Here is a 54,036-nt window from a genome sequence, read left to right as displayed (position 1 = left end):
CCTGACCCTCTAACTTAAAACATCTGCCTTGTCACCCCTTGGGAACTGCAGCACCAGTGCATCATGTATGGTGATCTGCAGGTCCAAGAGATGTCCTGAGCTTCTCCTTGTCCTGGATAAGTTCAAGGCCCTGGACCTAATTCAATCACAGGGAATAAACTAAGCTATCTGTGCAGGGAAAACAGAAAGATGCTTACTTCTGGAGGCCATCTGTCTTGTGAAGTACGCTGACTACATAACCCTCCTTTGGTCTCATTAGAAAAAATAAAAAGTAAAAAATAAATCAAAGAGATGACAAGTCCTGGTCCAAAGCACAGTGGAGCAAGTGGATATAATAGCAGGCATGTTAATAGAAATATGTTACTACCATACCTCTTTTTATGTTAAAAGAGAAAAATAGCAAGCCTTCAGGACAAATATAACTCAGGATTAGGAATATTTCCTTCACTTTTTACTGCAAAGATACAGTTCCACATCCCAGTGGTTGCACACCCAGGAGTGTTGGTGGGGATTGGCATCAAAAGATTTTGTTCTGGAAAATAGGATGAAAAGAGGATCTGTTCTCGATAGCATCTGCTGGTTCTCATTGAACAAGAATAAGTTAAAATTTTGCCTTTTAAAATGTGATTCACTTCACATTTGTATTTCATAGGCTTCATTTGCTTCACTGTAAAGAAAATTTTATTTGAAACTTTGTATTTAAAATGACATTCCTGAGAAAGAAGTGACACTCTTAAATGTCCATTGCTATTGCAAACTATTGCTGCCAAAACGGGGGAAGAAAAATGGAACAGAGAAGAAAGACCATTGTATTACCATTGATACTACAATTCCAAATTCTATATAATATATGCAGAGAAAATCCTCAAAGATTTAATAGCAAAACTCCAAACAGTACCTATAGATTAGCAAGGCTTTAGTAAAGATACAGAATATGTTATGGGGTAGTTACTGCTTTGCTACAACACATTATCATAAGCACTTAACACAACAACACATAATTTAAATCAATAGGAAAGCTCTCATTGATATCTTTGAAAGCAGCTTATGCCCTAATTTACCAAAAGCACTCATCTGCATTGGGTGTTACTGTTATTTATTAAAATTAATAAAATCCTACCGTATTATGCTAAAAAGTACATCTTGTAAATCCTTAAGGGCCTGCTATAATAGCAGCAATCAAGAAGAGATGATCAAGAAGCCTTATCAGAAAGGGTTTGCAACATTCTGGGGGGAAGAGCTCTCTCTAAACAGCAAAGCTGAAGCCAAGAACAAGTGTGGTGGGACCGAAGGAGACATTCAGTAGGCTGGCAAAAAGGAGGTACCATGGTGGAGTGACAGAGCAGGACAGACAGAACGACATCCAAAGGTCAAGGTCAAGGATTGGAGAGAAAAGATTAGAAGCCAATACTCTGGAAGAAAAGGGCAGAGTTGCAGCAATGGGGCATATTGAGCAGCAACAAGAATTGCTTGGATGTCTTAATTTGCAAAGGCAATACTCAATCATGCTCCTAGCCCAGCCCTTGGCTGCATTCATTAGTCTCCTCGTTTGCCAGGGAAGCTGGCTGCAGAGAGCTGTTGGGCTGGTGTGCCTGGGAGAGGCTCAAAGTGCTCCATTGGATACCTGGCTGCAGATCAGGACAAAACTTGTACATGGCCCATTTCTGCACAGATAAAGAATTTAGAATGGTTAGAAACTTGTCCTGTTAAAACATTCAATATCATGAAAGAAATGTTTGTTTCATATTACTTGGTTTTCAAATAGTAAAAGTTCTTCTTGATTTGGTAACTTGCTTAAATTTGTTTTTTTCTATCATAGGTACAAAAAAAGTAAGAACAAAAAAAATGTTGAGCTATGATCAGAAATAGAGATTTGTTCAGTGAACCAGAAAATATTGCTTATGTTTTGAAGACAATAAGTCTATACTGTAGCTGAAGAAATTAGAGAGCATATACTACTGCTATTGCATATGAAAAACAAGCAAAATGCAGGAAAATAGCAATAGCAATCTTTACTTCGTGTCACTTTATGCTGGCTTTTGAGGAAACACAACCTTTGTAAAATTGTGCTCTGTTAGCGCCCTCAGGCATTATTGACTTATTTCAACCACATTTGAGAGAGGTAGTGATAACAAGTTTGCAACAACTTTGTGAAATTAAACAAAGAAGGATGTAACAGAAAGCCAGATACATCATCAGGTAGCAAGGGATCCACTAAGGTCACAACAGGAAAAGTGGCTTCCAGCCTCAGCTGAACGTGACCTAATTCAGTGTCACTGAGCATGAAAACCAGATTCCTGTCACCTTCACAGACATCATGATCAATCAGGTGTGTCCCCACGGATGGTTTGTCCAAAGCCTGTTTTGTAGCGCTGATCAATCACCTGGTCCTTCTGCTTTTCAGAGATGCTCCCGCAGATCACATTTGGTTTTGGCCCTCAAACTGGGCAGTCTTTGCTGCCAGGCACACTAAGTGCCAATAATCAGCCTGTTTTGTGAGCAGCATATAATTAAACTTATCTCGTTTGGATTGAGATATTCAGGCTGCTGAACAAAAGATTTTCTCCTACTTCTCTGTGTTGGTTTTCTATGCTGCTGTCGTCAAAGAATGCATTAGCGGCCTTGCAGCCCATATGGTCCAAGGTTATGAAACATGAAAAATCTGTAAGAGGCAATAACTTTTATTATATTACTTAATACAGAAAAACCTTGACACAGAAAAAGCACATCAGCATTGTGCTCATGGTCTGTTTGTCAAGACATTATCAGTATCATTGTTCAACAAAAGACTTGCCTCTGGAACTAAAATAAAAAATGTTATTTAATATTTCTGTTACAGTACAGATCAGTCAAGATTAGGAGGCTCTATTTTGCTACTTATGAGCCCTAACAGTTGGAGTTACTTTACATCAGCGCTTCCCTGCTCTTTGAAGACCACTTCTGGTGCTCTTGAAGGATTGGAATTGGCATCGCTCTGCTTTTTTTTTAATGTATTGAGACTATTCTAGATTTTTAATTACAGCAAAGATTGATAAAGGACTTCCAAGAAGAGTTAATACACAGACTACATAAAAAGACACGTTACTACTCTCTAAAACTCTGCGTATAACATCAAACCGCTGGCTGCTCCTGGCAGATGCTTTCCAGCACCAGTTTCCATGCGTCAGCCCGCTCCCGGCCCCTGCGCCCAGGGGTGAGGCCCATTGTGCTGGGATTAGCTGCACACATGACTGTCCCACGGGGACAATAACCACCCCGCGGCTCCTATTCACAGCCACTGGGCACAGGCAGGAGCCACAGAGGTCAGGCTCAGCGCTCTCTGTCCCATTTATTCTCCAGTCCAGCCAAGCAGCAGCAGGCAGGAGCACCAGCAAACACGCTGGCTGTTACTTGTCGTCTGGCTTTTTTTTTTTTTAAGTGCAAAAACTGCTACTGCTAGACGTCTTTTGGTGCAGTCACCGGTATTTTGAAACTTGGACCAACTTTAAAATGTATTATCTTGAGGCTCATTTGGGTTATTAAGTGAGTTGGAGTGGGACGATCTGAGAACAAAGCAGGCAGCTGCACCCCACGACTGAACGTCAGCCCAACTTTTCAGCAGAAATACTAATCCTGAAGCAAGCAGGAATGGATTTCCTCAGGCTTACAGGGCCTGTGTGACCTACCGGTACAAAGGGCTCCCTCCATCATCCTTAATGTGCTTCTGCTGGATGTAGTATATGTAAGAAAAATGGAGTTTTTAACATTTTCTCCAGAGATCCACAGCTTTTCAGAACTGCTTGACTGCAGTGATGCTGATGAAGAGGAAATACTAGAGTTTGGAGATGATTTACAGCTTAATCCTTTTGATGGCTTGCCTTACTCTTCCCGTTATTATAAGCTTATGAAAGAAAGACAAGAACTTCCAGTATGGAAAGTGAAATATACTTTTATGGAAAGTTTGCTTCATAATCAAATTGTGATTGTGTCAGGAGATGCTAAGACTGGCAAGAGCTCACAGGTGAGTATTAGAAAATACTTCGTTGAGCTTTTCTTATTTTTAGAACACTTATTATTGTACACTTCTCAGAGATACTATTCATATGTTACTACTTGCACAAGTTTTTAAAATAGAAAAAAAAAATGTTCACTTTACTGTTCACCTATACTAGATGCATCAATATCCAGATTTATGTTATCCTGGTGTCTGGTTTTGGTTAGTAGTGGGCTGTTGCTACACTGAGTGCTGTATGGCATTGTAATATAAAATAAAACAGCATCCAGTTTGGAAGAGTTCAGCTGCAGTGCAGGCACACAGCTGTGCTGGTGTCCAGCAATTCTGTGTGTAAAAACAGATGTGCAGCCATCTATCATAATCTGAGGTGTTAAGGCCAGAGAGAGTAAAGTAAAAAAGGTGACAGAAAAATCAGGCAAATACAGATGTAAAATGTATATAAAAATACACATTTGAATAAGTTTCTGCAAATACTTAGAGGCAATTGACACTTACTTTATGTTTCTCCATAAAAGCCATTTTTACATAGTTGATGGTGTTTTTGAGGCTTCGGGGTAAGCTGTGCACTGAGTAATAGTAATTTTCAGCCTGTAATTGTCTACCACAGTGTCATAAAACAACTAGCAACAATCTCAAGCTACAACTTTTTACATTCTAAATACTAAATTTTAAAATTTCAAACCCTTTCTAAATACTGGCTGAGAAACATGTGCATTAACTACTGTATCTTAAAATTCAGAACCAAATATAGAGAGAGGGAGAAAAATGTTGTATAAAATATTCTTGTATCTATCAGTACATGTACTGCAAATTTTTGTTTTTTTCCTATATGATAACATCACATCTCAACTTGAAAACCTACCAACTATATACTTTAAAACCCGTTACAAAAGATGTCAGACACAATCCTTCCATACTGATGTTACAGGTGCATTTCCACTGTCTTCAGAGAGTCCAAGGCAAAGTCTAAAATAGTCTAGGACTTATTTCAAGTTGCTTTAGTATTTTATCAGTAAATCATTCCTTTGGCATTTTGCTGGCTGCTATTTTGCTCAGCTGGAAAATTTTATCATCTCCTCCCTTGTATTGACTAAACTTGTCGTTTTATCCTTTTTGTCCATCATCACATCGAACAGCAAGTGGAAATGGTAAACTCTGCAGTACCTCTGTTGGATTCAGCTCATATCCTTACTTGGAAAGCATGGTTTTGATCTGATTAATGTTATATCAGGAAAGAAATACAGTGGATTTGCAGGCAGGTCATAAAAGAAGGTGGAGAAGTTCTCAGGGAATGAAGGACTGAAATCAGTGGGGCTGTTTCTCAGGGAGAAGCCATAGTCTTTCTCTCACTCCAGCTAAGAGCAAATGGTTTTTCAAGAACACATGATTTACAGAATTAATGGGAAATGCATCACTGAAACCAAGATCTCAGTTGATTCCAAGCATATACATATCTAATAGGGCTATTAAATTCTACTGTTATAATAATGTATATAACAACCTAAGTCTGTTACTCCAATAAGCAGAGAATTGTCAAGCAGATATTATCAGCCACAGTATGAGTGTTTATGACTGGGAATTAGGAGGAAACTTTCCTGCATGTAAAGCTATAGGATAGCTTACTGTTACAGGGCTTCTCATACTTGTCAGAGACTGATGCTGGACACTGCTAGAGATCACATATGGAACTAGAAACATTATCCTTCAACTAAGAATTCCCATCTTTCCATAAAAAATGCAAACAGCGCCTGGGGCCTGGAATATTTCTTGGAGTGGGAAGTCTTCACCCCCTGTAATTGACTGTGATTTATATAAAAGAAATTTTGTATAATAATAAACTACTTATTAACAACCTTTAGCTCTTTCAATTGTCCTAAAACAGGTTTAACAAGATGTAATACATTACTGGCTGTTTAACCATTTTTATAAACACAAATAACTATACAGAAATAAATTATATCTGGCTGATGTTGTCACACCTAGTTTACATATATTAAGTAAAGCAAGGGATTTGAGAACTAATATTTTCACTGAAATAATATTTACAATGGAATTGTACATTCTTATAGCAATAACACACTGATTTAGTATTTTCCAGTATTGATTTTCTACAGTAAATATATAAGCTAGAGAGCTACTGCATAACTTTCTGGAACAGTTCAGCTTCAGGTACCTTGTTTGCAGAGCAATTAATCTGCAGTTGTATTTATTTATTTATTCAGGCATTTATCAGTTTGAAATCCTCTTTCTCCTGGGACACATTCCTCACACCAAGCACCTGAATACAGCATTCAGTGGCTGGGTTGCTGCTAAGCCAGCTAGAAGCCCCTGCCAGCAGATGCTCACAGTGACACTGTCCATGCTACCTGCTCCCAGATGCAATATATTTTCTCCTCAGCAATATATTCAAACTATTCCAAGTCCAGTTGAGAAACTCCCAGATGGACCTTTCAGCCCATGTCACTCCAACTCTTGACCATTTAAGAGATTCAGGCTCTTGACATTTAACTGGTGGATATTTTCTGTGCTCATCTGCCCTTAGTTGGGCAGAGAGTAAGCACCGGGTGCTCAGGTCGATTCAGTTCTTCCACAGTCTTCTCAGAGTACTTCAGGCCTCACCTGGAGTACTGTGTCCAGTTCTGGGCTCCTCGGTACAAAAAAGACAGGGATCTCCTGAAAAGAGTCCAGTGGAGGGCCACAAACTTAATACAGGGCCTGGAGCAGCTTCCTTATGAGGAAAGGCTGAGAGACCTGGCTTTGTTCAGCCTTGAGAAGGAGGACTGAGAGGGGATCTCATCAATGTGTATAAATATCTGAAGTGTGGGAGACAGAGGGATTTGGCCAACCTCTTTTCAGTGGTTTGTGGGGACAGGACAAGGGGCAATGGCCACAAAATGGAGCCCAGGCAGTTCCGCACCAACATGCGAAAGAAATTCTTCACAGTGAGGGTGATGGAGCACTGGGACAGGCTGCCCAGGGAGGCTGTGGAGTCTCCTTCTCTGGAGATATTCAAGGCTCATCTGGACACCTACCTGGGCAACCTGCTCTAGAGAACTGCTTTAGCAGGGGGTTGGACACAATGATCTCTGGAGGTCCTTTCCAACCCCTACAATTCCGTGATTTTGCATGACAGCCTCTGTTAAATGTGTTAAGCACTGAAGATGCCCGTTTTCTTGTTCGCTCACAGATCCCCCAGTGGTGTGCTGAGTACTGCCTGTCCACCAGCTACCGGCATGGCGTGGTGGTGTGTACCCAGGTGCACAAGCAGACAGCCGTCTGGCTGGCCCTGCGCGCAGCCGATGAGATGGATGTCAGCCTCGGCCATGAAGTGGGGTACTTCATCCCATTTGAAAGCTGCTGTTCAACAGAAACCATCCTGAGGTTTGTGCGTTTGGTGTTTTATACCTTCAGGCTAGTGCGTGCCTTACAGTTCTTTGCGAGGATGCTGCAAAGGCTCGCAGAGGGCAGCAGCCCAGTCCTTAGCTCTTCACAGCCCCGTTGCACTAACACAACAGGATGGACAACCAACAACTGCATGTGAACAGTGATTTTGTGGCAAAAGGATTTTGTATCCAGATTGGGGAAAATCAAAACAAAAAACACTGCTTTGTAAAGTTGCTTCTAGTATTTTAAAATGTAACTGCTGGAGATTTTGCGATTAGCCAGCAAACTGTAAAATGCCTGAAAGAGGTATTTTGTATTTAATTGCAGTAGGGATTTAAATGATGTAATGTTAGCATCTGCACAAAAATTCATTAACCATCTCAGTAAACTCCGTATCCTTCTACTGTTTCTTTCTCTGTGTTCCAGTACAGGAGTGTTTGTAGCCATAAAAGAAAGCAAAGCCAGAATTTAAAAGCAATCAAAATTCTCTCTAATTGAAAAGGAAAATTCAGTAATGAGAAAAGCACTGTGGAAGATTTTTAAGGGATAAGAAATGTACATAAAATGTCAGATACAGATAAATAACAGCAGCAACACAAGGATCCAGATTATGAGCCACTATGAAAGCTCGATTTGTTTTCTCAGGTTATTTAATATGGCATATTAATAAATGACTATAAACTTTGAGCCTTTTACCCAGCCACATGAGCTCCCCCTGATTTCCAATGCAGGCGAGGGTACTCACCACTTCTAAAAATCAAGTTCAACTGCTTTTCCTTTTGTGTGTCCTTTCTCTTTCATGAAGAGATGCTTACCCCTCACCCTGCAGTATGCTGTGTATCATCTGCACCTGATGTGAAAGGGAGATGAGTCCTATCCTTACACATATTGAAACCTGGTTCAAGAAAATTCAAAGTCCTACTGAGCAACACAGCACAAAATAATATGCTTTGTAAAAATTTTGAGTAGCAGGAATAATAGGAAAAAAGTGGGAAAGGCCTTACAATATGAATTAATCTCTCGTCTTGGTTCTAGCAGTGCCTCAAGTGTGTCTGTACGCCTTCATTTCCTTATCTGAAAACATTAGTTCATAGCTCAAGGATTAGTTATTGCATGCAATATGCTTAGATAGTTTGGAAGGTGAAAAGCAATATAAGTTATGATTTTAGGGCAGAATTATTTCTTCTTTTGCCTAGAGCATCTTTTCAACTGTAGTTTCATTTAGCATCATTGACTTTCATTGAGTTTTTAGCCACTTAGAAGGGATTTAAAGAGGAAGCTGAGACTGTGATACCATCTACAAAATAGGCAGTATTCATTCTTATCAAATCTTTCTTAGTAGAACAGAAAGAACAAAGCTGTCCCCAAGACCTTGAATTAATTTCTTAGAGTAAAACCTGAATATTCCAAGAAACTTTGTGCAGTTTTCTGTTTGCATGATGCAGATACTGTACAGATGATATGCTACAAAGGGAAATGATGTCTGCTCCTCTTCTGAACTCCTATGGAGTCATCATCCTGGATGACGTGCATGAGAGAACTGTTCCAACTGATGTGTTACTTGGCATTCTCAAAGATGTCTTGATATCAAGACCAGAACTGAGGCTGGTAATACTCACTGCACCTCACATGTCCATCAAACTGCAGAATTACTGCGGCAGCGTCCCCTTCATAAGAGTGGAAAGCAAACACCACGCAGAGGTTGTATATTCCTGCAGCATTCAGGAAAACCATTTTCTGTCTGCACTGAGACTGCTCTTTGAGATACACCACTCAAAAGAGAAGGGTGACATTGTGATCTTCCTGGCATGTGAACAAGTAAGTTATTAGCTCATTCTAGGATTTCTGATTTTAACCAAGAAAAAATTTACATCTGTGTTTTTATATGACCTATAAATATCTTGGTGCCAAAATTTAAGATGTTGGACATTGCCAACAGCTTCATTTCAGTTTTGTTGTTGTTGTTGTTGTCTTAACTCAAATGGCCCTATGGTTCCATGCCTATAGTGTAAACTAAGAATCTATCAATTTTTTGTAGGTTTGAAGAAAAGCCATCCTGTGTGATGTAAAAAATAGCAAAGGTGGCATACAGGGACAGGAGTCACAGATGTAGGGAGTTAAGCCCTACATCTAGGTTACAATGCATTATCACACTTTATTTTATCTCTTTTTGGCAGGAATGGACACGTCCAATTCGCATAAACATCCTCCTTCACATGAATGTTTTTACCATAAACCTGCCTACAAGGTCTTTCCATTTGCATTCTCTTTTACAGTTGCAAACTTCCCAACCATTTGTGTACACAGCAGCAGGAGGCAAATGTCACTCCAGAGGTGCTGCAGATAATTCAGGAATCCATATGGATTTAGCTGTTCTAAACAGTGACATCTCTGAATCCCTGAAGTGATACTCTAAATTCATTGCTGTCAGGATTGCATAATTAGGTCCTTCTCAGAAAAAAAAAAAAAAAAAAAAAAAATCGTAAAACTTTATACCCATCAAACCAATGTGCCTATCAATGTGCCTGTATTCAAATAAACATTTTTAAACTTAATTATTAATTATGAATTTATTTTAAAATATTATTATTTTTAATTTCCTGATAGTGGTCTTCATCCTTCTACTTTGTACGATCAAATCTGCTTTAGAACAACAAATTAACTTTCATAGCTCCAGATTTGTGAAATAATGACTTTTCACAGGCAAAGATAAATCACTTTGAACTACCCAAGGGTTTTTGGTTTTCTATTTTTCTTTTGATTGTATTGTTATTCATTGTAAAAAAAAAGGGGGATGGATATGTAACATTTTTAATGGTGCTAATAATCTGTTATAAGCTTCTTAGACACAAATTTTGCAAACATTAATGAATTCCCTGTATCAGTTCCTATGATTACAATACATAATGTTAGAGAGAAAACACAGTCTTTCTGTCTGGAAGTTCTGGGAACAAAGTTTTATTTCTGTTAAAAACACTTCTGATAGGCAAGCCCCACACAATACTAAAATAATAATTCACTTATTGCTGAGAAGAGATGACTTAGTTTTCTCTCTCATGATGAACAAAATTCTTGTTATGAATCGCTACCCCACAATTCACATCCCATGTGTTCTTGCTTAACTGTGATTTAAAGTTTCAGCTTGCTAATGGCTCGCTGTTTGCTAGCACTCAACTATCTTTTCTACTGAACAAAAACATGAATGAACCAAGAGCATTAACATTTTTGATGTTGTCTTGGTGCCAGTCTTGCTATTAGATGTCATTGCCATACTTTTATAAGATTTTTTTTTTATGGGATATTGTAACTGTCACTGCTTCGAATGTAGTAGCACTCTCAAAGAGGAGCTCAATGTGTTTTTTCAATTTTGAAAAATATAATAAATTAATAATTTTTTTAATAAAAAAAAAAAAAAAAGCAAGCAACACTTCAAAACTGAGTGAGTCTATGCCTTTTAAAAGTCATGCACAAAGTAAACTCTATTTTTAGAAAAGACAAAACCAAAACCAAAAAAAAAAAATTTAAATTTGTTTTTGACCTCTGAATTTGTGACTGTTTTTAAAGGTGGTGCTCCGTTAATGTACCTTAGGCGCATTTTATCGACTTTATTAGTCTTCACAAAATTTATTATTAACTAAGAAAACACAATAAAAACTTATATAAGTTTTATATAATAAACCTCACCAACAGCTCACCTGAGTATCTGTTACAGCATTCCCAGGCCTGCACACATGACAAATTTGCAGTAAAATAACCTTTTTTCAGAACTAAATCACAGATGTGGATGCATCCTACATGTTCTATATACATAAAGGTTAGAGGCCATTTCATAATTTCTCATTCTTGATGTTCCTGTACTATATTTATGCACATCTGTCTTCCCCTGGAGGTGGGTTTGGATAAGATTAAAGCTGGAGAGAACTGTTTAGGAAATTGCACAGGAGAAAAAGACATTTCAAAAAACAGCCCAGATTTTCCATGGTCTACATTTAGTGGAGACATTTGTTAAATTCTCATATATACTTCTATTCCATTTTGTTTTTGTCTCATAATGATCATTCAGTCAGTTTTAAATGTTGTTATAGTTTGATACATGGTTAAAGTTCATTTTAGATTAAAAATGTTTTAAATATTGATATTTGTTTTTCATATTGATGATAAGAAAATAATCTTTCTCCTGATTACAGGAAATTGAAAAAGCCTACCAAATTATCAGACAGGAACAGGCTAATTTAAATCCTGACCTTGGAGAACTCATCCCAGTTCCCTTATATCCCACAAAAAGAGACTTAATTCACAAACCAAATCAAGACAAGCAGAAATGCTACAAAAAATACAGAAGAAAAGTGTTGCTCACCACAAGCTTTGGAGAATCTTTGATTTGGATTAAAAATATAACCTTTGTCATTGATGTTGGTGTTGAAAGAAGAAAGGTTAGTAAAGATAACCAAAATCAGGATGCCAAAAATGAAAAATGCATAGATATTTTTTTTTTTTCAGAGTGCAGAAAAAGGAAAGGTATAATTGGTACAAATGGTTTCTAGATATATGTATATTTCAATTCTTTCATAAATCAGATTGTATAACATTTTTAACATTCCAATTACCAACATGTAAATAACTTTCAAAGACATTGATATGTCTTCAGTTTCTTAAAGACAGAGCAATATACAATTTGTTCTTGGCTACCTGCTGGCATTTTACCTGGTTTAGTAGATTAACCTCATTCCTTGTTTCCTTAATTCCTGTGTAAGCAGTGTAGTGCCACAAATCAGGTAACACAGAAGGGGTCTCAGACAGGAAACCACTTCTTTTTGGAGCTGCTTCTGCATATGTACTTCCATCCAAGTAGCTCAAAACATTGCAATTTATTTAATTAAGACCTTTTACAGTTCATTCTATGTCCTCGGTTCTTGTTTTGCATGCCATCCTTGGAAGAACTACTGCAGCTGCAAAACTAGATCTTATTTCGTTTATTAAATTTATTTAAAAAATGATGTGAAGTCCTAATGAATGAGTGACTGTAGGAACAAGTCACTGCATGAGCTGGAAAGCTGCACTACTACAGGTTTTATAGCTGCCCTACATGTTCTGCTAGACAAAATAGTCAAAAGGAACAATATCAGAGGTTCTGTACATAATCTGCTATTGAATCACCCAAATTGAAATTAAGTGTTCCTAAACTTTTCAAACAGAGATGACTAATGCTTATTAGCCTTATGGGTTAGTTCAGGCAAAAGGCTGAGAACTAACACTACCTCTCATTTTCATTACAATAAAAAGTGTCTAAAACTGGCATTTTTAAGGGTTCTCATTTGGGGGTTATAAAATAACTCAGCCTCAAGTCAAGGAAAAAAATGTTCATACTTTTGTGTGGGAGGAACAAAAGTCTAAATACAGTTTTCAATTAGACTATGCATAACCCAGTTATTTCTGAACTACAGTTGTTGTTTCAGGTGGATGACTGAAATGAATTTCACTTCCATTTTCAGTTGGATGGAGATGAATCTCAATTCCACTTTAATTTGAAGCCTAAAGTAGAAGTCAGTGCTTCCAGATTTCTGTGAATCTAAAATATGAAGTGATGGGAACAAATCAGTTTCAACGCAGTCCTGATGGCTGTCAAATCACCTTTATCAATTACACAGTTTCTACCCTTTAATTCAATTACTTTGTCATAACAGCTGAAGCTCAGTCCTCTAGTATTCATTCCTCAGCAAATCAAACTTACATTCAATCCATATGGCTGGAAGTCAGTTCAATGTAGGCAAAAGTTTGTGCAGAAGGAAATCCCACATAAGTCTTGCAGTTGGGATATATAATGAATTTACTCAGTGGAAAATAAATTTGTCTCTTGCACTGAAGCACATTTTATCTTTTGATTGAAATCTTGCTTAAAGTAGACAAGGTTGAATCAGATGACTTGACTAGAAAAATGCCTTACCCAGCTCTTGCTGTATTGTACAGAAACTTATGGACATCACCTGGTGGTTGGAAAAGTGAGTAAATCAGCTCCTTATTCTAACAAAATAAATGTAAAATTAAGGAAAAATAAATACAAGGGGACCTTGTAAATCCTCATTACAGTCCTTGTGTCCTGTGCTGAACTGACAGATTTCAGAATTAAGACAAAAATCTGGAGTTATGGAACAGAATTTTATCAGGCAGTGTTGGGATTCTGTCATTGAAAGAAATAAACTTTTTTCATGCTTTTATTAGTGATACCATAGTTGCATTTTTTTGTGCTTTAGTATGTTACATTTCTTCAGAAAAAGACATCCATCTTAGGGAATACTTACAGAGCTATTGCAAAACTTAAGCATCTGTCAATTTATCAAAGTGTTGACTGTTTTCATTCCCTAGCTGGTGAAATATACGGTATAAAAAGAAATGAAACTGTTAGTACACACTGGATTCGATAACCTAGACAAAAATGCAGTACAGAGCAATATTTTTGTAGTCTTCACTTACTTATCTGATGTTTAATATCTCTTTTATTTAAAGGTGTACAATCCTAGAATCAGAGCAGACTCTGTTATAACGCAGCCAATCAGCAAAAGCCAAGAAGAGATGCATAAACAAATTCTGGGCATGTCTTCATCAGGTAGAATTATTAGCTCAAAATGCAAACCCATCAGCTTAAATTATTAATAGGATCAATGTGACAATGCAAACAAAGTAATTTTCCTGAAAACTCTTCCAGGAAAACTCTTCTGCTTGTATCCTGAAGAATTTACACACAAAGAAATGAAACCAGATTTACCAGCCAAAATACAGGAATCAAACCTGACTAGCATGGTTCTCTTCCTGAAGAGGATGGATATAGCAGGCTTAGGACACTGCGACTTCTTAAGTAGGCCAGGTAATGATCATGCACCAATTTTCCATATAGTTTATATTACTTTTGTGGTTATTTAAAGATTAATTTTGCCCTGTTATTCACAGTACTCTTTTTACTGAAGTACTTGTAATCTCATTGCCACTGTTTTTAGCACTTACCTACTAGAACAACAGTTCATAGTGCAATAGTTGCACTTAGAAAAATGGTACCCGATATGAACCATTTGCTCTGAAAAAGACCATCAAGCATCTGAATGGAATTGGAATTAAAAAATAAAAAATAAAATAAAAAAATCAATATTTCAGATATCTTCTCATCTAGGTTTCATATTATTTTCCTGGAGCTCACAAAGAAAATTTGTGTCCCATTGTACAAGGCATCGTACAGATACCTAACAAAATATATTCCTTTAATCAAAAGTTTACAACCCAAATAAACTACTATTGTTACCTTGGAGATACATTTAGAGGAATTCAGCTCTCTTCTTATCCTCCAGCGTCTCCAACCTCAAATTTACCATAAGCTGTTGCTTAAGGACAATATTATTTATAAAATAAACCCAAATAAACTTTCAATATTAGGCAGGAAATACTCTGAATTTTGAGTTAAGAGAAAGTGGTTGTTTTATATTACTACTATTATTTTTTATTTTGCTGACTTCATATTTGGGGGCTTTTTCTACAAAAGAATATTCTCTTCTGTTCTGACCTACCTCAAAATGCTGTTGATTTGAAGCTAATTACAGTGAGGGAAATACCACGGATATAATTGTTTTGGAGATCATGTTGCTAGTTTCATTTATGATCATTTTCCAGTGCAAATAAGAAGACCTTTCATTATTGTCCTCCTTTTCCCTCTACACATGCATGGAATTAGAACAAACACTTGTCCTTCACATCCTGTGCACCGTAACAATCAGTGACAAAGTTTAATTCCCACTGTTGGGTGTTGTGCTACATTCCAAGTGGAATTTTAAGTGAAATTTATTCTGCTTTTCCCTTGTCTATCTGCTTTGCAAAAGCATACCTAACTGAAATGTTGAAAACAAACAACCAAACAAAAAACACCATTGCCCTCCTGAGCAGTAACTAGTTGAAGATTGATGAGAATCAGCAAGTATTTTGGCCTTGTGAGTGTCACCTCCTGTGCTGAATCCAGGAAACCTTCATGGAGAATGGTTATGGAACAGAGTTGGTTTCCACTAAAGTTTAGAAAGAATTTTACTAAAAATAAAATAGAAATAAAAATCTAAAATATATTAGTGCCTTTACTGCATATGAAGAAAGCTGTTCTTGAACTGTAGAATGAATTAGTAATGTTACACTAGAAAAAGCATTCAGCATTTTTGGATTTAAAAGCACAATGGAGATAGAGTTGGTATTCAGTAAGAACAAAATGCTAGAGGCATTTAAGGATTTCACAGATGTACGAATTCTAAGTTTTGTCTGTATTTTGAGATAATGCAGCTGAAGAAAGGGTCTTGCTGATGTGTACAAAATCGTAAAGGCATTTGATGAATGCATCAGCTTTATTTGGATGGGCATTAAATATGAAAAAGTTTTTGCTAACTAGATGAAAAGTGTGAGTTCAAGGTATTGAGAAATTTGAGGAATTACTGAAACAGCGTGAGGAATGTTAGATACATTGCTTGACCAAAGAAAAAATCCCACAAACACTGTAGGGAGTTAACTGAAATGGGATGAGAAAGTCTGCAGAAACTTCTGGTTTTCCTGTCTCATGGCCCCACAAAATTAAACATTTGAAAAACTGCTTTAATTGTGTAATAAAACTCTTCCCAGTTTATCCTAGGAAAGACCACACAATGACTTTATTTGCCTTGGGGCTTTCTGCTTCTTAGTGGGCAAACAACCGCTTTCCTACTAAAACTTGAGCTGTATTCCTACTGCAGCTCTCCAGAGATGGCTATAGAAGCCACCCTGCCAGAACACAGACAGCTTCAAATACCTGGTGCTAAATACGTTTGTCTGAAAGAAACAGGACTACTGATGTAAGGGTATTTGTAAGGGGATTTAGTTATTTCACTGCACCTGCCAACAAACTCAAAACATGTCAAGCTTTCAAGCACTGAAGACCTCCTTTTGGGCCCTGCACCCTCCCGAGAGCTTTGGGTCAACAATCCCCACCTGTGGAAGCCCGAGTTCCCTCACCTGAGCTCAGAACCCCTGACCTGCACACTCAGTGCCATGGTGGCTAAAGCAGCAGGACAGCACCCAGGTGAACCAGAGACTGATTAAAGCCACATCCTGGAATTAAACTGGTACCCAGTTAAACTGGTGCCCACTTCATTTACAGACCTGTAGCTTTTTCATCAGTAGTCATAAGGTCAAGTTAAACCTTTGTGGATTGCAAATTGCAGGGGAGTGTTGCAAAAGAGGTGAAGAGAAAGCTACCAGAGATGGAAAGCATCCTCTCCTGTGCAAGAGATCCCAGCTTCCCAAGAAAGCTTCGTTATCTTTGCAGCAGTTCAGTTTAGTTGCATAAGCCTTCTGTAACATGCAGTGATGAGGAAGGCTGAAGAAGACAAGGAGGGATCTCCAAGATGGTATACAAGCCTAGAGTGGAGATTATAAGCAACAAAGCTCTCAAAATGAAAGCCGTTTTGCCCATCCTCAGCCAAAGTTGGTACAAGACCAACTGGAAAACAAAACAAAAAGACACTGCAATATTTCAGTATGCTCTCATTTGACCTAGTCAAATCAGTTGCTGTTCAGAGGATATAGGTATTAAAACCAGAAATAGCCTATTTTTTCCTCTGCATAGTTTGTCCTGAACTTGACTACTTAATGGCTCTTTACCTCCTTGATTTCCCTTTGAGCAGAGGGAGCAAACATATTGCAGTTCCCCTGCACCGTTCACTCCCAGAAACAATGTGCTACAGGAGTACCCAGGCACCATTTCTGTTTAGCTAACATTCTTAAGTTTTCTTTACAATGGAAGGAGGAGGGTTGTGTTTATTTATTTATTTATTTATTTATTCAAAGGTGAATTTCTCCTAAACAAAATGACTTCACTGAAGTGTCAGAGAAATGTATGAGCATGATCTGGTGAACAGAAAATAAATTAAATGTACACAGAAATTCATTTATAGATGCATAATATGGAAAGAATTTCTTCTGATTGTGTAAAGTACTCTTTCACAGCCCATTCCCTGCACACAGATTAGTGAACATATAGTAGATAAGCAAAGAAACAGAAATTACATCAGTAAAATATTTTATTTCTGTTCAACAACATAATGCACAAGGTTTTTTTTTTTTCTGCTGCTCTTCCAGAAAAAAATAAAAGCCTGGATTAACTCTGACTCATTACTGCATTATGAGAGCAACAAACATGTCAGGCTTACAGCTGCTGCATTTAATTCATGCTATAATCAAGATGAGCAAATGCAGCAGACTTGTTACCCTTTTTAGAATTCATGAGCCATATGAAAATGTATTTGGCACTGCAGTTCTGAAGTGCATTATTTGAATTCCTGTGCCACTATAATAGTGATGTCCTTACATGTTTATCAGTTAATCAGCTAGATCTTTATTGTGTTATATAACAGGAGAAAAGAACTCTTTCCACGTAGATTGCCGCAACATTATGCATCTCTGCAAATCACTGGAAAATCCTTATTTAAACTATGCAAATCAGCATAAAGACTAAGCCATGTAACATTTCCATAAGAAATCAAGGTGAAAGCGGTTTGCAGATTCTGCATTTGTACAGAATTATCATAAGCAATTTTCAGATTAAAATGTTTGTTGATGGCCATGGATCCCATGACATTTAAGAGCTATGCTATTGTAGCTCCACTGAGCAGGTATTTCTAGAATATCCATAGTAACAGGAGTTGTATAAATGTGTATCATTTCAAATCATTTCAGAGACAAAATTTGTTTGTGTGTTCTTTCATTAGAAACAGAGTGTGTCAAAGACAGAAGCCACATAAGGTCTGCTCAACGGAGCATTTCATGGCAGATTTGTTACTCTAAGCTCAGTTGTCGATATTTTTACGTTTTAATTTCTGAATTTGATTGATTAAATAGCATTGCATAGCACATAACGGAAAGCTTTCTGATAGTGTAGATATGGCCACACACTTTGCATTCTGTACTGCAGTCTGGGCACCCTACAATGGAGCACATAGCATGCTGCATGTAGCCAACTGCTTCCAACAGGGAGCTGCTATCACTGCCCCACAGAGGGTACCCCAAAATGGGGAGGGGTGTCCCAGTACTGTTAAAGCTAGACTAAGCTCATGTCATTCATTAAAAAGTAACAAAATAAAGCATATAAATTATTAAATATTATTTATATTAAATATTTTTTCACACCAATACAACGTTCTTTAAATTATACTCTGTGGATAACTGCATATTGCACAGTCATCTACGTGCCTTGAGGATGACACAAAGCAGAGACAAACCTGACTGGCAGTCACTGCTACCCCTGCAGTGTGGTTATAACTCAGGGTGTTTATGTCAGGAAAACACAGGTCAGCCCCCGTATCCTGCTGTCCCCGCTGGCAGAACAGCACAGTAGGGTCCATTACCAGCCAGCTTGGAGGCGTGAAGCAGCAGCAGAAGCAGGAATAGAAAGGCTACAAAGTATGAGTTTGGCAAAGGAATTTTAATGATCAATTATAGCTATAATTTCAAAATAATAGCTATAGAATTGGTAGCATCAGAGCGTAACAGACTCATAAAAAATGCAGCCTCAGAAGTTACAGGGGAAAAGAAAAGAGATGCAAGATGAAATCTGCACACAGAAGCTTTTCCTAAGAAACAAATACCAAGAAAAAAAATAAATCTTTGCATAATTTAAAGAAAACCTGGCACTAGATTTCTCCATATCTTCAGTTTGTTATCCAAACAGTAATGTTAAAAACAAACAAACAAACATACAAAAATACAATAACAGAAAACTCCATTCCCCAGAGCTGGTCTCCCTGCAGTAATTATTTTGGCAGCTCTTCATGCTGTTAAGTCTAACAGAAACTGGAAAAACTTGTGGTTTGCCAGGCAGTGAATCAGCTCCTTAAAGACAATGTCCCTTCACCTGACATCTGTTTCAGCTCCAACTTTCTAAGAGTTACCCTGACATCCACTTCAGCTCTAACTTTCCTGCAGTTATTTCTGTGGAAAGAGAAGATCTATCAAGAAATTGGTATTTTAGACACTCAAAATTTTCACTGAGTAGGAGACGAGAACACAGGACCTGTCAAGTTAGATCCTCCAGATAAGCATGATATGCCAGTTAAATGGACTATTAATAATCATGAAATGTACCTTTCATTCCTATCTCTAATACTCATTCTTTGTAGAACTTTGGGCAAATCACTAAATCATTTGCGTCCTTATGCAACAAGAGTAACACTTTCATATTTATTTTATCACCTGGTAAGGGCTTCAATTTCTGGCGTGTAGGATGTGATACAGAAAAGATTAAAGGTGCAGCTACCTTTAGAAACAGCTTACTCTGTTCATGTCAAAGCTGCAAAAAGCTGTGAAACTAAGAATATCATTTTAAGTTAGCTTGAAACCCTCAATAAACAATTTCAATGCTAACAATGACATTTAGCTACACATTTGCTTTACAAAGCCCACGTGTGATCATCACCAGTAGGATGTTTAATTAATAAAACTGGTCCAGCTTCCCTGAGACAAGTCTAGAGCAATCCAGCCTTAAGTAGTCAAAGAACACAGGCAAGGGAAAGAAAATATCGGATAAGGAAACAACTTTCAAACTTCCAGGGATGTGACAGCTTCTTGTTGAAAGTACAGGATATGTCTTGAGAGCTTCTCTTTGACTTTGCTCCTGTGAAAGCAGTAGCTGAGTCACCAAGCCTCACGGTTTGCCTCCATGGCAGCAGCGGCCCTAAAAATAATGATGCTAGCATCATTATAAGATGATGCAGGTGGTTCTTTAAAGAAAAGCTTTCCATATTTAAGCATTTATACTAATTTTACTTATCATGCATTACATTAAATGACTTTACTACATATAATTACATTCTATTAAAATAAGAATAAAATCTAAAAGAACCCTTAAATGAGCATTTGCTGCCTTTATGATGGCTTTATATTGATTGAGTTTGTGCCTCAAAATGCAGACTAATATATGAAAACCCTATTCCAATTTTCATTTTCTTACTGTTCCTTCACCTGCTTAATCAACTTTTACCATCTTTTCTAACACTACACAACTTTAGGAGTCAACTTTTTTTTTTTTTTTAACTTTTTTTTTTTTTTTTTTATAACACTGATAGCAAAATTGGGAAGTAATTTGTGCTTATAAATCTCAAGGCAACTAACTCTAGTGCATAAAAATGCAAATTACTGATGCTATCAGGGAATTGAAATTGACTGCCACATAACCATATATTTTGTAACTTATGGCACAAACTACTTTGTTGATTTCTGGAAATTAGTTTTCCTTGATTTCCTAGTAATTACTATATGTCTGAATGACAACTCTAATTTCCCTGTATTTTCAGTCACTGATAACTCTTTCCTATCAGTGACTCTCATTCTTCATCAGATGTTACTTTTCATTTCCTTGAATGCCTTAAGTATTTTCTTTTCAAATGCTTCAGCTTTTGCAAGGGTTCACCTCTTACCCTGTTGAACTTTGTATGTCTGATAATAAATGTTCTCTCTAGGCAGAAACCCACCATGTTGTACAAGCATATCACAGATGTGCACTCTAATATTAAATTAAACAGGTTAAAACTGTAGAGTTTTGACAGAAATTTATAGACTCCTGAGAGAATTTCTCTGAAAATGAAGAGTAACAGTTTTAAGAATAAATCCTAACACTAACAGATTTACACTCTGGAGAAGTTCTGCAAAAGCAGAAAAAAAATGTAAATGGAATTATTATTTTCCCTTCGTACATTATTAACTGAAAAACAAAAAACAAAACAAAAAAAAAAAAAAAAAAACAAAAAAAAAAAAAACAGGTGTTTGCTTGCTTCTCATTTCATGTTTCTTTAATTCATTATACCCAGTTAATTACAGAACAGACTGATGACATAGACAAACAGTTCATTACCAAAGAAGAAAAAACCCAAACCCAAGACTTTGCTGCGGGAAGGCCGGGCACCCGGGGGGTGGTGTCATGGCTAAAGGTCACCTACCAGTTCTCTACTGGCTTTCTTTGCTTTTAATCTTCATGATTCAGAAGCAAGCAAGAAATGATTTCTAGTCATCTATTAACAAATATACAAGAGAAAACACATGCCCTGCCTACACTTTTTTTTTAATATTTTTTTTTAATTTAGAGATTTGGGGGCAATTATATGCAAACTGGCAGCAGCCCACAGAAATTTGAAAAAATTTGACAGTGCAGTCATCAGTTTTCCAGTGCATTCTTGGCTGAGGAAGGGGCAAGTCCTGCTGTAATGCAATTTTTTTGCCACAAACTTCAGAGGGACTGGGGTTTGTTATCTACAACACAGAGGGAAAATATCAAAGAGCTCTTAAACTGGAGTAAGGGGAAAGCAGTCAATAATAACAAGGCCAAGATATACAGATTCTGCCTTCCACAGCCTCAGATGCAGACAAATTAGTGGAAAAAAAGTAAAGGAGAAATTCAGCAGGGTACTTGATGAAAAAGGAGAACCTTTGTCAAACCCCTTTGCTATTTATTCCCATGCAGCTGAGAGGTTCAGAAGAGCTACTGCAAATACCATCTTTTTTCTCTTGAGAAGTAACTGATGAAATGTAGATAACTGATGAGAAGGGGATATTTGTATCTATGCATACGAGCCATTTTCTGCATCTTCAAATCTTGTGGGTTGTTGTTTTCATTCACCCCCTTCTGTATGAGGAATGCACACCTATGACTTGTAGAAGTACTCTCATCTTCACAGAATAAGCTTAATAAGCCACTGATCAAAACTGGTTAAGTTGTGTCCATACTCCAGCAGTCTTCAGAAAAAGAGCACTTCAGCCTGAAAGCTCGGTGTTCAATGTATGCAGAAGCAACACCCTTTGCTGAACACTCCTGGCAGACCTCCACTTGCCTTCATCTGACGTTGAAGATATGAAAACCATCACTTTGGTCCTTGTTCTCCTGCTGTCACTGTTCAGACTTCCACCTTAAATATTCAATTCTAGCTCATGATCTCCCTCATGCTAGACTCAAACAGAGGCAATCTCATACATGTGCTCCCTTCTCACCCTATGCGGCCCAAATTCACCCATTTATTTGCTACATTTTTCTCTTTTTCTCCCCCAAATAGTCTCTCAGCCTACCTAATTATTTTCCTATACTCATCATTTTTTTCTGCCTCGCTGCTCTCGCTTCTCATACAGGTTATAAGCAAGTTATAACCTACAGTAAGGCAAAATTGAACATTTCATTTTGTGTGAACAGTGAGAAAGTACAGCCATTTGCTAGGGAGACATTTTCTTTTACTGTATTCCCATTTTTCTTTCGATATCGTAAGAAACTCTGTAAAGAGAAAAAAAAAAAAAAAAAAAAGAAAATACTCCAAATACCTGCAAGAATGGTAAGACATCTACAACTCCTGTAAATGCTTGTCTTCTCCCCTGACCCTGGTTTCATGGTTATCATCACCCTTCTTAGAGCTGTTGTTACTTAACCACCAGTCATTAAAGAGTATACACGCAAAAGAAATAAGTACTCTGAGTAATTCTTTAGCTTTTAATACTGTAATCAGCATTGTCTTGACTTTTAACAAAAACTGTTCTTATGGAATGTGGGTCTTATGGAATATGTGGTCAACACTTATTTTCAGCCTTGCAATTGTTACCCTTTATTTTCCTCCTTAAATTTCCTCCTGAATGTTCTCAGCCTTCAGATCATCTCATTTACTACTACTGCTTCTTACTTGTCATCAAATAATGGAAGCTGACTTACATCATTTTCACATAGCAAAAAAACCACAGAAATATTGCAATTAGAATTCAGACATTCATTTATATGCAGCCATTCTCAGGAATTTGAAGTATTTTTCCTTTTTGTTAGCTCCTGAAAGCCTGATGCAGGCTTTGGAAGACCTCGATTACCTAGCGGCCCTGGATAACGACGGAAACCTTTCTGAATTTGGAATCATTATGTCAGAATTTCCCCTGGATCCACAGCTGTCAAAGTCAATTCTGGCTTCCTGTGAATTCGACTGCGTTGATGAAATGCTCACCATTGCAGCCATGGTAACAGGTACTCCTAATTCGGGTCTTACTGCATGGCTTGGGCCACCTGCCAGAAACACATCAACTTTTTCAAAGTCTCTTCACAGGGACAATCCAAAGGCAAAACTTGTATTGTTCACATCCTGCTTTTCCAAGTAAATGAGTGTCTTTGGCTGCTTAAGTCCTGATTTTGAGCATGCAATGAAAGACAAGTACCAAATTTGTAAGTAGCACTCCAATTCCGTGCTTCAGATGCCCCGTTAGCTTCCAGCCTTTTGTCAGAGCATGCACAGAACATTCCTTCCAAATGCACCTTCTTATCTCGTTACGTTCATGCACATTTGTTACAGAGTGGAGAGAAGTAAATTAGGGGACATTTCTAATGATGAACAATATTGAACTGTTGACCTACAAATAATTACTTTGTGATCTTGTTTCTCCACTTCTAATGTAATAATTTATGAAATAAACATAACTTAAAGTGCTCGTACCATCCTGTCCTGGTGGATCCCTCTGCTCCTACGCAGCATTATGGCACAAACCAGCTGGCCCCAAGCACTGGACATGTGAAATCTGTAGCCAGAACATTTAGATTATGGAAGGTTGTTAACAGAATTTTTTTTTTTTTCATGGGTGTCCCCTGTTTGTGCATGTACCTGAGCATCTTAATAACTACAAACTTGATTTATTTATTTATTTATTTTTTCCTAAGCTCCTAATTGCTTCTTACACGCGCCTCCTGGAACAGAAGAGATTGCTCTTACTTGCTGGCGAAAATTCTCACACCCTGCAGGAGACCACTTCACTCTTATCAATGTCTTCAATGCCTTCAGGGAAGCGGCTGCAGACTCCACAAGCCAATGTAAGTGTACCCGTGTCAGGCAAAAATAAACCCAGTAACTTTTTTATTTTTTAAGGAAAAGTCATTGTTGGTATTAGGTTCATGAACCCTTTTTGAATTCTTCCTAGAATTGCTAATTTGCAGGGAGAGGAGAAACCTAAGATAGCAGCCTTTGCTAACAAACTTTTGTTCATTAAGTAATTAGAAGTGACCTAGGACAGCACAACTCACCCAACATTAGCACTTTTACAATTGTCATTTGAATTGACTTTGTACAAAAACACACACAAAAAAAGATGTTTCCTTCTATAAGAGGACACAACCCAGGTTTCAGACATGAAATGACATGAGGGACTTGATTCCCCAGCAGCCCAGCAATTGTTAAGGTTTACCAGGTGGTTGTCAGAGTAAAAGGAAGGTTTAAGGGAAGAAATTGAAAGTTGTAACTTTTATGCCATTTACATGAAGCCAAATGAAAGCCAGGGGACTGTACAGCAGACAAAAGGACTTTGAGGGACTCTTCAGGTGAAAGAAGCTTCTCTGCTGATAGGAGACATGCCAAAGCACCAGTTCCACTTCCTAATACAGGACAGCAGAATTGTTTCATGTTCAGTAATGTTGAATTTTGGAGAGGTCCAAGAGAAAATGTCCTTAAACAGCTTATGACAATCACCAGCTCTACAAACTTATGTCCCAGCCTGAATCTAGAAAGTCAAGAACTACAGTTGCCAGTCATTCTGTTTGAAGCTATTACCTTTTACATGCCAAGTAAGGGATTTCTAATATTTTGATTAAAAAATAGCTAAAATTTGATAAAATTACGTGAAGATATCAGGTATTGTCCACTCACTTTACGGACAAGATCCATGAGCCTAAGCTGTCCATGTGGCTCTTGATAGCAGAATTTTGGACAGCTCTGACACAGCTACTTGCTCTAAATTGTGTTTAATTTATTGTACCAGTCAAAGAGCATTTTACAGAGCAGTATCTCTGCAAATAGTACCTATCAGTAAGACTGTGCTTTAAGCCAAAATACTGTTTTTCCCTCCACAGACTACAGTAATGAAAAATGGTGTCGTGATTATTTTCTAAGCTGTTCTGCACTGAGGATGGCAGAAATTATCAGAGCCGAACTAGTAGAGATTATGAAGCGTATTGAACTTCCCATTTCAGAGCCGGACTTTGGATCACAAGAAAATGTACTAAACATTAAGAAAGCTCTCTTATCTGGTTACTTTATGCATGTAAGGAAAAATACCGTGGTTTTATCTTACTGTGTTGTTAGCTTACATAGAATTCTTTCAGAGAACTTCAGTTCCATAATAAAATCTTTTGATCATCAGAAAGGGTAAAAGCCCCTTTTCCTACACCGCATCAGAGAAACACTTTAGCTGATTCCAATCTTCTCTCTGGTGTTCAGCTATCACAGCGTGAAGTCCACATACTTCGCTGCAAGAAGAACGCTGTCAATATGCCTTTCACTCAGAAGAACTTTTTCACCTCAAAAAACTCTTAACTTGTAGTGTTCTCTCAAATATTATTTCCTTTTTGAAGATTTTTGTGTGGAAATACACTGAATACACTTGTCTTGTCGAATGTTTAGGTATAAATAATACACAGCTTTCTTCATCTCAAGCAAATGAGGTATTCTAACTATAATTGTGCACATAAATAAGAAAGATTAACGGTTTATTTCTGCTTGAAAGCATGCTTTCCTGTACATCACTGTGCTCTACCTAAAAATACAAGAATGACTCCTGCAGATAAGTTATTACTTCAAGTGCCTCATACACATCGTTTTTTAGTCTTCTAATTTTTTAAGAATATCTCTGTTTATACACAGACCCTTCAAAGCCCAGCACCCAGTTCATACATTTACTGTATACATGTAAGCTTGTCCATATTTGTTGCAGATGGTTTCCTTTCAAATACACAGGTAATACTCTCCCTAACAGTAAACCCCATTTCACAGTACCCAGTCCCTAGCTTTCTCACAGAAATTTGGGAGTAGGTTTATGTGCTCCCCATGCAAATATCTGAAAACAAGTTTAATGTCTGGATTGAATATAATAGGGAAACATGGGTCTTTGTGTTTTGTACATTCTATTAAGTAACAGATAACACTTTGGTTTTTTTTAGGTTGCTCGTGACGTAGATGGCTCAGGTAACTACTTAATGTTAGCACACAGACAAGTAGCCCAGCTTGATCCTTTCTCATCATATTATAACTCCAGAAGAATTCCTGAGTGGGTTTTGTTCCACGAGTTCAGTATATCGGAAGACAATTCCATCAGAGTCGTCTCTGAGATATCCCCCGATCTGTAAGTTAACAATGGTGACACCACTTCTTCACTCAGGTCTCTAGCACAAAAACAAAACTTAAGTCATAAACAGGGTAAGGATGCACGTGCATATTGAGAGCAATGCTTGCAGAACAAATCAGCTAGTGTCTTTTCCTTTTTTCATGTCATAAAAGTAGCTATCTTCTAGTTCAGCCGAGAAATCCTTTCTTGCATAACTGATTCAGGCACTGAGTGAGCCTCAATGTCTGCTACTGTAACCATTATCAATTCATCCACCAAAAAAACACCTTACAAGATGCAAAAGCTTCTTACAAGGTAAAATATACGGAAAAAAAAAAAAAAAAAAAAAAAAGGAAAAGTTAACACTGCTGTGTACTTACAGATTAATCTAGCTGGAAAATTCTTTGTTTCCAGAAAAGCTATTTTCCAGCAAATCTTTTTCTCAACATGTTTTATGTACCCAGCCAACTAAATCATTCCATACCAACTGTTTATGAATTCAAGAAAAGACTACAGCCTCTTCTCTGCAAAAAGCTCTTTGTACTGGAGAATAAGCGTTTCATTGTCCTCTCTTTTTTATTTCCAATGGTTATAAGAAAGCCTTCTCCTACTCTTATTGAACAAGAAATATGTTCAAATCCAGAGAAATTACTATTTAATGCAATCTGCAGTACTGGGAACTGAACCACAATGAACCAAAATTACCTGATGCACAGACAGAGTCCAGCAAGCCTACTGAAAGCACAAACCACTACTACATCTTTCAGACAGCTTTGTTTTTGAGTTTAAACACCAGTTTTGCGACTGTATGCATCAGCGTATTGATGTTCTCTTTTGTATAAGCCTGAAAATAGCTATCCAAACACTTCAAAATTCAATTAAAAAAATACTCCTGTTTTGTTTTACTTCCTCAACAGGTTCGTGAAGCTGACACCTCAGTACTATTTTAGCAATCTTCCTCCTAGTGAAAGTAAGGATATTCTGCAGGAAGCGATCAATCACTTGTCACCTGTTTCAGCCATGAAGGAGGAACAGAAAACTAACAGTGACAACACAGAAAATGAAAAATATCACCAACCTCCCACAGAACAAAGATGTATTATTCAATGATTTTAGACTATCATATATTAGATCAACATAAATAAAACCATATATGCACTATACATCCCCATCTCAACTCATGTTTGAACTTCATGTTGTTCATTTTGAACTTCTAACATAAACATGTTTACTAGAAGAAAACATATAGAAGCACTTTTGTTAACAAAAGGAGTTGCAGACATTGTTTTGTAACATTGTAATATATTACAGATCTGGTTAAAAACATTTTAAGCAGTTCTTCAGTTGTTTTTTTGTACCACTGGAATTTTATTGACCATTTAATGATACAGTCTTTTGAAATATTAATTTGATGGGTATTTTTAGTTGTACCAACTACTTGTCTTTTAAGCGTACAGAGGAAGCATTTCAGCAGTACAAAACCGTTAACTCCATAGTAGTCTTCTGAAAATATAAAGTTTTGTATTGCTGCTTTATAAAAAAACTTTATAGGAAAGTTCATGGAGAGAGATAGTCTTTGAGTTTATCCATAATTGCATTAATTCCATCGGCTGGAACTATCATAACAGTCCGCAAAGGTTTCATTGGTACATCATCGAAGGACCATCGGCCGCCCAAACAGGTGTCACTTTCCTCTTGCACAGAATAGTTGAACTTCAGAAGAGCTTTCTAAGCAACAGAAATAAATGCATTAGGATTAAGTGTGTTGATTAGCCTGAAGATAATACATCACCTAAACAAAGTAAAAATAATGATCCTATCATGCACATGCTTGCTAAGAAGAAAAAGTTATTTTCTTCCCTTTTCAAAGTCCACCAAAACAACCTACAACAGAATCCCCTATTAAGTGCATTAAACTATTTGCTTTTCACCTTTATTTTATAATTCATATTAAACTCTAAAATAACTGACATCATTACATTTTGGTAGCATCAGAATAAAAAACAAAAAGGAAAAACTAATGCCCCTTTTTATTTGCTTACGGTGACTCATTGTTCACGGTTTTAAAAAGACCATTGTTCATGGTTTTAAAAGAGCACCTTTAGTGGACCCTTAGAAGTCATAATAGTAAAATGTTATAGTAAATGCAACAGAAATGGTTAATAATTTTATCAATCAATAATACTAGACCTAGAGAATTAGCAGATCAGCCAAAACCCAGGGAAGAACAGTCAGAGACTGCAGGCAGATTGGAGCCTGCATGGAAGGGGATAGTTTGGTGCAGGCAACATGTGGAAGGCCTGATGGATAGGAAAAATTTACTTAACAAGCGTTTCTAGTAGTCACATGAGCCAGTTTATGAAGTATAAACTGAACTCCTAAGGAGAAAAACTAATCTAACATCTACCCTTTGCAGGGAAAGTTAAGTTCCAGTCTCCCTGTAGTTTGGCTATTTACTAACTGTACCTCAAGGCTGTAAATTGAATTTGGGAAGATTGGAAGAGCCATCAAATTAATTGAGTGGCTTTGCTAAAGAACAAACAATTTGAGCAATGGAGGCCCTAAACTTTTAATCAACTCCAAGTCTGTTTGTAATAGAGTTTTTCTTCTGCTCCCTCAATAACATTTTAAGGACCAGAATAAAGCACAGCCAAGCAACTGACAAGTGCAAGAAGGCATCTCTCTCTTTTATTCAGTTCTAAGTATCTGCCTCACTGCATTTAATACCATTTTATGGAAATCTAATTAAGATTGTGTGACTGAGGAGGATATACACTCCAACTCTAATTTATTTAGCACATATATATTCTTAAATTCAGAGACTAATCTAGAAGGATTAGAAAGGAATTCTAATATTAGGAGGACTCTAATATCCTTCAGAATGTGTTAAATTATTTTGTTAAAAATGCTAGAAAGACTTACAAAGAAAAGCATGTTCAGTTAGAGTCTACCCACTTGAGTTGGAAATTATTACAATTTAGACAAAAACGTACAATTAGTCTTTAAAACGCTTCTCAAAATAACATAAAAACAAACGTAAAACAGGTCTTCTAGAATGTAACACCTGTGGACGCATGAGCACCAAAGGCTTCTCCCCTTCATGTTTTTAATAACATGTTTACACAGAGTTCATTTTCAGTTGGTAAAACTGCTGTGACAAACACAAAAAGGAAACCCTAAACTTGTTGCTGCATAGAGGCTACAGTGGTACTCCCTGTAATTATCCAAGAATGCGCCCAGCTACATTTTTCTTCTTCCCAAGGAATATAATCATAGCCGTATCATAGCCTCTACAGAGAGGGACGTCATGAATGATTACACACGGAACTTGTGCCATTAACCATGATGCATGTGCAAGGACTTTATCCTGTAGGCACTGCCAGAAATGAAGAAACAATGGGCTCTTCACAAAACAATAACATTATAGAATAATATTTTTAAAGCTTTGGAAAAAGAAAAAAGAAAAAAAGAAGAAAAAAAAAAACAAACACAAAGTTTCTATGCGTTTCAAATTACGTTTTTAATTTAATTTCCTGCATCCTTGCCTTTCTTGATTTCGCTTGTGACCAGAATTGTGTAGGCAGCCTGCCTTGGGAAATTGGAAGCAATATTTTCATCTTAGTATTTTTACACTTAATATTAATATACTTGTTCTGAGTATAATAGAAATAGAAAAAGGAAGTGATTTCTACTTGTGTTGATCTTCAAAGGGCATACTCTGAGCAGTCTTTGGAAATAACAAGCATCCAAAAGGAAATGGACACATCAGCTTTGCACACAATACCAACAACACAACTGCAGAGCTTTGCATCTGTTAAGTTTCTTGGGAAGAATTCTGAGAGAAATACGTTTAATTGCATTACTAAATCTAAACAAAGCCTCAACAGCTGTTTTTCGGACATTGCTCTAACTGCATTAGAAGAAAAGGAAATGAGATCTGTGTTTTTAAGTATTGCCATGTACTGAAGGTTCTGATTGAAAGTCCAACAACAGATCCCTCTGCATCTTTTTTTGGAAACTTTATTCTTTTAAGTGTTTAAAGCTGTGACACATGATTAAGTTAGAGCACCCTGCAAGCTACTACCTGTTGTGTGAGCTGCTGCTCTCAAATGCCATTTGTTACGTAGATCATGCTAGCTTAAATCCCTCTCACAAAGCTAACCTGCTCAACCAGCAATTCACAAGCTCACAGCCAGTCTTCTTTAGTCAGCAGTTTAACAAGTCTTCTGCATTTGCTACTATTCAGATTAAAGACAAGAACTCCACCATTCCCCAAACTAAAAATGAGTATCAAATTGTTGCAAGGGAACACTAATAAGTCCTGGGACACGCAGTTAAATTCAATGCCATTAAATTCATTACCATTTATTCATCCTCAAAATGTGGACATTTCATTTACGAAATTTCAACAAGTCTGACAATTATTACATTCAATTAAGGCTCTTCAACATCGCTACATAAGTAAATCGAGAGATGGAGTTAATTCTCTGAGGCCAGGACACACAGAAAATAACACTCGCTATTTCTCCTGAAGTCTCTGCCTGTTGCAGGCATCCTTCACATTTTTTCATCCTCCTCGTAGCACTGGTATCAGTTGCAATGCTGCCACAGGCAGAGCCTAGGCAATAGCATTCTTACCATCATGCTAATTGTGACCACATTGAGATCACATCAGTAAATTTATGCCAGTGCAGAGGGTTAATCAATAGTTTGGACTTATGGGTGCTTGTCAACAGCCAGCTGAACATGAGCCAGCAGACTGCCCAGGTAGCCAAGAAGGCCAACAGCAACCTGGCCTGCATTGGAAATACTGTGCCCAGGTATTTAATTAAAAGCTGTATTTAATTAAGAGATATGTAACCATATCTTTGTAAAAATACCTCTCAAAGTGGGTACACCTTTTTGTAGATGTTGTAAAGAAAAACATTTTGAACTAATCAAATCAAGTACGTTACCTCATAAAAGAATTCTTCCTCTGCATTTGCAAACATCAATTCCTCCTTTTGCTGATTTTTCTTCCCTTCTCTCTTCTTAGAACTGCTCTTTGTGGCTTCTGTAAAGGTCTTGCTGATAAGAAGGTAATAGTGGCACTTTCCGCACGGTTTGTTTGTTCTCTGTGCTTCCATCAACTCTTTCCTAAAGATAAATGAATGTTTACAGGTACAATTTAAAAATAAATGTTTACACACACAATTTAAACCTTCAGCAGTGTAGAAGTAAAACTTGTGATGTATTAGTACAGAAAGCATATTTGTACTGCATTCTATTATTTTAGTGGTGCCTCAGAAAAAAATTTGTATACGCATTCCTAGTACTTAACACACTATTTGCACTTCAAATCAATAAAATAAGGATGTCTTTTCACCTCCCTCTGCCAACATCTCTTTTTTCCAGAATATTGTTCACAGCAAAGAAAGAATTTAAAAGGATTTGAAGTGCAGCTCTCCTTCAAATACATCACTTTATCGCTTCCATGAGGAGCTCTAACAGCCAGAAGATACTCTTGCCCACCCTTGTGTTACACATTATCACTGCAATGCTCCAAAACCACTAAAGACGAAGAGATGGAACTGAATTTGAGTTGTGGCAAGTGCAGTCCTAGTAGTAAACCTCAAGATCAAGTCCTTAAGTACCTCATTTTTTAATTTAAAAACTTTACTGACTAACCCTATCTATGTGTTTTTTTCCATACCAAAGTAGTAATTCCTTGAAGGTCTACATGTATGTTATTGTTTGAACGATCCATAACAGCAGCCAACCTAATCTGATTTCTCATCTCACTGAAAGGGGAAAAAAAAACAAATACACGCATCTTCATTCAATTACTAGAGTTCCTTAACCAACGTAATTTCCTGGTTCTCAATGTGGCATTAAAACAATATAACATCGTATCACAGCTGATTTATTTACTTGCTGTCACCCAATCTATGATGTAAATAGAATTCAGAAGAGAGCAACCATCACCTAACCTGCTTCACTCATTTATCCCAAACTAATCAAAATATTGCATATGGTTTTCATGAGCCAGAACTTATCCACCTGATAAGACTGTCCCTCAATCCAAAACTTCAGTTCCAGAGCCAGATGATAACAAACGATCAGAAATATCCAAGTTGATCAACATTAGCCAAGTTACAATTTTTAAATTTTCCTAGATCAATATGAAAATAATCTGCAATACAAAGAGAAACTATAATATACACATAGCTATTTCTTTAGAGGAAATCACTTAAAAAAATATGTGCTGTGATAGTATCTTAAATGTATTGAAAAGTTTGAAAAGCCTGAGGATAGAAAAAATATTACAAAAACACAGAGGAAATTTCATCTCATATGAGACAAAAATTGTTTTTTCAGTTCATGTCTTACTTATACCTATGGTATCAGTTCTCTTAACACAGTTCCATATAAATAAGAATTCTGAAGAGATATGAAGGAAAAGTACTGTTCAACATCACATTAAGGAAAAAAAAACACACAACTTACTGAAGCTGCTGGTGCATGGGCAAAGCAATCTGTGGTGGTACATTAATGAATCTTTCACTTAGTAGTAAACCCACAGGCTTAGTATCATCTTTTAGGAGCTTATCCAGTTGTTCAACTACATGCTGTTCACAATTTTTCTCACACCGACTTAGAATCAGCTCTTTGATTTGTTCAGCACATTGTGTACCCTAGAATCAAAGTGTACATTTTCTTTACATTCACACAAGAAAATCTTGATATTGAACTTCAAGAGAATATTCAACAGGTCTATCAACTTCCTTAAGTGGTTCCTAAAGCACTGTACAATGTCCCTGAAATTATTTACCAACCCTGAAGCTGAGGGCAAGCAACAGTTCTTAACTGGTAAGAATGCAAGTAGGAGGTACAACATCAGTACATTCCGTAGCAAAATCTGAAATCTGAAAAAGATGAAAGTGAAGAAATACAAGAGGATGACAGTCCAGTTGCCCTGGAACTACTTCTAACACCTACTTTTAATTATCTACTCCAATATTACCTTAATGTTTGACCTTCAGCAAGTTATGCTGGACTAGATCCAAAAGAAAAAAAAAAACAGAATACTGAACCAACTGTCTAGGCTTGTTATACAAGGCAGAAAAGCAGAACAAAGCCTCACTTACGACAGCCTAGAAGTTAATCAGGAATACCAACCTTCCTTTCAGTTAAGTTTAAGAAGCTTATAAAACCAAAGACTTCATCGTCGTCATCATCATCATCACTGCTGTCTTCTTGGACTTCTGCTTGCTGTTTAATAAAGAAAAAGCAACAATTCATATTGACATTCTATTTCCACTCCCAGCAGCAAAAAGTGTTCTTCTTTTTAGAAGATGCTCTGCAGCTGACAACCATGTAGGTAATCTGTACCAACACACAACCTACAAATTCTGGTTATGGTTATGAAAGTGCCACATCATGGAATGGCTCTGTGTATTTAGAGCCAGCTACTGAGAGCAAGGTCATGCATCTCCTACAGCAGGATCTTTTGAAAGGCACTAAAATTTGATAGCTCATATTTAATATGCAGCTTACTGGTATAAGGGATAGCACTACCTTAAGCAAAACGTATTTTTTTTTTGGTTTCTAATGCAGAGGAATAAACCTACAAAGCCTTAAAAAAAGAATGTAGAATAGAGATTTAATAAGAAGAGCAAGAAAAAGGTCAACAACACATTAAGAAACTTGGCCAAGGAATAGGGGATCATGCAGTTGTAGCATAAGGATTATGTTAACCTTGGGCAGAAAAACTGGTGGCAAGAGAAAAGGGAAAGCATAGCAATGACACAATGCAACCAGGTACCATGGCATAACTGTGTCCTGCAGCCACAGCTTGTCTGGGTTTGAAAGGAACAGCACCACGAGATCCCAAGCACTATACAGTACAGTACTGAACAGCTTCCTTGGCCAGCAATAACTCAAGAGTCTCTGCAGAGTGCTCTACTGCCATAGGAAAAGGAATTCAGGGTTTGCTTCAGGGTCCTTTCCTACACCCAAAGAATTCTGCAGACTACTGAGGAAACCACAAGAAGAAATTGCACAGGGGTTATTTTTTGTGTATCCTTCTGTATATCCTGAGAACGCAGGAAAATTTTAAGATCCTATTTCTTACTGTAACAGAGATACTTGACCATTATGACTCTACCACACCAAAACTCATTAAGAAAACTGAAGAGACTTCTGTATGTGAGAAGAAAGCAATCAAAAGAGTAAATCAAATTCCTTGCTTGGTTGAAACTAGACAGGGAAAATCTCACCTCCCATAGAACAATTACTCTCAAAGCAAGAAAGCAAGCAAATTGCAAACAACATTAAAGATGGGAGCCACTTCTGGAAATGTGTTATTTTATTTCAAAAGTAAAAGGTATTGTGCCTAATTTACAAAAGTGATTTCTATCTTACCTTGATAATACTTCCGATATGATTCTGTTGTATTAATATATCTGTTAACTCAGCAGTGTTAACAGGAGCTTTGAGAAACAACTGGAAAATAAGAAACAAGTATTAAGATGATTTAGACCTGGTATTATATCATGGGCCACTCAGCAGAAAATAAAGTCAGAAATTTCTCTAAGTTGTTATGCAATGGTGTGCACCTTCTTTTAATTTCCATTTAGCGGGGTTTGTTTATTCCTACAATGTGATACCATAAAGACCAAAAAGCAGCTTCTTAAAAGCGCTTGCTCCTTGACTCTTCACAAGCTGGCATTTTGTGTCTTCAGTATGGTACGATCTGAATAGTTGCTGAGCTTAAATTTAAGAACAAGAAGAGCCAACAGAAGACTGGATGCTGCCACACTGAACACACACATTTAGAGCATGTAATTTATAAAAGGCACTCCAAAAAGATGATTAACACTGAGTGAGGTTTTCCAGGCGGCAACTAACATAATGAGGAAGATTGTACACACTGTGGCCTACGGTTCATTGGGTAAAGTTCTTGAAACTGTGGTTTACTACACATTTAGTAAAATGGGGGTGTATTTAATTTCACTAGCACGGTATAACTATGAACCCATACAAGTAATGTGAACCAACACCTCTGTGCAACTCTGCTATTGAAACCAAAGTACCTGTTGAAGTAACTTCTTTATCCCGCTGTAGTCATTGTCGGATATTGAATGCGCTTCAAATTCAATATTCACTTCCTACAAAGAAGCAAAATGCAGAAAATCAAACATACTTGGCAGGAAGCTCTACCAAAACAAAGCTAGATCATAGGAACTTGAAAAAACTTGAAGTAGTCAACATCAGAAATTGATCTTATTTCCATCTTTCGGTAACATCAACCATTTTACACTTTATCATTTTTTCTGTATTCTTCAGAGCGCACCTGTGAAAGAAACTTTTTAAAATTAACTTTAAACTGCATTGTAAACAAACCTGTAATGCTTTGTTCCTGCAATCCGGTTCCCATAATTATGCTTATTATAACCACGTAGACTCTTAGTGTCAAGAAGTTTGACCCAGTCATTTAACCTCTTAAAACTGCAGGATTGGAGTACAATGCCTTGGCTAAAGAGGAACTTTTCTGCAGACATTTAGACTATTACAACCAAAACCATGCTTCTGTTATTTCCTCTAATACCAATGGAATCGTTATCCGTCTCTGGAAGGCTGTTTAATAGGCACACAATGAGATTCAGTCAGGGCAAAACACGAACCCAAACTGTACCTTCTTCCAGAAGGAACGTGGTGCATCCACCAAACGTTCTCCTGGTATTCCATATTACTAGCACTACCCGTCAAATCTGTATTGCCTACTTGTATTTCTGTGAATCACTGTTCAAGATCATCCAAACTGACTTTGCTATTTAATTGCGGGGTTTCATTCCACTTTCTGAACGATTTAAACAACCAAGCCTTACTTTTTCACCCATTAAGACTCATAACTCTCTCTGATCCCAAATCAAGGTCATGGACTAGACTGCCTGCTGGGAGAACAACCTTAATAGCATACTTATAATGCAGAAAGCAGGTATAAAACTAATTTTGAAATGAAAATCAGGAGACTCACTGTCACATATATTCTGCTATGGTCTAGCACAGGTACATGACACTGAAAATATCCTCAAAGGCCCACTCAAACAGCACTCTGAGGCTCAAGACACTTCATCCACAAACACCACCGTATAAAACACTGTTCTATCAACATTTTGAAGGAAAGCTATGTAACACACTTAAAAATATATGTAAGGTCAAACTAAGCCAATACCCATTTTATGTGGCATGTGTCTCTAGCAAGTGGTAAATGTGTTTTTCTGTCCTATTAATATGCCTAACAATAATTTTCTATTGTGATAGTTTAAAAAAAGTATTTTTTTATTTGGTAACAAGCCAACTTAGGCCTTATCTAACAAAACAAGCCAAAAAAAAGTTAATTAACTCAAAGTAAAATCCTAGTGCGTAAAATAAAGTTAATGAAATATTTGTTTTGAAATATACCAGGTTGAAAAAAAAAAAAAAAGAAAAAAAAAGGATACTTCTACTCTTCTGATCCATTTAAACCCTATGAAAATGAGAAATTGCCTGATCACCCTAAGCCTGTAATAATGTTCAAAGCTGGGACCCAATCTCCCAGACAGGAGCCCCCTGCCCAGTGCTGCGTTCCCTGTTTGTGCAGGTACAAAACCAGAGAGCTCAGGGAAGAAATCAACATTGCTATTGGTGCCTGGTGCGGGTCTTTTTTCTCTAAACACACCGAAATTAACGCAAATCGGCGCACACGTGTGCTGAAGGCACTCCGTGTAAGCAGCGGGCAGGGGCTTCATGGAGGAGCTCGTTTGGTGGCTGCACCATTCGCTGCAGCCCCAGTGAGCACAGGGGTGTCCTCAGCGGTATCCTACAGCCTCCTTCTATCGCGACAGATCCCCCTGCGACGACAATCGCCGACCTGGAAGCGCAAACCAAACACTCCCGGAGGGAGGCAAGGCTTACGCGCTAACCACGAACCGGGGGGCGGGCGAGGCGCTGCCTTGTCCCCCCCCGCGGTACCCAGGCGCCACTCACCTCCTCCACCCGCTCGTCCTCCGACCCCGATCCCCCCGAGGACTCGGTCTCGGAGCCCGATTCGGATTCGGAGCCCGGCTCCGGGGCTGGCGGCTGGGCCCGGGCCCGGCGCTTGGGCGGTGTGGCCATGGCGGGGCGGCGCAGGCGCTGCGGGGCCGGAAGGGGGCGGGCGGTGCTCGGGATGGGGCTGGCTGAGGTGGGACGGGGACGGGGTGATGGTGGGGAGGGGGTGTGGGGGGAGATTAAGGGGGTTTGGCTCGGTTTGGGAGGGATTTGGGGCTCCCCCGCGTGCTATTGGGGCGGTGTGAGCACAGGGGAGCACTCAGGAAGCCCTGGGGTGTGTTTAGGAGGAGCCTGAGCTCTGCTGAGGCGCCTAAAATTGTCCTGTAAATGTGTCCTTGTCACCCCTCTGCTCCAGCCACCTCCATGCTAGCCTGCTCCTGGCAGGTGCAGGGGGTGTGCGAAGGGGTATGGGGCCAGAAAGCAGGCCTTGGTACTTGTAGTAAAGAAATTTCAAAAAAAATTTAATGCCTGAATGCAGAATTGGAGGAAGCAAGTGCTTCCTGCTTGCGTTAATTCCTGGGCTAGCTACGGGTAATGCTGGGCAAACAAACAGCAAAGGTAATAAATTGAAGCGTAAACACCATGGAAATACAGTCTTCCTAAACAGTAATAAAAAATCGAAAATGCAGTGAAAAATCCTTAGCACTAAAAGTATAAAAGTAGCTGTTAATGTTTGAACCCCTTTAATGCAGCTGATGTTCCGCGTAGGACTTTGGGTCTAGTTGATGGAAGTGGATGAAGCCGTCTGAAGAGGACGGGGCTGCTGCCGACCAGAAGCACAAGGCCTGAGGTACAATTGTGGCTTTGTATGCACAATCCGGACAGGTCAGAATTTGTGTGACCCTTTGAGGTGTCTGTGGTGGGCGCTTCTGGTTGTGTGGTTGTTGTTTTGGTGTGGTGGGGGTGTTGAGAGCTGTACTTGCTCTGGAGCACTGTCAAAATATAAATGATGATCCACAGGGAGAGAATTCAGTGTGGGGAAAGACATTGACAAAACCCTCTACTGCTGCAGTACCCCAGCCTCGGTGGGGCTACATGCAATATATACCTGCATACAGTTCTCTGTTGTATGTTTGAAACTGTATCAGTCAAGAATTACACCAATTATCACCACTGCTCCTGGTAAAAATCCATGATGTAGTGGGAAGTCTGAGTTCTTTGCAGCTCCCCTGGACTGGCATGTCAGGGAACCAGTTTTGTGGGTGGGTTTTGTGATATAGACACCTAAATAGCAGAAATTATTCTATTTTTTTGTTTGTTTGTTTGCATTTAATGATATGTATGTGTATATTACCTTAACTAGGACTTAGTAGATTTTGGAAACATGATTCATAGTAGCCTCACAAGTAATCCTTTTTCCTTCTCTGATTATTAAACCCAGCTAACTTCTGTAGAAGAATATTGGTAATAAATATGTAGTATCAAAAATCCTAACTCAAGGTTTTTCAGAGTGTTTTTTTTTTTTTTTTTTTTAACATGTCAAGGGTGTCTCCAAATTCATCTCCATTTAAGCTTATGATGGAACAGACAATTCCTTCTACACTTGGCAATCAAACCTTATTGTGTGGCCCATACAGTTTCTTACAATCAAAGCAGGGTTAGAGAGTTCAAGATACTTTGCAGCACTGGGTGTCACCCAGAAGCAGAAACAAAAGGACCTATTTATTTCTTTTTACAGGCTGTCCTCTGTCCTAAAGCTAGTTCAGTTAATTTGGGGAGAGCTTTTCAAGTGAAAATAACCTGCAGAGTTCTACTCTGTAGCATGGCTTTACATTTTAAGAAATGGCAAAACTGTTCTAATAGGACAGAATACTTTTCTAAGGGAGCAGGGACCTGGAGATACACAGCTAATAATCAGCTCTGTATTTTAACTGAAGGCACAGTGATGTTGAATTTCTGTTCAATGCTGTGAATGGGAAGCATTTCAATGATGTCTGTAAGCATTAATAGTGCTCTGAATGCACAATGTGACCCAAAAGTACCCTTCTAAATTAAGTAATGTGGACTAAGAGAAATAGCACCAAACTACTTTGAGCCTTCAGTCACAAAGAAATGCCTCAGAAGTTCTGATCACTCTTCTGGTTTCTTATCAGAGCTAACTGAGTGGTCCCCTAACTTCAGACTGGCCAATACAAGTGTTTTTTGTCTTTTGTGTGTGTATTTGCTCAAGACAGAAAATCTGTTGTCCTTTTATTAGCTGTTTGCAAGCCTAATGGGTTTTAAATGGTATTTTCTTAACATTTGAAAAGCAATCATTGCAGGGTTGTTATTGGCACACAAGCAAACACTGTGCTTGTTTCCTGAGCCAAAAGTGGGAGGCCAGCATCATCCTATAAACTTGGCAGTGTAAAACTTACTAAGGTTATTCATACACATTCTCATTTCCAGATGTAAACTGGGCACCCTTTGACTCTGCAAAGTCCATGCTTTGCTCTAAGTAGAAACTTTTTATGGTTGTTTAGAAGTTTATGCATTCCTCTCAATATACCCATTTCATTTCATATATTATTATATTTCTTCAAAATAGAATATCTCTAAAATATATTTTCAGCAATTCATAAAAACCTGCATGTAATTTTTTTCCCCATAAAATCATCCAGCTTGTGATGCTCCCTAGAGCAGTTTTAACCTCACCCTAGAAATGTATATTGACGTATTTTGGTTTGGAACTGACCAGGTGCGTTTGTCCCTCTTAGATATCTGTTCAGCCTTCTTTCCTGCCTGCCTGTTAAGACATCACTTTACCTGGATTCACAGCGATGTGAGCAGTGTTGGGACACAGCTGGTAAGAAAATGGGTGTGGGTGGGTTGTGGCTCTAGTGCTGGGTGTGCCAGCCCTGCTTTTTGGGGATGGGTGTGTTCCACTGTTTTCTGCGTGGTCGCACCTGCTACCAAATGTGTGTAACCTGTCTGAACTGCTTGGGCAAGAAGAACAGAATGGCCTGGAAGGCTTATGGCTGCTGAAAAGGACACTGATTTTTCAGCAGTAATACCAGAAGCTCTCAGGGGGTACTTGCTGATCAAAACAAATGTTATTCATGACTGTACAAACTTATAAATTCCCTAGTTCTGATTCAGTTTTCTATTGGGCACTTGCAGCCCCTTTTTGGTGTCAATAAACAAGCTGCCTTCTGGCAGAATTGAAAATAAGCCAGTGGCTTCTAGCAGCCTTCTTGTGGTTGTGCAGTCTTGCTCCTTTTATAAATAAGCCAGATGGCTGAGTCTAAAAGGCAGTTGTATGGTTTCTTTGTAGAGCAGACAGCTAGGTAATTGCACCTTGCAGCAGTAGTTCATGATAATTTGTAATTATTCTTTGGTTTCAGTATATGTTTTCTATCTGGGGTCTAAGTGATATAATTCATTTGATTATTGTAACTCACCTTGTTAAGCATGGATGTTTACTGTGGTAAGTAATGAATAATAAGAAATGGGTAATAAGGCATAGATGGGAAGTTAATTCATTTCTAACTAACTAAAGGAATAATCAGAGCTCTGCTTTCCCCAGGTGTACCTGAATAGACTCTCATGTCATCTGGGGTTTTTATTATAATATCTTCGGAAATCATTCTTTCCAAAAAGACTTACTATCTTATCCTTCCAAAGTGCACAATATTTTTATTTTTTTCTGTACACCTACATTTTGATGACTTCATAACATTGCTAAACACTAAATATTTAGCAATGTATACTTTGGAAATAGGAAGGTTGGGCTGGAGTAAAAACTTTGAATGTAGAAACAGAATTCCATGGTGCTGTTAGACTTTAATAGTACTTGTAGGTGTATGGTGCTTAGAGCCTAAGCACTGCAGCTGGAGTTGTAGTGAAGATTGTTAGTAACTTCAGTATCACAACAATCAGGGCTACAAAAAACTGCCTGCAAACTCTGTTTACAAGCATGTTGGATTTTTTTTTTTTTTAAATACAGGCTATTACAATCTTAGTGACTGAGGAAAAGTCACTTAGGGCTACTTAGTTAGGCTTAGTAGCAACTGGATACTCAGAAGTATTTGGGAATCTAAATCTTGAAAGCCATGGGATCTATTTTAGCATTTGCTATAGGTTGAAATCGGTGAGAATTGTACTTTTTAAGAATATGACACCCCCCCGAGTCCTTGTTTCTTTTTCTGTGTGTATTTCTAATTGCTGCCACTGACTTCACTGGGTATTTCAGAACTGCAGAGCTCAAATGGTTCCCATCATGTCAGTTTTGAGTACTGGAAGTCTTATAGAAGTGGGCACTTCCATGTCATTTCATAATTGAAGAGTTTAATTCCATGCACCTTATTATTAGACATTAACCTAGGTTTAAAAAAAAAAAAAAGTTAAAATCCACAACATGACCATACTGTGACAGTCAGGTACTGAGTTGCTGGAGGTGGTTTGGTTTAGATGCCCTTTCACAACCTGCATTTTGCAGTGCTTCTGGCTGTAGAGGGATGTGTGTTGCCAGGCTTGTAACTTCTACCCAATCTGTCTTAAGCTGCCTTTTCAGAGAAAAGTGTTTAAATATTCTTTCAGAGACAAAAATTTGTCGAAACAGGTCTTCTTGGTCTTCGAAGTCCTGAGGATTTCAATGCATCTCATGCACATGAACCAAATTTAAGACGTTCTTTACGTCTGAATACTTGTACTTGCTCTTCTTAAAGAGAATTAGCAGCAACATAACGTAAGTAATTAAGGTAAATGTGCAATTAGAGAATAGATTTGTTTGTTTCTATTAGTCCATTTGTTTACTTAGATGCTTGTTGGATTTGCCTAAGGGTTGTAAACCATCACTGAATTCAGCACCAGAGTCAAATTTTAAACTGAGAACCTTCTTGCATTTTTCCTATCATCCATTTTAATGGTAGAACATATTTTTTTTTAGTCTTGCTTTGTTTACTACAGATGTATCAAAAAAGGCATATGAATAATATGTGCATTATATTCAGATATGTAAATGTGTATATATATGCCTGTTTGCATTAAAAAAATTGAAATGCTGTCCTGCACATGCTTGCCCCTATGAAAAGGGTGAGAGACCAAGTCATCCAGTTATATCACTTGAACATGCAAACTCCCTACAAGGAGCATAGGGTTGAAACTGGCACAGAAAAGGATAAAATAGAAGAGAATATAATAGGATAATGTTGTTACAGATAGGAGCATATTATATTGCTGAATGTGACTGTATTGTAAGGATTGTTTCTTCCTTTACAAAATATTTTCTTTCAAAATTGATTTTCCTTGATGACTTTCATTGTAGTTTCTCCCTTAAGCGGTGTTATCTAAAGCCAGCATGTTATTTTCTGGTCTTATCAGGGTGGATATTCATTCCCAGAGAATGTACATTAACTGCTTACTCATTGTATAGACAGCAGTGCAAGTGTTAGCAGCCCAGTTTCTTCTGAAGCTGAGCTATTAAAGTTGCTCTAGATCTAATTTAGATTTTTTTTATTGTATTTCAGAGTTCTTTTGCAATAATTTGGTAAACAATGAAGGTTCTGTTACTGAAGGACCCCAAAGACAAAGATTCAGGACCAGATCCGTATGTTAAAGTGAGTAAGCTTAATAAAAGTAAACAGTTGTGTCACTTCACTATTGTATAGTACTATTATATATATATACTAGTTAGTTAAGATGAACGAATCTAATTGTTTCAAGTGAAAAAGCTGCTTAAGGAAAACAAGGAGTGCATGTCTGAAATTACAGTATATTCTAAGAAAAAACATGCTAGAAAATTGGCTGTTAGAGGAAAAAAAAACTACTTCAGTTATGGGAAACTGGTACTGAATTCAGCAATAAAATTCACAGCACAATACTGATATTAAGACAACTTTATTTGAATTAATATTGGTTACGTTGATGTGATAGTTCTATGATATAAAAAAAAAAAAAGGTGAACTTAACCAGAAATGTAATGGGCAATGGAGGCTATGTGTTGCTGTGGCACTTTCTGCTGTAGACTTCATTGATGGAGTCGTTTTTGCTTGTGAAAGCAGTTCTGTTGAATTCAAGGAATTATGGAGATGTTCAAGAATATTGGCAGGGTTAGCTGATTATTCCTCACTTAGGGAGTTCAGGGCTATGTGCTGATTCCTACTGTAACTACACAGTAGGAGACCTCAGTTTCACAGCTGTTTGTTCAGAATCATGCTCTAATACTAAATCTACCAATGTAGATTCACTAATAAAAACAAATCAGATGCCATTGTATTTTATTTAGGAAAAAATACTTGTGCTGACCTAATCAATTTTTTGAAAAATTATTTTAAATGTAGAAACTTCAAGAACTGTACATCCTTTTTCCATAGGAATTAGGATTATATGGACTTGAAGCAACTTTGATTCCAGTTCTGTCATTTGAATTTGTATCTCTTGAAAGCTTATTTGAAAAGGTAAGTTTTGAGTTGTTTGGGTTGTCTTATTTTCGACAGTTTAGGGCATAATTGCCAAGGTGCAGTATTTTACCTTGATTTAATACTACTGCTGCCTGTTTTAGCACTGCTTTATTTTTCTACAAAATATTGTACCCAATAACAAATATGTTGATGATATTTGATAAAGAAATAAGTTAGATAGAATAGCAAGGGATAGATTTTCACAGGTGGTGTAGCATTTTGTCACAATGAAAAAGTAGATTTGTGACAACTGCTGGCTGGGCAGTACCGCAGTATTACTGCTTGGGAAAGTAGCTGACTCTTCCTGTGTAAATTTGGAACACTTCCCATGTCATTCACCTATCCCTAAGCTCATTTCAGTGACAGGGAGCCTTATCTGTTCCTACTGACTTTTCAGTGTTAATATCACACAGGAAATACTCAATGTTTGTATACATTTATCTTGTAAATGTCCTGCTACTGGTAGTAATCAAATATTTGCCTATTTCAGTTTCAGATATTTATTGAAGCTGCTTTGTTGTTCACAAGATTATAAAGAATTGATCAACTTATATTTTTAAAATGTATTTATTCATTTTTACTTCTTGTATCTGCTGTTTATAAATAGCTCTCTCATCCAGAATCTTATGGGGGTCTAGTTTTCACTAGTCCAAGAGCATTAGAAGCCATCAAGATATGTTTGAGAGAAAATAGTAAAAGTGAAGGTAAGTGCTTATTTATATTCCTTGTTCTTTCTGTTTCAGTATTTTGTGAAGTTTGTCATTTTATTTCACCCATCAGAAACTGTTTGGAGTACTCCTTTAAAGAAAAAAACATCCTATAGCTCTTTTGACATCATAAAGGCCTCATACTAAATAGAGCTTTTAAGGGATTGAATGTTGGGTTTTCTGCACTTACACTGCTGTTAGAAATGAAAGGATAAAGCTTTTGGTGTAAATTACTAATTAGCGTGGCTTTTTCCTCAATCTGTTGTGGTTATCTTTGTTGAAGCTACAAAGAGTTATAAACAAACTCATGGATGAGCAGTATTTTGCTGCAGTGCCTGGTTTTGCTTACTAAACACTGTCCTTCCTTTAAGGGAGGTGCTTGTTAAGAAACTGACCACTACTGCTACTCGTGTAATTCATTTGAAATCTTACAGAAAAAGCTATTTCTGTGTTGCATATAAAATTTCTAAATCAATTTAAACATCAGCTAAAAAGTAGTAAAGAAACGGTAGTATGTAGAAACCAACATATCAGTTGTGAGGAAGAATCCTGCAGAGTGCTAAATACAAATTGGCATACCAATGAGAATACATTAAAAGTTCATTTTGTACATCCCCAGATTTGCTGGAACATGTAGTGATGTATTAGTATTCTGCTGTACTTGTATTTGGGCTTCTGTTTAAATCTATACATTACACATGTGCTTAAACTTAATGTTTTACAGCCTGGTCAAAATCTCTTAAACAAAGATGGAATACCAAACCAGCATATGTGGTAGGAAAAGCTACAGCTTCTCTAGGTAAGCTGGAGGTTGAATTAAGAAGTCAAATCTATTTTGTAAGTACAATTTTTGGAGTATTGGCAGCTGTTCAAGGGTGTTCAGAAAAATATAGGTAAGTTTTACAAATTGATAGTTTGAAAAACAGATAATGTGTCTACAAGTATCTGAAGTAAGCATGTACAGATCACCATCTGGTCTCCCAGTACCTTTCTTGTAATTTGATGGTAACTACTCCAAAAATTTGGTCAAAAAAACTGTTCTTAATTGCCAGATTATTTTTTATTATTTTCAGAAACAAAATTGGGTGACAGGAATTACAGCATAATTGTCTGAGATAGTAGGAAATTTTTGATACCCATCTTTCCTTCTGTTTCATTTGCCAAACAGAAGTCACCAGTATGCAATCCCCTGACTTCAGTGGGCTGGCTGCTTTATTTGCCTTTACACTGGTTTTAATCTGATGCAATATAAACTTGATGTGCACAAATAAAAATTCAGTGTAGGTTTTAGTTTGTGTGAGACTTTCTTGTTGTAAAATTGCATTGAGGCTGTACCTTCCTGCTGAGCCACACAGGAAACATCACAAAAAACTATCATTTGAGAATTTTAAGTCTTTGCTTTTCTGCCTGTAGCCCAAAAATAATTTGGGTAAGTACTGGCTAACTTCATAAGAAGAGTTCTTGCAGGCAGGCTGCTGATAACACTGGATCATATAATGGTGACTCCTAGCAACCATCGTGAATCAATCAAGTCTAACCCGTATCAGTTAACTTGTCAGGGATTCATATCATGCCTATTAACTTGTTTAAATAACAACGGTGTTAAACTCTGTAGCAAAGGCAGAAATCCCACCGGAAAATCTCAAAAAACAGCAATAGCCTCACTGGGAAGCAAGCTGCAACCAAACCATGTCAGGAACTGAAGTCCATTCAGCATGGGCAGGCAGTGCTTTTTTTTTTTTTTTTTTTTTTTTACCACTTCACGTATGAGAGTTAAACCTTCCAAAACAGCCTTGCTATCCTCAGAGTTCTTCTGTATTCTTCATATATGTGTCTCTAGAGACAAAATTGAATCTTTCATAGCACATTACTTGTTCAAATGCTCAGATTTTTTGTTTTCAAAGTATTTGTGTGCTTAGATCAAATTGTGTCTCCCTTTCCAACCCGCATGTTTCTGTGACTGTGAGTCTGAATTACTCTTATTGAATTGTGTTGCTGTTGTTTTTGCTGCTTTTGGTTATAGTGGAAGAAATTGGTCTTTCCCCACAAGGAGAGAAGACTGGAAATGCTGAGAAATTAGCTGAATATATTTGCTCAAGTAAGTATCTAAAATGTTCTACTTAAATTAAGCTCACATGTATAGTTTATTACATATAAAGTCAGGTGTACCTTGAAGCAGAGACATATATACTAATATAATTCATCATATGTAGAGTCCTTGAATTCAGCTTCTGAGGAATACTAGTGTTAACTCTAAAAGATAATAAACAATATTTTGAAATCCCTATTAAATATACTAATTTACATGAAATCTTGGACTCTGTAATTGAATACTATAAGACCCAGTAGACAAAGTGCTTTTTTTAACTAATGGTCAGAGCCGTAATGATTTGAAGGTGCTGTTTAATCATGATTTAAATGATTCTGACTGTAGGTGTGCTGATTCTCTGAACTTTGAATGACCTGACTTTCTTTGCTTCAAACCAGCTGATGCTGGGCATTTTTCACCAAGCCATAATTCAAAGTAGACAAGGGGAACTCCTTTCCTCAGAATGAACATGCAGGTTCAGAGACAGCTATTTTTTAGCACCAAAGGAGAGGGGTTCTGGAGTGGTTTTGAAGAAGCAGCAGCTTTTGATAGCTGCTAGTGGGAAAGCAAATTACATGGTTTACAGCCTTTCACATAGAATATCTTGAGCAGAGGACAGTTTCTTACAAGAACGCTGGCGAACTATAGAAATTAACATGCTGCTTTAGCATTTTCATTATCCTTACAAAAATGCCTTAAAAAATCCTTAAATCTTATATTCTAAATCCTTAAAAATCCTAGAATACTGCAACATTTAATTAAACTGTGTTAGAGTTGAGTGTCTTCACTCAACCACTTTTCTCATGTAGAAATGTGATCTTTCTACGCTATTTGATTTCATCTGAATCTTCCCTAGATTCAAAATGTTCTTTGTTGGCTTGCAGAGCCCTAATATTCATTTTTGTTAGATAAAATGTAGTACTGAAAAACTTTCCAAAATAATTAACTCATGTGAGAGCCCTAAAATCACCAAATTACTGAGAATCTCATATAGTGGTGCTATTTCATTCTTCCCAAGCCTGGTGTTGCCATTCCCCATTGTGTTTTCCCTTTCCTGTGAGTGCACTCAGGGTGTACAGATTTAGGATGGCTGCAGGAATAGAGGTGTAACCCAAGAGACGCATGTGAATAGCATTATCTGGTAGGATATTTTTTGAGCAGAATTTTTCTCCTCTTCTAACTTACTAGAAACATAGAAGTCCTATGAAAACTGCATCCCAGGTGTCATACTCTACAAGAGAGAAGTTATAAACAGGACCAGAAAAGTCCTCCTTCCAAAATAACCAGGGGGATTTCATGTGTAGGCAGTGCAACAATAATTAAATCTGTTCTAATCTTAAGAAGTAAAGGATAAGAGGACATGAGGATACCCACTTCCACTCTAGCATTGGAAGCAGAACCATTCTTCCTTGGGGAAGTAAGAAAATACTTTCAGATAGACTGAAACTTTCCAGCAAAGTATTTCTGTCCTCTTCTTTGACTGCCTGAATATTCTTTTTATAGAGAGAGTGTTGTCATGTACAAAGTGGGACTGAAGTTTTAAGTATAAGAATTGGGGAAGATTGCTTCTCTGAGGGAAAAGAGATAAATTGTGCAGTACTTGTTTTTCTTTGTAGAATTTCAAGGGGAATAGAAATGTACTTTATCTTTAAGATCTTTTTAGTCAATGTATTCATATTATAGTTATGGAATATTTTTTAATTTACATGCTAAGTAGCTCTGTCCTCTGAATTGTGGATGCAGTTGCACTGCAAATGTTTTCAGCTATTTTAGGGCTGTGTCTGGTGAAACATACAGCATTTGCAGCAGTGTTCAATATTTGATACCTTTTAAAATGTATTAAATCTATCATGTTTGTCCTCTATTAAAAATGTTAGTTAACTGTTTTTGTTCCTATATTTACAGGAGAGAAGGGTAATTCATCATGCCTGCTTTTTCCTTGCGGAGCCCTGAAAAGAGAAGTACTTCCTACAGCACTTAAAGAAAAAGGTTTAACACCCATTAAAGGCTCATTAAATTAGTCAGTTACAAGAGAATTTGTATCTAGAGATTTTGAACCAAATTTGAATAAGTAAAAACTAAGTTTTCTGTTATGTTGTATAGAGGATGGGAGTAAAACCTGAGGTTGGAGTGCTGTCCACAGTGCTGGGACTGAGCTGTAGTATGGCTTGAGCAAGGTTCTTTGCCTTAGTTCACCTTCCTTCTGTGAGAAGGAAAAAGACTTATTCACAGAAATGTTGCAGGACTTGCCACTTTTTCCTAACATGCATCAAGGTCCTCAGGTTACTAAAGTTTTGTGTCTGCCATAATTGATAGCAGAAATAATTAGGAATCCTTCGCACGATTTTTTCTGTATCTTTTTAGCCTGAAATTTAAGTACAATTAGTATATTAAAGTCTTTTACTGAAATAATAGAAATTAATGAAATACTACTTAGTTATGCACATCTGTTCTGATTGCAGGCATACCTCTGGAAAGCCTTACTGTATATCAAACAACGGAACACACCAATCTGCAGGAATCATTGAGCAGTTATTTCTCACAACAGGTATTGGATGCTGATGTATCCTTTCACACGTTGTCTAACTTCCAGAAGATGAGTAAACTTCAGAATCACTGAGAAATAATGGATAAAAAATTATGTATCCACTTTCATCCTTTGAGCTGGATGACTGCTTTTTAGATAATAAAATGTCAGAAATTACATTTAGTGAAGTTGCTTTTTGAACAGGATTTTTAAATTATTATTGTTACTCTGATATTTCTGGACAGCTTTGTAACTTTGTAGGGTGGAAAACTACTGTTGGTTTTTGATTCATAAGATAAAGCCCTGTTCCTTCTCTGATCATCCAGTTTATTAACATGGATCTAATTGAAGTGTTAGAATTCCAAGCTGTTGACAAACATTGAGTTATATTTGCTAGAATTTTCATTATTTTTCTCCTTTGAAAACTGTCAAATGTCACTAAGCAAGGACCATTACATAGTAAAAGATTTGAAGCTAATAATAATTGGCTTTATTTTGCCAGATTGGTTTTCTGAATTTTCCATTTGTAAGAGTCTACATTATATTTAGGATTAATTTTATTCAAAATGCAGCCTTTCCTTCTTGGAGAAACTTGGCCTGCCTGAGCATGTTGCACCTCTTTTTAAAATCTATGCATTAATGTCTTGTTAAATTACATATTGATTTTAAAGTCCTTTTTCAAGAGGTCCTAAGAGGCCATGGCATTGGCTGTCTAGCTGATACATTGCAATATCCTGCTATTCCTAGGTGGATATTACAGTTCTAATCCCCATGGAACTTAGTTTATACCAGTTATAAAGTGAGTCAGTAGCAAATACATATTCTGTAGCTTCCTGAATTCTTCTTATGGAACTCCTTACTTGCTGCAATTAGTATGTTAGTTTCAGTGTGAAGCTATTAAAATGTGTTTCTCATGAGCTTTTTGGTTGTCGTTAACTGACGACATTGTTAATATTGTGGTTATATAGTGCCTGGATAGCTGATACAATATGACAAGTATTTAGCACTTTGACACAATGAACAGGGCTGTGTTGAACTATCATTCTCTTCTCTATGAGCTAAGGCGAGCTTCCAAGTCATGCACCGTAAAATAACAGCAGATGTAGAGCTAGCATATCCTTCTAGCCAAACAGAAAATCATGATAAAGAAGGTGTCTGCTTCGGGTCTGCAGGTTGGGAGCTTCCAACCTTCACGCCAGACAGAATTTTGCAGAATTTTCTCTTGGCTACAGAATGTTTCTGCTATCTTAAGGCAGCCTTGTTCTGGGAGAGAAAGCCCTCCCAGTGCTGTGCAGTCCTAAGCCAGCACCTCATCTTTGTCACAGCATCTCTGGGTGGGCAGAATTTAGGATAAACAACGTGAGCTGGGAAACAGGGAAAATATGCAGAAGTGAGACTGTGAATGGATTTAGGGAAATAAATTGTCAAGCTTATTTTTCTAAACAGGAAAATGAGTATGGCTGCAGAAAAAAATCAGTACTTTTATCACCAGTTTGTGTGACAAAGTATTTAATTAAAGATGCACCTGGATTTCAGCTGACTATCTGCACCACAGGAAACCCTCTTTGTTGGTTTAACATCTGTTTCTCATCAACAACAAAAATTCATCTCTGTATAGAGACAGAGCCTTTTGTGGAAGTATACTGATATTATGCTGGAAATGTGAGAAATCTGTGCTAACCTGTGGTTAATTTTACTCAGGGAATCCCAGCAAGTATTGTGTTCTTCAGTCCATCTGGTGTTAAGTTTTGCCTCCAGCACATTCAGAAGCTGTCTGGGGATTTTATCAACCATGTGAAGGTACTTTTTATTTTCAAATGGTGGTGAAATACAGTAGGGTATAAGCTTAGGTTGGGAGACTGAAGGAGAGGGAAGCTGTTACACCCTTTACAAACCTCTGTTATCTACCAAGAGTGCCTTGGACCAAAAAAAAAGAGAAAAACACGAAGTCTGGAATGGGTAGGACTGTAAGTGTAGTCTCTAGCAATCTATGCAAGCTAAATAGAGGTTAAGAGTGCAAATTGTCTGTAGAGAAGCAGCAGTTTACTTAGGTGAAGATTGCAGAACACAAAATTTGGGAATTGTTTGAAAACTGTTTTGAGTTGAGAGTGCAGAGGACAATGCTCTGTGTTTGTTCACAATACAAAACCAGCCATCATAAAATAAGCACATGGAATATATGAATGCATTATTTCTTGAAAGTGATCAGGTATCTGTGTTAAATGTGAAGTAACGATCTGAAAACTCACAGAATAATTCACTTCCAAAAAAAAATAAAATTGTCAGTTAAGCCTAACAGAGCAATACCCTGAGAAATTGAAATATGAATTTCTAGCTTACATTTTTAAAACAATAAGTCTGTGCATGTTCTGTCATAGTATTACATAAAATGAGAGAAAGCTACTGCTTTTGCTAGTTAAGAGTCAGAAGAAGCATGTATTCTTGAATTAGGAACTGCTTTAGGCTCCGAGGAGAAGAGTTTGCATCAATATTACTTGACACATCTTAGTGATCCTACGAATTAGTACAGAAATTCTAGGAAAGAAGGAAACAAATCATTCTGTAATAGGCTTTCTTAATAGCAATTAGAGATGGAAAATAAATAATTCAAGTTGTAATGTCCTTTAGAGTTATGAATATATAACCATGTGTCTCATTGCAACATAAAGAGGAAGAAAAACATCTTATTGTACAGGATTTTTGAACTTTCTATTTACATAAAGCGTAATCCCCTTGGGATAGCAGATAAGAAGAATGCTCATTTGTAACTTGTGCCACTGAATTCCAATAAACTCACTAAGCTGGTACTGGCACCTACAAATCACGTACCTTACATGTTTGTTGGTAGATTTCGGTGTGGGGGAAGTAAGGCCAATGGCTGTATCTCAAGGAAGCACACAATACTTCTGTCTTCAGCAGCACAAGGTAGCTTGTAATGTGATTGTCCTTGTTTGTGTGTTCAGCCTAACCGCAGACGGGCTATCACCTGCACCCATCGAGCTCTTCACACAGTATCCCTTGTAACTTCTACTTGTTCTGCTTTCTTATTGGCACGCTATCTTATCATGAGAACTCTTAAAAAAAAAAAAAAAAAAGTTATTTTTTCACCTAGATTTATTTTTACCCAATAAGTTGCCCAGTCTCCACTGGGTAAAGACTTTATCTTCTCCTAGTGAAGGTGTGATTAGTTTTTGCTTGAGTAAGCAACTACAGGCTTACACATATTAAAATTCCTCTCACATTTCCTGTTTCTTTTTTTTTTTTGAAGTAACAACTTTAAATGTTTGTAATGGTGGAAGAAATAATATTTCCTAAGTAATTTCCAAGTAGCTCAACTTGTAGGTAGTTTTTTGTACTGAGAATCTTCAACCAGATGGGTTAGTACAGTTCAGTAAGCTCAGGCATGCAAGCTGATATACTGACAAGGTCAGCAAATAAAGCAGGATGTATACCTAAGTCACTGTTAAGAGCTTGTATCATACCTGCCTACACTAATTGTAACTGCAACCAATGTCATTTCAGTTTGCAGCTATCGGTCCAACAACTGCTGAAGCCATGGAAGCAGCAGGAATCCCAGTAAGCTGTACTGCAGAGAGTCCAACTCCCCAAGACCTTGCTGCTGGGATCCAAAAAGCACTTCGCCTACAGAACTGTGTTTGTTCTAAGAACACAGCACATATTTCAAGCTGAGTGTGGTTCTCTAGAAGGTTCTTAATTTTGTAGACCTGTTATCCTACAAGAAATTGTTTGGGAATATGCAATGCTGTCCTTGTCAGCAGCTTGTGAGAGCAGCTCACATCTAAATATCTAAGAAATCTAGAATTTGTCCAGCATGTTTTAAAGCCTCTGGCTATTCCCCGTCATCGTATGTGTGCAGTGTAAATATTTTGTGTGGGCATTCCTGGAAAACTAGCTGCAAGAGGCTAATCTGCATCAGCGTTATGTTGGCATTTCAGGTTGTTAGCGTTACCTCAGGTATCTTCCCCGAGTATACAGGTTCTCATTCCTGTGCATAGTCAGTTTTATATGACTATGTAAATAGTTTTACACCTATTTCTTTTGTAAAAGAAAATCATGCTTACAATGAAGTATTTTCTGTTTTAAAGCTTACTTGTTTGTTGTGCTTTCAAATATTTATATTAAAATGATTGCAGATCCTCACTGGAATAGGACAATTCCTGGAGTAAAGTTGCACTGTGTGGAGCTGATAGCAGGTCAGTTATTGACACTTAATATCCCTACAGTACAGCGTCTTAAAAATTAGGTTTTGATTTCTGTTTCTGTAAAGAAGGAGGATTTATTAACAGAGAAATAAACTGGCTTGTCATTGTTAATAATGGTGTTAGAGTTGTCTGATTTGGTTGCAGCTTATGCTTTAATTGTTTATCTGTGAAAGGAGAAAAAGTAATCCTATTTAGCATAGATGCTACCTTCAGCCAATGCTATGAAATTCATAGAAGATTTAAATCATAATGCATTCAATTATAATCCTCATGAAAGTCACTTTTGTTGTTAGTGTAGTGCTAAGGTTCATAAAATAACAGAAATCCTTATTTGCTCTAAGTTTTTATTAGCTTAATTCTGAGTATATGACCTGAATTTCCAATTAGGTAAGAAGCTTTGTACCTAGGATAATAGGTTCAGATTAACTCTTATGTTAATATAAACAGAAATAATTTCAAATTGTATTTGTGGGTTCATCAGTCAGACCGGGCACAATAACACAACCATTT

General features: G+C 37.3%; 3 protein-coding genes across 5 annotated transcripts; 2 read left to right on the top strand and 1 right to left on the bottom strand.

Moving 5' to 3' along the window:
* The first annotated feature begins 3,730 nt into the window (after positions 1-3,730).
* DHX32 (DEAH-box helicase 32 (putative)) lies at positions 3,731-27,637 on the top strand. The gene is made up of 11 exons (XM_032191244.1): positions 3,731-4,000; positions 7,182-7,375; positions 8,824-9,196; positions 11,566-11,811; positions 13,883-13,982; positions 14,082-14,240; positions 23,220-23,411; positions 24,096-24,245; positions 25,239-25,468; positions 26,364-26,545; positions 27,445-27,637. Exons 1-11 carry the CDS (start codon positions 3,731-3,733, stop codon positions 27,635-27,637), a joined length of 2,289 nt encoding a protein of 762 aa, XP_032047135.1.
* On the bottom strand, positions 27,607-37,666 carry BCCIP (BRCA2 and CDKN1A interacting protein). Its single transcript, XM_032191714.1, has 7 exons — positions 37,538-37,666; positions 35,602-35,676; positions 34,931-35,011; positions 33,686-33,778; positions 33,014-33,201; positions 31,483-31,663; positions 27,607-28,255 (listed from the first exon to the last, which is right to left on the bottom strand). Exons 1-7 carry the CDS (start codon positions 37,664-37,666, stop codon positions 28,085-28,087), a joined length of 918 nt encoding a protein of 305 aa, XP_032047605.1. The 3' UTR covers positions 27,607-28,084.
* A 43-nt stretch (positions 37,667-37,709) lies between these two features.
* UROS (uroporphyrinogen III synthase) lies at positions 37,710-53,407 on the top strand. Of its 3 annotated transcripts, none has more exons than XM_032191532.1 (13): positions 37,710-37,733; positions 38,309-38,390; positions 40,297-40,385; positions 42,141-42,266; positions 43,048-43,137; positions 43,894-43,977; positions 44,588-44,684; positions 45,412-45,486; positions 46,711-46,785; positions 48,682-48,765; positions 49,239-49,324; positions 51,005-51,103; positions 52,826-53,407. In XM_032191532.1, the coding sequence occupies exons 5-13, from the start codon at positions 43,075-43,077 to the stop codon at positions 52,991-52,993; spliced, it is 831 nt and encodes a 276-aa protein (XP_032047423.1). In that variant the 5' UTR covers positions 37,710-37,733; positions 38,309-38,390; positions 40,297-40,385; positions 42,141-42,266; positions 43,048-43,074; the 3' UTR covers positions 52,994-53,407. The 3 variants fall into 3 exon arrangements, with proteins under 3 accessions (XP_032047423.1, XP_032047422.1, XP_032047424.1); XM_032191531.1 differs by having other exon boundaries at positions 37,715-37,733; positions 38,293-38,390; XM_032191533.1 differs by lacking the exons at positions 37,710-37,733; positions 42,141-42,266 and having other exon boundaries at positions 37,800-38,390.
* The last annotated feature ends 629 nt before the right edge of the window (positions 53,408-54,036 follow it).

Source organism: Aythya fuligula, chromosome 7 (genome assembly GCF_009819795.1).
Source record: "Aythya fuligula isolate bAytFul2 chromosome 7, bAytFul2.pri, whole genome shotgun sequence".
NCBI lineage: Eukaryota > Metazoa > Chordata > Aves > Anseriformes > Anatidae > Aythya > Aythya fuligula.
Note: the sequence above shows the minus strand (reverse complement) of the source record. Positions and strands in the feature narration are given on the sequence as shown.

Bases quoted from the DNA above. Each gene is read 5' to 3' on its own strand.
- UROS (XM_032191532.1), top strand. From the start codon at position 43,075: ATGAAGGTTCTGTTACTGAAGGACCCCAAAGACAAAGATTCAGGACCA. The intron at 43,138-43,893 runs GTGAGTAAGCTT...CTTTTTCCATAG, and splicing joins GACCAGATCCGTATGTTAAA to GAATTAGGATTATATGGACT. The intron at 51,104-52,825 runs GTACTTTTTATT...ATGTCATTTCAG, and splicing joins ATTTTATCAACCATGTGAAG to TTTGCAGCTATCGGTCCAAC.
- DHX32 (XM_032191244.1), top strand. From the start codon at position 3,731: ATGGAGTTTTTAACATTTTCTCCAGAGATCCACAGCTTTTCAGAACTG. The intron at 13,983-14,081 runs GTAGAATTATTA...AAACTCTTCCAG, and splicing joins TCTGGGCATGTCTTCATCAG to GAAAACTCTTCTGCTTGTAT. The intron at 23,412-24,095 runs GTACTCCTAATT...TTTTTTCCTAAG, and splicing joins CATTGCAGCCATGGTAACAG to CTCCTAATTGCTTCTTACAC.
- BCCIP (XM_032191714.1), bottom strand. From the start codon at position 37,666: ATGGCCACACCGCCCAAGCGCCGGGCCCGGGCCCAGCCGCCAGCCCCG. The intron at 33,779-34,930 runs GTAAGATAGAAA...TTTATTAAACAG, and splicing joins ATATCGGAAGTATTATCAAG to CAAGCAGAAGTCCAAGAAGA. The intron at 28,256-31,482 runs GTAACGTACTTG...TCTGTTGCTTAG, and splicing joins AGGAAGAATTCTTTTATGAG to AAAGCTCTTCTGAAGTTCAA.